Consider the following 67120-nt stretch of genomic DNA (forward strand, 5'->3'; position numbering starts at 1 on the left):
ATCGAGGCAGACCCTACACTGTATGTACACTATGGCCTCTCCATGGTGTATAATACGCCTATGCTCTGGGCATGCAAGATCCGTCTAATACCTGCAAAAATAATTGCATCACCTGGGTGAGACAGGTGGAGTGCACGACCAAATAGAGGCAGCCACTCCCCCAACTGGAAAACAGAAAAAAAAGGAAAAAATTGGTCAGCTCTCCTAGGGCCAGGTCGATTTTGTCACAAATTTGATTGACCTCTCCCTCCCCGTGGTCAGGGGGACTGTAGTGCTCTGTGGGGATCTCAATCTTACCCTTGACCCGAAGTTGGACAACTCCTCGGGGCGCTCTGCTATATCCTACTCGGCTATTAAGCAAGTTAAAAGATCCCTCTTGCAGCTTCAATTGTCCGATTCTTGGCGGATTTTGCATCCCCTTGATCGTGATTACAGCTTTTTCTCCCCCCCGCACGGCACGTACAGCTGCCTTGACTATATCCTAGTCCAGCACAGTGCTCTCCCAGGTGATGCAATTATTTATTCAGGTATTAGACGGATCTTGCATGCCCAGAGCATAGGCGTATTATACGCCATGGAGAGGCCATAGTGTACATACAGTGTAGGGTCTGCCTCGATATGAGTCCACCTTATCGTGGTGAGGCAGTTTACGCTGTTTGCAAATAATAACCAAGAGACTCATTATTTTTGTGGGAATTTTTTGGGCAGTTGGGGGGGCTGCTTTTAATTATTTTCATGTCTATGGTGGGTCTGTATCTTGCTGTTGCGGTGAGCTGTTGCATTTTTCTGTGTTTTTGTGTGTTTGCAATTTCAGCCATGGCAACGTGCTCCTGCCTAGTGTGAACAGTGTTCTAGGAGAGCTGACCAATTTTTTCCTTTTTTTTTTCTATATAAAACTTGGTATCAATAGAAACTACAGATCTTCCCGCATAATATAAGCCCAAAACCAGCTCTGTTGCGCAAAAGATAAGAACGCTATGGATCTTGCAATGTGGCGACAGTTTTTGTGGGTTTTGGCTAGGAAGATAGTTTCTATTGCGCCAAAGTGGTAATAGTTAAAAAAAACCTACACAAATGTGGTATCGCCGTCACCGTAGTGACCCAGAGAATACATGTATTATGTTATTAGTGACCGCCGATACAGATTTTTACGGCGATCACTAATGGGCTCTATTCTGCTGCCATCAGCTCTTTATGGCGATGGCGCAGAATAGTGCAGCGGCGCCGGTAATGCCCGCAGCCCCCTCCTCTCAGCTACCGGAAGTAGCTGAGGGGTTGGGGCAGAGTGTGGGCCGGTCCCCGCACTGACGATCGCCGTTATTACAAGTATAATGGCGGGCACCGGTAAAAGGCATTGCCAGCACAGCTGAACGCTTTCATCTCCTCTCACCGTGAATCCACAGTGAGAGGAGATGAATACATGCTCCCCCCTGTCCCCCCCGGAATAACCTTCGTGTTCACAGTGATTAATTCCTTAGGGTATAAAAATACTTGCCGTATCCGCAAGTTTGTCCGCAGCCCGCCCCGTTAACCCCCCGGCCGCCGGACTGCCGGCGCACTGTTGGTTGTGCAGGCGGTATAGACGTGGGAGCCCCGAAGCAAGCCGGAGGAAGCTGAGATCAGGTGTATGTATAGATGTACAGGGGGTTAACGGGGCGGGCAGCTGGCAAACTCACAGCAGGGATGTACATCCCTGCTGCGAGTTTGTCTGCCATTGAGTACACAGGGAACGAGTCTCGCTGTGGATACAGCAAGTGTGTTTGTAGCCTTAAGAAAAGATCAAACTCTCATTCTTTCCACCACCAGAGGTGGCGGAGAGCATGGGGCAATGATCGGGGACTAGCCGATGTGGTCCTGGTACAAGTGATCAGCGGTATATACTATATACCACTGATCACTTGTTCCAAATGCTGCCGGCAATTTTTATCCCCGTCACCATAAATCATTGGTAACAGGATAAAAAGGCATGTGCCCCGGATTACCTGTAACCACCTCGCATTACCTGTAACTACCCCGCATTACCTGTAACCACCCTGCATTACCTGTAACCACCCCGCATTACCTGTAACCACCCCAGATTACCTGCAACCACCCCGCATTACCTGCAACCACCCCTCATTACCTGCAACCACCCCTCATTACCAGTAACCACCCCGTATTACCTGTAACCACCCCGCATTACCTGTAACCACCCCAGATTATTCATAACCACTCCAGTTTACCTGTAACCGCTCAAATTACCCGTCACCACCCCATATAGCAAGTAAACACTCCCAGGTTGCCCGTCACCACCCCGTAAAAATTTTTTTTTTAGTAACTGCACTATTCTAATAACCGATACTAGCTGCGGTTTTGCTCCAGCAAAATGACACTCCTTTCCTTCTGAGCCCTGCTGTGTGCCCACATATGGGGTACCGTTGTACTCAGGAGAACCTGCATTACAGATTATGGGGTGCATTTTCTCTCCCATTTCTTGTAAAGTTGAGAAATTTCAAACTAAACAAACATATTATTGGAAAAATTCTAGTTTTTCATTTTTACTGTAAAATTTTGAATACTTTCCTTAAATACCTGTGTGGTCAAAATGCTCACTGCACCCCAAGATGACTTCTTTGAGGGGTGCACTTTCCAAAGTGGGGTGACTTATGGGGGGTTTCTCGTCTGTGGACACTACAGGGACACTGCAAACGCACCTGGCGCTCAGAAACTTCTACAGCAAAATCTGCACTGAAAATGCTAATTGGCTCTCCCTTTCTTCTGAGCCCTGCTGTGTGCCCATACAGTGGTTTATGCCCACATATGGGGTACCTTTTTACTCGGGAGAACCTGCGTTACAGATTTTGGGGTGCCTTTTCTCTCCTGTTCCTTGTGAAATTGAGAAATTTCAAAATAAACAAAAATATTATTGGAAAAATTCTAGTTTTTTATTTTTAATGTCTAATTTTGAATACTTTCCTCTAATACCTGTGGGGTCAAAATGCTCACCGCTCACCAAGATGTATTCTTTGAGGGGTGTACTTTCCAAAATAGGGTGACTTTTGGGGGGGTTCTATTCTGCTGACACTACAGGGGCACTACAAATGCACCTGGAGCCTGAAAACTTGTACAGCAAAATCTGCACTGAAAATGCTAATTGGTGCTCCCTTCCTTCTGAGCCCTGCTGTGTGCCCATACAGTGGTTTACACCCACATATGGGGTACCTTGTTTACAAGTTTTGGGGTGCTTTTTCTCTCCTGTTGCTTGTGAAAATGAGATACTTTAATCTGAACAAACATATTATTTGAACATTTCTATTTTTCATTTTTTTCCGGCCTAATTGTGAATACTTTCCTCCAGCCCCTGCAGGGTTAAAATGCTCATTACACCCCTAGATTAATTCTTTACGGTGTCTAGTTTCCAAAATGGGGTCACTTATGGGGGTTTCCAGTATACAGGCCTCCTTAATCAACTTAAATAAAGAACTGGTCCCTAAAAAAATCAGTTTGGGAAATTTCATGAAAATGTGATAATTTGCTGATACATTTCAAAGCCCTGTAACACCCTAAAAAAGTAAAATATGTTTACCAAATTATGCCAGAATAAAGAGGACATATTGGTAATGTGACCTAGTAACTAATTTGTCATACGACTTTCTTTTTTTAGAAGTAGAGAATTTCAAAGTTTGTAAAGCGCAAATTTTTCATATTTTTATGTTTTTCACAAAAAACACACAAGATAGTGACCAAATTTTGCCACTAACCAAAAGTGCCATATGTGACAAAAAAAAAAACAATCTCAGAATCGCTAGCATATGTTAAAGCATCACTGAGCTATAAGCGCATAAAGTGAGACAGGTCAGATTTTGAAAAATGAGCCTGGTCATTAAGGTCCAAATAGGCTTGGTCCCTAAGGGGTTAAAGTGCAATCATATTATGAGTAACAAAAGCTTATATTGAGAGTTAGAATAAGTTAATGCAGCAAGTCAATATTTGTAGTGTTGACCCTTCTTCAGGACCTCTGCAATTCTCCCTGGCATGCTTTCAATCAACTTCTGGACCAAATCCTGACTGATAGCAGTCCATTCTTGCACAATCAATGCTTGCATTTTGTCAGAATTTGTTGGTTTTTGTTTGTCCACCCGTCTCTTGATGATTGACCACAAATTCTCAATGGGATTAAGATCTGGGGAGTTTCCAGGCCATGGACCCAAAATCTCTATGTTTTGTTCACTGAGCCATTTAGTTATCACCTTTGCTTTATGGCAAGGTGGTCCATCATGCTGAAAAAGGCATTTATGGCACTTAGGCAAGACTGTGAGAGAGCCGATTCCCTTGGCTGAGAAGCAACCCCACACATGAATGGTTTCAGGATGCTTTACAGTTGGCATGAGACAAGACTGGTGGTAGTGCTCACCTCGGCTTCTCCGAATAAGCTGTTTTCCAGATGTCCCGAACAATCTGAAAGGGGATTCATCAGAGAAAATGACTTTACCCCTGTCCTCAGCAGTCCACTCCCTGTACCTTTTGCAGAATATCAGTCTGTCCCTAATGTTTTTTCTGGAGAAAAGTGTCTTCTTGGCTGCCCTCCTTGAGACCAGGCCTTGCTCCAAGAGTCTCCGCCTCACAGTGCGTGCAGATGCACTCACACCTGCCTGCTGCCATTCCTGAGCAAGCTCTGCACTGCTGGTAGCCCGATCCTGCAGCTCAAACACTTTTAAGAGACGGTCCTGGCGCTTGCTGGTCTTTCTTGGGCGCCCTGGAGCCTTTTTGGCAACAATGGAACCTCTCTCCTTGAAGTTCTTGATGATGCAATAGATTGTTGACTGAGGTGCAATCTTTCTAGCTGCGATACTCTTCCCTGTTAGGCCATTTTTGTGCAGTGCAATGATGACTGCACGTGTTTCTTTAGAGATAACCATAGTTAACAGAAGAGAAACAATGATGCCAAGCACCAGCCTTCTTTTAAAGTGTCTATTGGTGTCATTCTTACTTAATCATGACAGATTGATCTCCAGCCATGAACACCCACACCTGTGTTAATGGAGCAATCACTGAAACAATGTTAGCTGGTCCTACTAAGGCAGGGCTGCAATGATGTTAAAATGTGTTTTGGGGGATAAAGTTCATTTTCTATGCAAATATTGACTTTGCAAGTAATTGCTGTTAAGCTGATCACTCTTTATAACATTCTAGAGTATATGCAAATTGCTATTTTAAAAACTGAAGCAGTAGACTTTGTAAAAATTAATATTTGTATCATTCTTAAAACTTTTGGCCATGACTGTACATGCCGCAACAGCCACCCTGTATCGACACCGCTGCCTCCTCTCCTGGCCCATCACCTCAGTTTGTGCCCTGTATAAAGCACTGTACAGTAGGCTGCTTGGGTGCTGAGCAAACGTGGGGCCCCAGAGCTAGACTACCACTTCATTCTCAGGATCGGCGGGGAACCCAGAGGTCGGACCCCAGCGGTCATATAGTGATGGATCATCCTAGTGGTTCATCACCACCACCTATTTATTAGATGAGAATACCGCTTTTTAAACATTGTGCGTCTGTGGCAGCGCCCCTAGTGGTAGGGCCATGTAAGTGAGGACAGTACTGGATAATTGCAGACAGGTGTTCTTATTCTGTGCTCTGTGTTCACCAATAGGAGAGACACTGAATAAACTTTGAGCAGTTTCCCATAGCAGCCCAGTTTTCCATCAGATTCCAGCTTTTATTTTTAAGAAATGAAAGATCCCTGTTCAATAACTTGGATGAAGTTCTAACCAAATCTTACATTCAGGACACTACTGATTTCCTGTCTAAAAATAACCAATCTCCAGATTGAGGCCATTCCACAGTACTCTCATCTTTTGATGTAGTTTCACGCTATACATCCATCGAACACAATCTGGGCATCAGGGCTGTACAACATTTCTTGGATGCCTCTGACTTCACACCCACTTGCTCCATGTTCCTACTGACATTACTGGAATTTATCCTTACTCACAATTTCTTTGAGTTTAAGGGGTCCTACAATAGGCAGTGCAGAGGGACTGCTATGGGTGTATACATGACAAGGCTTGAAGAAGAATATATCAACACCTCCACATTTTGGCCTCACATTCGATGTTGGTACTGATATATCGATGATATAGTCCTTCTATGGGATGGGTCAATCGACGCATTGTTGGCCTTCTAAATGTCCCTCAATCACATACACACTCTCCCATTCACAAGAACATATCCAATTTCTGGACACAATGGTTTTCAAACAGGGCAATACACTGGGCACAGACCTATATAAAAAACTCACTGACCGCACCAATCTCTTGACATACCAAAGCAATCAACCACGAAGATGGTAAAGTCAATACTCTGGAGTCGGCTACTTAGGGTACGGTGGATAGTAAGTGACCCATTTATCATTGACAGCAGACTTGATGAGATGTGTAACAATTTTCTACACAAAGGTTACCCTTCTCGAATTGTCAATAAACCTAAGACCCTTCTCAAATTGTCAATAAACCTAGAACCCCATTGCACAAAGAAGCAGAGCTGAGACATTCCACAAGAAACTGAGAACAACTACAGCTAGGGTTCCCTTCATCGCCACATATGGGGGGTACAGTAAACACATTGGGGACATTGTCAAAAGGAATTGGGGCATCCTCCAAAAGTGATGCCTGGCAGTCACAGAATATCAGCACCCTCCACTCTTATCATACAAATGATAATAATGATATCAGAGACTTGCATCCCTCTAAGGGGCCCTTCACAGACTTTTCTAGTCTTGCCCAAATTAGGGAATTTTGCGTATTTAAAATATGCGACCTATAATAATCTCATGAAAGGTGAAATATTGACGTGGAGAGAGAAAGGAGCTGCTGCACATCATACCTATGTCTGACACTAATGCCTCTCGGCTACATTTAAAACTAAGGCCAGGATGTTGGTGTATAATTTGATCAAACCATATTGCCTCATGTACCACGTGCAGGTCCCCTGACCCACACGAGTCCCTACACTAAATCAGCACTGTTTCCCTTCCCGCTTGCGCTCTCTTTCCAGGGTTGGTGGTCGCTGACAGACACAGTGCTCTCATCAAAGGTGATACTTTCCCACATCTGCATACTATCAAACATCAACATTAAGCACAGACTCACCTGCAATTCTCATCATGTCATATGCATGATAACCTCTCCGTGTGGATTATCATATGTGGGTGAAACCACAATGCCCATCAAACTAAGAATCAGTAAATGTAAGAGCACTATAAGCAAGGAGATGCTGGATTTCTGAAACACTTCAAAGATTTCATTCAAGACATAAGCCAGCTATGCTATAGAATAACTGTGTCTCTCTACAAAGGAAAGGAGGAAATAGACAATTTATGCTGAAACAGAAGGAATTGAAGTGGTTCCTCTATAAGCCTCAGCAACAGGGACTTTGAGGGGGAACTATCGGCAGGTTAGATGAATCTAGCCTGCCGATAGCCCCTTATAACTGAAGGACAGTATGTGTGTTACCTTCCTCCTCAGCGCCCATCCCGCGCTGTTAGTCGGAGTAATCTTTGCTTCGGTGCAATGTTAGGAGGACTGCCGTGTCATCCTTTCTAATGATAATCAATGGAGCGGATGAGCTGGATGACCCAGCAGTGCTCCTAACAGGGTACTGGAGTAAGGACTACTCCGAGTAACAGCATGGGACCTCCTCAGCGTCCCGGGTACTACTAGGGGCTATCAGCAGGTGAGATTAATCTAAACTGCCGATAGTTCCCCTTTAATCTGAAATTTGAGTTATACTGGGTGGTGTACATCCACATGAATATATGATGCTGCATGTATATCTGTATCTGTAACATGTTTCTGTTTTTATTCATGAACTTTAACCCCTAGACGACTAAGGATGTATAGGTACGCCCTGTTGTTGCCACAAATACGGCCGTTGTTATGAAATACAGACTTTTTTTTTACGTAGTGTGAACATAGCCTAAGGGTGCGTTTACACATCCGACTGATTTTTGAAGCCAAACCAGGAACAGACTATAAACAGAGAACAGGTCATAAAGACTGAGATTTCTCCTCTTTTCAAAACCATTACTAGCTTTGGCCTTAAAAAAATCTGTCAGATAAATCTCTGTGTAAATGCACCATTAGTGCACGAGAGCCTGGTTTTAGCACTGATAATTGCAGGTCCAGTCCAGGGGGTCTGATGGCCCTGCAGAGTAGCAATTCCTCAGGGCTGTCCAATATTATGCTCCATGCTACTCCCCTACGTGCCTCATGCATGATAGGGTATCCTGTATGGTTATGCCTTCTCTATATACATAGACCCAGCAATACAGCAGCTTACAGGTCTCCTTGTACCTGCACAGGGCTGGCTCTGCTGTACCACCAGTCCCCATGTGCCCGCACAGGGCTGGCTCTGCTGTACCACCAGTCTCCTTGTACCCGCACAGGGCTGGCTCTGCTGTACCACCAGTCTCCTTTAGCCCGCACAGGGCTGGCTCTGCTGTAGTACCTGTCTCCCCGTGCCCGCACAGAGCTGGCTCTGCTGTACTACCAGTCAGCTTGTGCCCGCACAGGGCTGGCTCTGCTGTACTACCAGTTACCTTGTGCCCGCACAGGGCTGGCTCTGCTGTGCTACCAGTCTCCTTGTGCCCGCACAGGGCTGCCTCTGCTGTACCACCAGTCTCCCTGTGCCTGCACAGGGCTGGCTCTGCTGAGCTACCAGTCTCCTTGTGCCTGTACAGGTCTGGCTCTGCTGTACTACCAGTCTCCTTGTGCCCACACAGGGCTGGCTCTGCTGTGCTACCAGTCTCCTCGTGCCCACACAGGGCTGGCTCTGCTGTACCACCAGTCTCCTTAAGCCCGCACAGGGCTGGCTCTGCTGTGCTACCAGTCTCCTTGTGCCTGTACAGGGCTGGCTCTGCTGTGCTACCAGTCTCCTTGTGCCCGCACAGGGCTGGCTCTGCTGTACCACCAGTCTCCTTGTACCCGCACAGGGCTGGCTCTGCTGTACCACCAGTCCCCTTGTGCCCGCACAGGGCTGGCTCTGCTGTGCCACCAGTCTCCTTGTGCTCGCACAGAGCTGGCTCTGCTGTACTACCAGTCACCTTGTGCCCGCACAGGGCTGGCTCTGCTGTACTACCAGTTACCTTGTGCCCGCACAGGGCTGGCTCTGCTGTGCTACCAGTCTCCCTATGCCTGCACAGGGCTGGCTCTGCTGTACTACCAGTCTCCCTATGCCTGCACAGGGCTGGCTCTGCTTTACTACCAGTCTCCTTGTGCCTGCACAGGGCTGGCTCTGCTGTACTACCAGTCTCCTTGTGCCCGCACAGGGCTGGCTCTGCTGTACTACCAGTCTCCCTATGCCTGCACAGGGCTGGCTCTGCTGTGCTACCAGTCTCCTAGTGCCTGTACAGGGCTGGCTCTGCTGTACTACCAGTCTCCCTATGCCTGCACAGGGCTGGCTCTGCTGTGCTACCAGTCTCCTTGTGCCTGCACAGGGCTGGCTCTGCTGTGCTACCAGTCTCCCTATGCCCGCACAGGGCTGGCTCTGCTGTACTACCAGTCTCCCCGTGCCCGCACAGGGCTGGCTCTGCTGTGCTACCAGTCTCCCCGTGCCCGCACAGGGCTGGCTCTGCTGTGCTACCAGTCTCCCCGTGCCCGCACAGGGCTGGCTCTGCTGTGCTACCAGTCTCCTTGTGCCTGTACAGGTCTGGCTCTGCTGTGCTACCAGTCTCCTTGTGCCCGCACAGGGCTGGCTCTGCTGTACTACCAGTCTCCTTGTGCCTGCACAGGGCTGGCTCTGCTGTACTACCAGTCTCCCTATGCCTGCACAGGGCTGGCTCTGCTGTACTACCAGTCTCCCTATGCCTGCACAGGGCTGGCTCTGCTGTACTACCAGTCTCCTTGTGCCTGCACAGGGCTGGCTCTGCTGTACTACCAGTCTCCTTGTGCCCGCACAGGGCTGGCTCTGCTGTACTACCAGTCTCCCTATGCCTGCACAGGGCTGGCTCTGCTGTGCTACCAGTCTCCTAGTGCCTGCACAGGGCTGGCTCTGCTGTGCTACCAGTCTCCTTGTGCCCGCACAGGGCTGGCTCTGCTGTGCTACCAGTCTCCTTGTGCCTGTACAGGTCTGGCTCTGCTGTACTACCAGTCTCCTTGTGCCTGCACAGGGCTGGCTCTGCTGTGCTACCAGTCTCCTTGTGCCTGCACAGGGCTGGCTCTGCTGTACTACCAGTCTCCTTTTGCCCGCACAGGGCTGGCTCTGCTGTACTACCAGTCTCCTTGTGCCCGCACAGGGCTGGCTCTGCTGTACTACCAGTCTCCTTGTGCCCACACAGGGCTGGCTCTGCTGTGCTACCAGTCCCCCTATGTCTGCACAGGGCTGGCTCTGCTGTGCTACCAGTCTCCTTGTGCCTGCTCAGGGCTGGCTCTGCTGTACTACCAGTCTCCTTGTGCCCGCACAGGGCTGGCTCTGCTGTGCTACCAGTCTCCCTATGCCCGCACAGGGCTGGCTCTGCTGTACTACCAGTCTCCTTGTGCCCGCACAGGGCTGGCTCTGCTGTGCTACCAGTCTCCCTATGCCTGCACAGGGCTGGCTCTGCTGTGCTACCAGTCTCCTAGTGCCTGTACAGGGCTGGCTCTGCTGTACTACCGGGCTGGCTCTGCTGTGCTACCAGTCTCCTTGTGCCTGCACAGGGCTGGCTCTGCTGTACCACCAGTCTCCCCGTGCCCGCACAGGGCTGGCTCTGCTGTGCTACCAGTCTCCCCGTGCCCGCACAGGGCTGGCTCTGCTGTGCTACCAGTTTCCCCGTGCCCGCACAGGGCTGGCTCTGCTGTGCTACCAGTCTCCCTATGCCTGCACAGGGCTGGCTCTGCTGTACTACCAGTCTCCCTATGCCTGCACAGGGCTGGCTCTGCTGTACTACCAGTCTCCCTATGCCTGCACAGGGCTGGCTCTGCTGTGCTACCAGTCTCCTTGTGCCTGCACAGGGCTGGCTCTGCTGTGCTACCAGTCTCCCCGTGCCCACACAGGGCTGGCTCTGCTGTGCTACCAGTCTCCCTATGCCTGCACAGGGCTGGCTCTGCTGTGCTACCATTCTCCCTATGCCCGCACAGGGCTGGCTCTGCTGTGCTACCAGTCTCCCTATGCCCGCACAGGGCTGGCTCTGCTGTACTACCAGTCTCTCCGTGCCCGCACAGGGCTGGCTCTGCTCTACTACCAGTCTCTCCGTGCCCGCACAGGGCTGGCTCTGCTGTACTACCAGTCTCCCTATGCCAGCACAGGGCTGGCTCTGCTGTGCTACCAGTCTCCTTGTGCCTGCACAGGGCTGGCTCTGCTGTACCACCAGTCTCCCTATGCCTGCACAGGGCTGGCTCTGCTGTACTACCAGTCTCCCTATGCCTGCACAGGGCTGGCTCTGCTGTACCACCAGTCTCCTTTAGCCCGCACAGGGCTGGCTCTGCTGTGCTACCAGTCTCCTTGTGCCTGCACAGGGCTGGCTCTGCTGTACTACCAGTCTCCTTTAGCCCGCACAGGGCTGGCTCTGCTGTACTACCAGTCTCCCTATGCCCGCACAGGGCTGGCTCTGCTGTACTACCAGTCTCCCCCCCGCACAGGGCTGGCTCTGCTGTGCTACCAGTCTCCTTGTGCCCGCACAGGGCTGGCTCTGCTGTACTACCAGTCTCCTTGTGCCTGCACAGGGCTGGCTCTGCTGTACCACCAGTCTCCCCGTGCCCGCACAAGGCTGGCTCTGCTGTGCTACCAGTCTCCCCGTGCCCGCACATAGCTGGCTCTGCTGTGCTACCAGTCTCCTTGTGCCCGCACAGGGCTGGCTCTGCTGTGCTACCAGTTTCCCCGTGCCCGCACAGGGCTGGCTCTGCTGTGCTACCAGTCTCCTTGTGCCTGCTCAGGGCTGGCTCTGCTGTACTACCAGTCTCCTTGTGCCCGCACAGGGCTGGCTCTGCTGTGCTACCATTCTCCCTATGCCCGCACAGGGCTGGCTCTGCTGTACCACCAGCTGTAGTGAGGCGGATTTCCTTCTCTCACTTACATGTTATGGGAGAGCTTCAGCTCTGTATCAGTATGAGCTTCCTCGGGCGGCTCTGAAGACACGCCCACTGAGGTCATGACCCATGTGACTCCCTGCAGCTCCCGTCCTTCTCCTCTGCTTCCTCCCTCCGGCGTGCTCACAGTGCTGGGCTCCTCTGGACATTACAAAAAGAGGCTTCTGTGACAGGTATCTCCACCACTGTGCGCCTGCTCTGCCTGTATGCAGTACAATGTAGTTGGGGGACGTATGTGCCTTATATGACCTATGCCTGCTGATGCATTAGATACATGCCCGCCAGATGTGCTGATAAGTGGCATCAATGATACATTCCTGCATTTATATTTACATAGGGATTAACAGGACCATGATCAGCCACAGTGATTTATGTTTTCCACACTTTACATGTCACCCAGCCCTTCACCATTATTCCTGGTCTTGTGATTGGTGTTGTCCCTCCCTGGTACTTTATTTAAAGGGGTACTCCAGTGTGAGAAATTATCACCTCAAGATAGAAACCTTTCTAGTATAATGTTATTACCACTAGTCTTTGCTCTAGGGGCTTTTCTGGCTTTTCACCACTGACAGGAAATGGAAAATAAAAGGACCACAAAACTTGTATTCACTCTCCCCTGACAACACATCATCCTCTGATGTCACAGGAGGCTTGGCTGGATCTTGTCTCCCACTCACCTGAGTGATTCTCCATCTCTGACAGCCCCTCCCGCCTACACCTGAGCAGGCAAGGAGTGACAGAAGCAGCTGCTGCAACTTCACTGCAAAAGTCTGCAGTGACATTAGGGTTATGTCCACACATGTTGGTTTCATTGCAGTACTGCAGGGGCTTTTCAAAAATCATGCTGTACTGCAATGAATTGATGCAATAACTCAATTAAGTGACACTAAACAGCCCAGAGGATCAGAACTGTCACTGCCAATCCCACCCGCACATAAAAACAAGGATTTAACACTGCAAAATCCACAGCGCATCCCTTGCCTGTCATTTTGAATGAGAATACATACAGCGGCTAGGCGTCCCGCTCAGCCAATCAGTGTGCTGCCCCGCCGCACCCACTGATTGGCTGAGCGGGATGTCCAGACAGCGGGAGCCCCTGAAGTAAGCCGGAGCATGGAGCAGGTAAATTATACTCCGGCCCATGGAGGGTTAAAGGAGAAGTCCGGCCAAAATTTATTTTTTATATGTTATTACTGATGGAAAGTTATACAATTTTCTAATGTACATTAATTATGGGAAATGCTCATATACTGCTATTTCCCTTAATTTAGTGTATCAGGTAGTGTTAGAATTATCTCTGAAGCAGTGATGTCACGACGAAAGGTGTAATTCCTATGGAGTGTCCAGCAGGGGGCGCACTATATATGAGTACCATTGACTTCTATATATAGTGCGCCCCTGCTGTATACTCCATTGGAATTACAATGGATGTGTATGTAAATGTAGTATACAGTGTTTTTGATTGAATACATTTATGAAATACTTTGGGGAGCAAGTGTCCTTGCTCCCCAAAGTATTCCATAAATGTAAGCAATCAGTACATAACAGTAAGCCCGCCGAATCGCCGCCGCCCGCCCGCCGCTCTGGACTACTGAACTACTACTCTTCCCACCTGCTCATAGCATGCACAGGTGATGGGAGAGTAGTAGCTGGGTTATATCTCCGAGATCGCCGCCGCTGATGCCGCTAATCACTGCAGCCATCATCCACCTCCTGCTGCTTCCTTACACTATCTGAAGGCTGACTCCCCGCCCGGCCGCCGGAACGTGTGATTGGAGAGCTGCGGCCGGGCGGGGAGTCAGCCATCAGATCAGTGGCGGCGGCGGCGATCTCGGAGATATAACCCAGCTACTACTCTCCCATCACCTGTGCATGCTATGAGCAGGTGGGGAGAGTAGTAGTTAAGTAGTCCAGAGCGGCGGGCGGGCGGCGGCGATTCGGCGGGCTTACTGTTATGTACTGATTGCTTATATTTATGGAATACTTTGGGGAGCAAGGACACTTGCTCCCCAAAGTATTTCATAAATGTATTCAATCAAAAACACTGTATACTACATTTACATACACATCCATTGTAATTCCAATGGAGTGTCCAGCAGAGGCGCACTATATATAGAAGTCAATGGTACTCATATATAGTGCGCCCCCTGCTGGACACTCCATAGGAATTACACCTTTCGTCGTGACGTCACTGCTTCAGAGATAATTCTAACACTACCTGATACACTAAATTAAGGGAAATAGCAGTATATGAGCATTTCCCACGATTATTGTACATTAGAAAATTGTATAACTTTCCATCAGTAATAACATATAAAAAATAAATTTTGGCCGGACTTCTCCTTTAAGGTGGCCGTCACTTACATACTCGCAGCGGGATGTTAGTCCCGCTGCGAGTATGTATTCTTATTCAAAATGACATTCAAGGGAGCCGCATTGGATTTTGATCCAGTGTGTGAATCTAGCCCAACACAATGAAACTGCAATGTGTGAACGCAGCTTAAATGTTCTGCAACAGCTTTGGGTGAGGAATGGGGAGGGTGGGTGACTGTGATGAACAGCTGAGGGAAAGCATTGCATTCTGGAACTTGTAGTACAGAGCATCTGCTTAAACAGGCATTTTTTTTAAGTGATTGATTCCCTTTAACCAGGAAGTACAACCACAAAATACAGAACCCCCCAAATAAATGGAGTTTTGGTAGTTTCAGAACTGGGTCAGACAGGTAAGCAATGATACATGCTTATATAGCTGGTTTGTTTATTTTTTTACCTCTAGCTGGAGTACCCCTTTAACTCTTGGGGCCAGTCCACATGGAGCAAAAGCCGAATTAACATATCAATTCTTTGAGCGGAGAGCGATGGAAGCGGAGGTGCGCAAGCCCTCCCCCAAAGAAACAGTGTCACACTGAAACAGGCAGGATTCCGTGGCGGAGAGTTCCGCAGCAGACTTCTGAGGCTTTAGCCCCATGTGAGCAGACCCTTGCAGTTTGTATCTGTATGCTTGACAAAGACCAGTTCTGGTCGAAACGTTGCATTTTTGTATTCGGACATGGAATAAAGCCTTTAAAATTGGAACTCCTGTGGATGAAGTTGAACTCTCCATTTCTGCAGTACGGGTAGATCTGTCACAGCAGCCTAGATAAGCCCCTGGGCTAACATGAGACTGATCGTTCCCAGCAGATGTGTCACAGGACTGATCTAAACCCTTGAGCCACGAATAAGTGTTTAGATGACACTGTCAGCTTTGACATCCACGCTGGCCACAGCTGACTAGTGGACTACATTTGGTCTGGTAGAGGGGTAGTCTGGCAAAATTTGTTTTATTTCAAATCGACTGGTGTCAGAAAGTTAAAAATTTGTAATTTACAGTACTTCTATTTAAAAATCTCAAACCTTCCAGTACTCATCAGCTGCTGTATTCTTTTCAGTCTGACACAGTGCTCTCTGCTGCCACCTGTGTCTGAGACAGGAACTGTCCAGAGTAGTAGCAAATCCCCATAGAAAACCTCTACTGCCCTGGACAGTTTCTGTCATGGACAGAGGTGGCAGCAGAGAGCATTGCGTCTGACTGTAAAGAATACACCACTTCATGCAGGACATATAGCAGCTGAGTACTGGAAGGTTTCAATTTTTAAATAGAGGTAAATTACAAATCTATATAAGTTTGTGACACCAGTTGATTTAAAAAGGTGTAGATAATACAGTCCCTTGGGGTAGTGTAATGTTTGGCCTATTTGCTGTGGATATGCCACAGTGATGATCATGTCAGTTTTTGGGCTTATTATGATTTATTGTGGATTTTGATTTTAATGAAGAAGTCAAAATTTGCAAAAAAAAAAAAAAACTCTGTCAAATGTCCAGCCCGTCAAGCACTTTGTTGTTGTGAAGCAGCGGGGCAGTCTTTCTCTTCCATTTATTTTGAGTAGGCTTAAAAAAATGCAGGCGCGTGGCACCCGAGGTTATTCACAAATAGCTACTTTAAGTTTGACCTTAAAATTTGTCCAGTTTGGAGGCAGCGGCATAGTTGTGAAATGCATTGTACAGTATTAGAGAAGAATGTTTCATGTGTCTCGGTGGAAGCTCGTGCTGCATATGAAGTGTGTTTTTGACCAGCGTAAAATGATTGTATTGTTCTTCACGTCTAAATCAGTTGAAAAATTCAAGTGCCCGGCTTGTCTTACAGCTACAATACCCACTGCGGGGTGGAGGGGAACAGTCTGCTGGACACGGTCTCGGTTAATGAAAAATTGTTAAAGGGAGGCTACACTTCCAGTCTTTTATATTGGCTTGTTTTGCAGTTGCATATCCTCCATTATCCCAAATAAGCCGCCACTTCTGGTTATAGTGACCTTCTATGGCATTACTGACAGTGTATTCAGATATCAGACCTCCTGACCACTACTTTCCCTTTAGGGGCCCATACACATTAGATTTACTTAGCTGAGCCTGCTTTTTTTTTTTTGTGGCACGTATATTAATATGTATGGCGTTGTCCTGTCTCGTCTCCGATCCCGTTCCTGTCAAGGGAAGAGGATTTGAACATTTTGATTTTAATATGCATGATCCCTTGTTTCAGTAGGAGGCAGCAGGTGCTAAATGGTATGCATGGATTTAGGGTCAGCCATGGCTTTAGTTTAGACACCAAAAACCTACTGACAGGTCTTCTTTTAAAAAGGGGTTGTGTCATTTAAAAAAACGAGGCCTAAACTGAAGCATTATGTGCAATTAAACATATATCAGATTTACAAGCATTTCTGAAAATGTTTGAGCAAGAGCTTTACCAATTCCCCAGGTGCCTGCTTTGTTTTTTATATCCTGTTGCCCTTGGTTATGACCCACTTAGGTGGGCCAGACATGCTCAGTCAAACTGCAATCTTCAGGAAGTAGTGGCAGTTGGTCTCCACTGAGCCTACAGGCTTTGGAAATGTGTGTGTACTGTTGCATGGCAACAGCAGGGTCACAGTTCAGGGAGGAAACAAGGAAATGATTAGATTCATGGGGGAGAAAAACAGTACAAGCACATTTGTACTTTTTTACATAAATGTATTTGGTACACATCTAATTTTAACGTGAACCAATCAGCACTCACGTTTGATAAACCCGTTAGTATGGCATAGGATGATCTGTATATAAGATTCTCTTGTCCAGTGTGCTATATAAAGTCACTGTATTAGGCGACACCATCACCTCTGACGCTGAGCTGCACCACACAATAGTCACATTTGTTCCATTTATGGTGGGCAGATAAACAAATATCCAGTTCTCTGTTTTGTGAATGAAAGAATGTGGCTGTACGTTTCAGAGCGCTGAACACGCTGGGACAGAAAATGTTTTCTTTGACTTGTAGTACAGTACCACTAAATGGCACAGACTCCCTTGCTGCTCCCACCAGGGACACACATAGAATTTTAATGAAGCCATGTCAGCAGCTCTCGTCTCACACAAATACCAGATGTTCTGTTCTGTAGTGTAACCCCAAAGTCACATCTCCTATCTGAGCTGTTAACTAAAGTCTGTCTGCTGCGAAGAGTGGAAAATAGGATATACTGTAGCAATGTTGCCCGAATCTCCCATTCACTTGAGTAGTCTATAGTAGTCTATAGCCTTCCAGCTACTGCTGAGACATCAGCTCCAGCATGGCAAGAGCTCCACAACTCCCTGGGTGCCAGTGGAGGGCTCAACAAGGAATAGACATCACTAGCTGCAAGCACTGGAATGGAATTGGCTTAGTGTTCTTATTATTAATTGTAGGGGAGAAAGTCTCTGTATTGTGAATTTTCATCCAGCTGTGTCTGGGTACAGTAGGTCCCCCAACACCTTTGATATCGTATGAGGCTTAGCTATCCTCTTTGTATTTATGTTCATTTCTACCTCCGAAATGATGCTGACCACTGACTTTGGGCAAATGTGCGAACCTCAACATCTCTAAACAGATCACGACTCTGAAACTCCTGTCTTATCCGGTGCCAGGTAAAGATTCCAGAGAGAGGCAGGGTATATAACTCTAGACACCTTTGCTCACACTGAACTCCTTGCATTTGTTAGACATGTTAATACAAGGGGTGACATCTCCACGTTTTATAGCTATTCATTGCCAAAAAGTTTCAACATTCTGACACAGGCCATAAATTAGGCAGTAGGACAGTAGGAGATGTTTCCTTTACTTAGCAGATAGTAGCGGGAGAGCATGTGTTCACATGTAGATTAAAATAATCTTTTTATATCTACTGTAACACTGAAACCCCATGCTTAGCTATAAGCAGCCCAGTTTTAAGCAGCTATGTACCTATGCCCAGCTATAAGTAGCTATGTACTGTACCTACGCCCAGCTATAAGCAGCTAGGTACCTATGCCCAGCTTTAAGTAGCTATGTACCTATGCCCAGCTTTAAGTAGCTATGTACCTATGCCCAGCTAGAAGTAGCTATGTACTGTACCTACGCCCAGCTATAAGCAGCTAGATACCTATGCCCAGCTTTAAGTAGCTATGTACCTATGCCCAGCTTTAAGTAGCTATGTACCTATGCCCAGCTATAAGCAGCTAGGTACCTATGCCCAGCTATAAGCAGCTAGGTACCTATGCAAAGCTATAAGCAGCTAGATACCTATGCCCAGCTATAAGCAGCTAAATACCTATGCCCAGCTATAAGCAGCTAGGTACCTATGCCCAGCTATAAGCAGCTAGGTACCTATGCCCAGCTATAAGCAGCTAGGTACCTATGCCCAGCTATAAGCAGCTAGGTACCTATGCCCAGCTATAAGCAGCTAGGTACCTATGCCCAGCTATAAGCAGCTAGGTACTTATGCCCAGCTATAAGCAGCTAGGTACCTATGCCCAGCTATAAGCAGCTAGGTACCTATGCCCAGCTATAAGCAGCTAGGTACCTATGCCCAGCTATAAGCAGCTAAATACCTATGGTCAGCTATGAGCAGCTAGGTACCTATGCCCAGCTATGAGCAGCTAGGTACCTATGCCCAGCTATGAGCAGCTAGGTACCTATGCCCAGCTATGAGCAGCTAGGTACCTATGCCCAGCTATAAGCAGCTAGGTACCTATGCCCAGCTATGAGCAGCTAGGTACCTATGCCCAGCTATGAGCAGCTAGGTACCTATGCCCAGCTATGAGCAGCTAGGTACCTATGCCCAGCTATAAGCAGCTAGGTACCTATGCCCAGCTATAAGCAGCTAGGTACCTATGCCCAGCTATGAGCAGCTAGGTACCTATGCCCAGCTATGAGCAGCTAAATACCTATGGTCAGCTATAAGCAGCTAGGTACCTATGCCCAGCTATAAGCAGCTAGGTACCTATGCCCAGCTATAAGCAGCTAGGTACCTATGCCCAGCTATAAGCAGCTAGGTACCGAGGTCACAGAGCAAGTCTAGAATGGGTCAACTCCAGACCACAGGTTTCTATGGTCCATGTTGTTGCTGTAAAGCATTTCTCTAAGTGCTGTTAAATGCAGCTCAGGCAAGGTGGCTTCCGTTGGTGGCTGTTTAAAAAAAAAGAATTGAAAAAAATATAATTAGAAAGTAAACTCCTAAGAAGAGTCCGTATCATTGTCTGGCTTTAATTAGTAAAAATCTCTTTGAGGTAACATTTGACTCCATTGTTAATTCTCAGAGACTACACAATATAATATGTATAGTCTGGTTGGGATAATGGCCTAAATTCATCAATCTGCCTGAGGCAGAAACTGTCTTATTTATCCATAGCAACCAATCACAGCTCAGCTCTCATATCTTAACAAGCTCAAGTACAATAAAAGCAGAACTGTGATTGGCTGTTATAGGCAAATCAGAAAGATTGATAAACCTTGGCCAATATCTTTGTGTTCTAGATTGGGGAAGCTTATTGTCACATAGAATTTATTCTTACTAATATATGTAAACCATTTTTATTGTTTCAGATGCAGCTCCGCATGTCCCGGTGATGTTTATTCTCCCTTGTTTAACCTGGACCAAGCTTCACTATGCAGAGAAGGCAAAGAGGAGTTAACACTGGACTTCTCCTATTATTTGCCCAAATTTATCAATTTGGGCTCAACAACATCCCCCCAGTGACGTTGGCAACACTTGGACTGAATGTCTATCTTTTCTTAAACCCTTTGAAGAACCTGCATTATGTTTGTATCAGTGTATATGAGGGCTATCACAGGGGAGACTGGCAACGCCTGCTCCTGTCACCATTTCACCATGCTGATGACTGGCATCTGTACTTTAACATGGTGTCTCTGTTGTGGAAGGGCACCAAGCTAGAACAGCGGCTGGGAAGTGTGCTGTTTGCTCTTATAATTGTAGTCTTCTCTCAGCTCATCGGAGTGGTCTATGTTCTTCTGGAATTAATCCTAGCCGAGACCACGGCTGACCCATCGTACAGGATGCAGTGTGCTGTAGGATTCTCTGGTATATATCATCCACATAGCCATATATAGCATTGCATTTTTTTGGGGGGTGGTTGTTTGCTTAAGTAGGTATTCACATCCCAAAAGCATAGTGAAACTTGTAGTGATTGTCAAGTTAAAGTGTAATTATAATCTTTAACGGGCGTCTGGACAAGCTGTCAAAATCACCACTCTAATACATTGGTGTATTTTTTGATAAAATATAGAAATATAGTGTACATATACTGTATAATATATTTAAATATATATACAATACCTATATGTAGACCAGTCAGATGACAGTTTTTAGGGTGCGTTCACTATGAGGAAAAGAGGCGGAATTCCGCTTGCCTCACTGTCTTAATGTTAAGTGTAGAGCGTCTCTGCTCAAAGAATTGACATGTCAATTCTTTGAGCGGAGCGCCCTGTACTTAACATTGAAACAGTGAAGCAGGCAGACTTCCGAGCGGAGTCCGTGGTGGGAATTCCGCTCTGAATTTTTGCCTCTTTTCCTCAGAGTGAATGCACCCTGAGAGCAGAGTGGTGGTCAGTAACCTAAACAATGAGCTTTCAACTATGAGAGGCAAAGGGCAGATATATCAGGAGAAGAAGGCAAGTTTGTGAAATGTATGAATCCGGCCTTGAGCAGTGCCCTAAATGCTCTTATGCTAGTAATTTGCATAAGAGCATTTAGCGATTTTAGAATCAATGGGAGGGAGGAGAGGGGTGAAAGTGACAGCAATACACTACCGAGGGACACAGCTACTGCGGCATATCAGCAGGTTCTCTGGTAGGAACCTCCTGATAGTGCCACTTTAAGAAGAGGACACACATAATATATTGGCTATAAGGTGGCTGACTTCCCCTTATCCATGACTGACCATTCACACATTAGCCCATTCACTTATAATGGTCCTCATATTTTTTCCCTGCAGCATATAAAAAAAAAAAAAAAAAAAAAGGAGAAAACGCTATAGTTTCTTATGGAGTCTGATTATGTCCATCAGCATCACTTTTGAGGCCGGGCTTCTTTTCATGCTGAACAGTGAAATGTTGTCTGCATTATTTCCCTGTCCAGCTATGGGTGGCAGACAGGTGCACAAATTGCACAGCTTTTCCATCAGTAGTGTCTAGCTGACTAGTGACGGACAACTGACATATGTGAACATATCACTACAAAAAGGCAGGTTAAACACTACTAATACCCGAGCAGGCTAAACCCTATTTCTCAGTAGAATGTACAACCCCCCCCCCCATGTGGCCCCCCCAATATTTAGATTTTGACATGGTGAACACTTTTAGAGTAGAAAATATAACATATATATTTTTATTTCTTCTAGGGGTTCTGTTTGCCTTAAAAGTTCTTAATAATCATTATTACCCTGGAGGGTCTACCAATGTATTTGGCTTCCAAGTTCCTAACAAGTATGCCTGCTGGGCTGAGCTGGTGGCCATCCACATCCTATCACCAGGGTAAGTTGCTGCACAACATCCCTTTTTTGCTTTTCACAGTATTTTAAAGGGGTTATCTAGGAGTAGAACAACATAGCTGCTTTCTTCCAAAAACAGCACCACACCTGTCCTCAGGTTGTGTTTGGTATTACAACTTGGGTCCATTAACTTCAATGAAACTGAGCTGCAATAACATATGCAAATTGAGTACAAAAATAGTGGTGATGGTGATGTGAAAAAGCCACTACAGATAGTCCCTTTTAAACTGCAGTAGTATACTACTTGGGGTGATTTCTGGGACGTCTGTAGGGGCAGGAAGCAGTGTTATAAAATGTTTTTATTACTTTATGGTAGGATGTGATCAGTTTGCTACAGTTGCAATTGAGATACATTTCTCTGTGCCATTGCCAGAGACTATGGCTCGGTTTACTAGCCTTGCTGCATATTCCATCTTCGATGAACAGCTCTGTTTGACCAAAAGCCAGATATATTGCATGATCAACTATCAGCACCTCAAAGACTACCTACATTGAGTGGGGTCTTTTGGGTTCCACTGAGGTGTCCATTTTTCTGATCACAAATCTACAGTGGAGGCTCTTGGAAAGATGTGATCATTACCTTGTCCTCTGCTATTATAGGGGCCGTTCACACTGAGCAAGAACATCGGAATTCCGCGGCAGAGCTCTCCGACGCGGAATCCCGCCGTGCTCAGTGTCCTGCTTTGAGTGAAGGAGAGGGTGCACGCTCCTCCGCTGCTGTCGCTCTCTGCTTAAAGAAATTACATAATTTCTGTGAGTGGAGAGCGGCGACAGCGGACGCGTGCACGCCCTCTCCTTCACTAACAGTGAGACACTAAGCACGGCGGGATTCTGCGGTGGAGAGCTCCGCTGCGGAATTCCGACGTTCTTGCTCATTGTGAACAGGGCCATACATGCCAATAGTCATAACTGCTGTGATGCTTAGCTTCTGAATCTTAAAGCAGCCCTCTTATTAAGGCTCATTCCCTTTAGTACAGTGGGGAAAAACAAGAATTTTGCAAGTTTTCCCACCTACAAAGAATGGAGAGGTGTGTAATTTTTATCGTAGGTACACTTCAACTGTGAGACAGAATCTATAAAAACTCATTTTAAAAAATCACATTGTTTGTAAAAAATTTATGTTGCATTTCATTGCATGAAATTAATATTTGATACAATAGAAAAACAGCACTTAATGTTTGGTTCAGAAATCTTTGTTTGCAATTACAGAGGTCAGACCTTTCCTGTAGTTCTTGTCCAAGTTTGCACACACCGCAGCCATGATTTTGTCCAACTCTTCCATATAAATCTTATCCAGATCTTTAAGGCTTCGGGGCTGTCCCTGGGCAACACTGAGTTTCCGCTCCATCCAAAGATTTTCTATTGATCTAGAGATTGGCTAGGCTACTGCAGAACCTTGAAATGCTTCTTACAGAGCCACTTCTTAGGGACCTATTACACCAAACGATTATCGGCCGTAATTGGCTGATTACCATACGTTCCAGCCGTTAAAGGGGTTATCCGGCGAAAAAAATTATTCACAGAATAACACACATTACAAAGTTATACAACTTTGTAATGTATGTTATGTCTGTGAATGGCCCCCTTCCCCGTGTACCACCACCCCCACCCGTGTACCCGGAAGTGTGGTGCGCTATACATTACCTGTCACGTGCCGACCACGGTCTCCGATCCTCAGCAGTGACGTCTTCTTCGGGAGGCCAGCGGATCTTCCCGAGTGCTGGCCGCCCTCTGCAGCGTCATCCGAAGCTCAGCCGCGATTGGCTGAGCATAACTGTGCTCAGCCAATCGCGGCTGAGCAGCTGATGACGTGGCCGCGTCATCAGCCGCTCAGCCGCGATTGGCTGAGCACAGTTATGCTCAGCCAATCGCGGCTGAGCTTCGGATGACGCTGCAGAGGGCGGCCAGCACTCGGGAAGATCCGCCGGACTCACGAAGAAGACGTCACTGCTGACGATCGGAGACCGTGGACGACACGACATGCGGTGAGTATAATGCACCACACTTCCGGGTCTAGCGTGGGTGGGGGGAAACACGGGGAAGGGGGCCATTCACAGACATAACATACATTACAAAGTTGTATAACTTTGTAATGTGTGTTATTCTGTGAATAATTTTTTATCGCCGGACAACCCCTTTAATCATTTGGTGTGATGGCGCCTGTTAAAATACCCCAATCAGCCGATGTGCACAATGTTGGCTGAACGTGGCTTTTCAACAGGTTGAAAAATCCTGATCACGATAGCGACGGCTGCTGCACATCGCTCCATGTAATGGGATCGTCTGGGCAGCCACTCCCGCAGCCTCCCACTGCAAAGACATGAGATGTTTTATCTACCTCTCATCTATATGCCTTTGTCTGCGGCTCTGTACCTGGTGCGGACCTGACAGATTCCCTTGAAAGAAAAACAGGTCTGTTAGTTGGTAGGTGATCAAATACAGTGGTGCCTTGGATTACGAGCATAATTCCAAATCTACTCTTAAACCAAAGCAAATTTTCCCATAAGAAATCACTGATATGCAGACAATTCGTTCCACGCCCCAAAAATTATGATTTTTTTTTTTATTCTGAATAAAAGTTACTGTACAGTATAGCAATCAGCGTGTGGAGTAAAATGTATAGTAAGTGCATAAACCTGAAAAAACAGCAGCTGTTTTTAAATACAGATTCCCATAATGCAGCAGCATGTACAACAGCCTAAAATAGAGAAGCAGAGAGACAGAAACTTTATATACAACAGTGTGTATGGCTGAGTGTAAGTGCAGGCATATTATAGCAGCAGTGTGTATAGCTGAGTGTGAGTGCAGGCACATTATAGCAGGAATGCAGAGGATGTGAAACACAAGGGCTGACAGAGACTGCAGGGAGTATGAAGAAAGGAGCAGGGCAGATGTGGGCACATACATGCAGCACTCCCTGTCCGGAAAGAGAGGGATTACAGCTATGAAGAGATTACCTCCACAGTCCTGTCCCCTGATGCAAGCCCCAGCCTGAAGTGTATCTGCTATGATTTGGAGGGTGAGGGAGAGTTCCTGGGTCAGAGTACAGTGCTGTAGATCACGCTGTACAGGCCATGCAACTCCCCTACTCCTGCTCCCACCCAGTACAGGGAGCTCTTAAACCAAAGCAATGCTCTTAAATCAAGTTACAATTTTGAAAAACTGTGAGCTCTTCTTGCAAAACGCTCTCAATCCAAGTTACTCTTAAACCAAGGTACCGCTGTGCTTATTTCATGCAATAAAATGCAAATTAATTGAAAAATCATACAATGTAATTTTCAGATTTTTTTATTTTTTTTTTTTATTTTTTTTTTTATAGATTCTGTCTCTTAGGGCCATATTATAAGATTACGATACGATATGATTATTGTTCAAAAAATCATTAGATTGTTTGGATTTAAACGATAATCGTTTTGTGTAATAGCAGGCAACGATTAAACGACCAACGAGAGATTGTTGATCGTTTCATGAAATCTGGACCTATTGTCATCATTGATCGTTCACAAATAGTTTGAACACAGTTCGGTGTAATAACACGTTGTTTGGTCACTCCCTGGTCAATCAGCCAGGAAAGGACGAGCGTTAACAAATTTAAGATTGTTTGTCATAGCGGTCGTTTATCATCATTAATCGCCGAAATACCGCCCTCACAGTTGAAGTGTATCCGCAATAAAAATGACAGACCTCTCCATTCTTTATAGGTGGGAAAAATAGCTAAATTGGCAGTGTATCCAATACTTATTTTCCCCACTGTATATGTGGCAGCTTTCGGAAAATCTTTTTCCCTTTTTTTTTTTTTTTTGGTGCTTTAGTAATCTGATTACTGTAATCATTCTGTCCCACTAATAGAAATCCGCTTTCCCTGGTAACTCAATGATAGGTTTATATTTATACAGCAACCCATCTGCGATTTAGGGGGCGGGACAGAGCAGCGGCTTGAACCAATCATGAGACAGGAGGTGTGTCTCAGACTACCTTAGACTACTTCAGGCATTGTAGCTAAGCAGTAGCCATATGTCATAGCTTTGCCCTAGCGGAGCTGAGGTGAAAAGCAGACAGTAAGCAGCTTAAATATCAGGTAAGCATCACCTATGGGTATGGTCTTACATAGTCATTCCCAATTGCTTTAGGGAAACTGTTGTCAAAAGAATTACTCAGCCATTACATAGTGTCTGCAGATGTTCCCTGTCTGCACATAGTAAAGGCTTTGTGACCACTGTAACAGAATGATTTCTACATTGTAGCACTTTGTGTCTGTCTCCTTTTCCTACACCAAAAAAATGTGTCGGTTACATGTTACCCGTCTTCTCCAATAAAGATGCTAGTTGTCATGTGCACACCGCTGTGTGAAGTGGGACAGGATATTAGATGAAACACCGCCTGTAAATACTACTGACCCATTTTGTAGGCATTAAAGGGCTGAGAGGCATCATGTCCTTAGCATCTACACGCTTCACATACTGCATTGTCTAGTTTGGGGTTACATGTATGTGTATACCTGTATATATTAGTAATAGAGATTTCTCACTATATTCTCTGACGTTATCTTAGACTACAAGCAGGGAAATTGCTGAAATCACACACGACAGTAGTAGACTAATCATATCTCTTACAGTTTCACCATACAGCTCATTTATTCTGTCAAAGCATTTTCATTCCTTTTGTACCTTGTAAGGAAATTGCTTTTAACATCTGAGAATTTGTTGTTAAGGAAGTAAAATAATTTATCTCATACTGGCAAGTTACTAGTACGTGCATGCTCACAGCCCGGCAGATCTGGAAATGTGCTGCCATTACTTACCTGTAGGACATGGTGACAGAAGACCTGAAGGAATCTAAGAAAGGTGCAAGGGTTTACAGGGGAAAAAAGTATAATATAGAGAAAGCTTACTGTACTTCATGAAATAGAATGTTTTTTTTCAAGCTTTAAATAAAGACAGTGGAGCTTCTTGGTAGATCATATGCAGCATATATGGGATCTTCTATTTTTATAAGACTACTGTGTTTCTCCAAAAATATAACAGGGTCTTATAATATTTTTTTCTAGGGCTTATTTTTGGGGTACATCTTATTTTTGGAGAAACAAAGTATGCCCCTTCACTGTAGCCCCACCCTATACGGTACTTAGCCGCCAAACTGTATCTCCCACTGTTGTTATAAGAGTAACAGATCGCTGATCTCAGGGAGATCAGCCAAACGATAACACTGCCGGCTGCTAGTGGAAGCGCTCAATGTAGTGAAATCTTAGGTGCATTGCCCCCTGGGAAATGTGAATATGCAAAAGAAGAGCCCGTGGAGCCTCATTGAAGAATCTTGAAACACAGGACTAGCCAGATATCCCTCCAGGAAGGACCCAGCCAAGGGGTGGGTCAATGCACTTAGGATTTCACTGCATTGAGCGCTTTCACTAGAAGCTGGCAGTGTTATCATTTAGCTGGTCTCCCTGAGATCAGCGTTCTATTTCTTTTATCGCTCTACTAGGCCACCTAGCCAGAATCCTGCTCCACACCGATGAGAGGCAACACTCTGAAACAGCTGTATGTGGATTGATACCTGGCCTTGGTTTTCCCTTGTCATTACATTTGACTTATAGGGCCACTTAATATGGTGGTTTTGGTGGTTTCCTTACTGGAGCCACCCCATTGCTGGGTCCTTCCCAGAGGGATATCTGGCTAGTCCGATGTTGAGACTCTTCAATGAGGCTCAACGGCTCTTCTTTTGCATTCCCACTGTTGTTAGGTGCCCCTGTAGTCAGATCTGCATAATGTATACTTCCCTCCCCCTCTGTAGTTCTTCCCCCATACTGTATACATTCCCCCCCCCCTCTGCAGATAGTCCCCATACTTTATGCCTCCTTCCCTCCTCTGTAGTTCTTCCCCTATACTGTATACATCCCCCCCTTTGCAGGTAGTCCCCATACTGTATACCTTCCCCCCTCTGCAGTTGGCCACCAATCCCCCCCCCCCCCCCCCCGATATTCATTGGCCCCTACTGTGCATCTTCTTACTACTCCTGCCACCCCTGCAGCTTGTGTTGGCACTGATGCCCAGCCACCCAGTGTCAGGGGTCTGGTCAGCAGACTGTCACTAAGGCTTAGGCGTAGGGTTGATATTTCAGGCCTACTCTAAAGTGCCTTCAAAATGAAGCTGCATATTAAACAGTAGTAACAGTCAGGGAAATGTCCCTGGATCAATTTATATCTAGACTGGTCTTTTCTGTTAGATAAGTTACATTATTTAACCCCTTGCCATAATATGACTTTCCGGGAACGTCATGTAATGCAGGTAGTTCCCACAATATGACGTTCCTGGAATATCATACATTCCCTGCCTCCCCCTGCTCCTCCCGACGCCACTGCCTGGAAGGGAGCCGTGCCCCCCTCCCCCCGGGCACCTCATACTCTATATAATGCATTACAGCACAGATCAGATATATATATAAGTAAAAGTAAAAAAAACAACACATACATAAATAAATAAGTAAAATAAATAAATAATTAATTACATAAATATACAAATTCCCCATCCCCCCCTTTATAAACGATCCCCTATAAGGCTATGTTCACACAATGTATATTTTCGTAAAATCACGGCCATTGTGCAATGGCCGTGGTTATTACGAAAATATACGTTGCATTGCTGTTTATGGGATCCCGGCCGGAGCGTATACACATAGCATACGCTCTGGCCGGGATCCCTAGTGGCGCCGCAAACAACTGACATGTCAGTTTTCTGCGGCCGCTATTCAGTGAATAGCGGCCGCAGAAACCCATGTCAGTGCACACTGTGGAGCGAGCAGCTCCGGCCGTATGCTCCATAGTGTGCTGTGGGGAGCTCTAATGCGGGCACGCTTTCGTAATCTCCCCATCTATTAACCCGTTACATTACTTATCACGTCCGATTAATGCTGTAAAAAAACAAACAACAAAAACCCTAACCAAAATGACTTCAGCTTATGCTGCAAAAAAACAACCTCGCATAACTCCATTAGCAAAAAAACATTAAAATATTACAGCTCTATTGTGTCTATTGTGTGTATGCAAGACACAAAATGTTTTATAGTATAAATGCCATAAACTATAACAAAAGCTATTTAAAATGGATATCGCTGTAATCGTACCGACGAATAAAGATAACATGTCATACTGTATGTGATGTATAGTAAACTGCGAACAAAAAAATGATGAAAAACAGCTGCTAAATTATGTTTTTTTTATTCGTACCACCTCATAAAAACATTTTAAAAAAAATGATCAGGGTGTCACCTGCACCTCAGAATGGTACAGATGGAAATGTCAACTTGTCTAACACAAATGTTTTGGCACCTCAAGGCCTCTGTGACATGGTATAATGGCTAAAAAAAAAACAAATGAAAAAAGGCCCCAAAATTCCCCAGGTCTCTGTCATGTCTGAGTCAGGTGACGCACTGCGGCCACATATAGGGGATTTCTAGAAAATTTGGAATAAGCGGAATAAATATTGAGTTCCATTTCTCAGTTAGTATTTGCTGTGTAAGAGGAAAAAAATGGATTAAAATAGAATATCTGCCAAAAAACTGAACATTTTATATTTTAAATTTCTGAGAAACACCTAAAGGGTTAATAAATTTATGAAATGTTACTTTGAGGGGTGCAGTTTTTACAATGGAGGGATTTATGGGGGTAACTAACATACAGGCCTTACAAATCCACTTCAGAACTGAACTGGTCCCTAATAAAAACTTAATTTGAAATTTTCCTGAAAATTTGAGAAATTGCTGCAAAATTTCATAGCCCTCTAACATCCTAAAAAGTAAAAGAACATTCAACAAATGACATCACCATAAAGCAGACATGTTGTAGATGTTGCATTAATAATAAGTTCTTGTGGCATGACTATCTTTCTTAGAAAAGAGGATTTTGACTATAAAGAAATGTAAATTTTTCACATTTTTCCACAAATGTGTTTTTTTTTTCAACAAAAAACAACTTTGTGTATCAACAAAAGTATACCACAAACATAAAGAGGAATGAGGAATATGTCACAAAAAACTATCTCAGAATAACCGCGATAGTTAAAAGCATCGCAGAGTTATTACTACATAAAGAGAGACAGGTCAGATTTGAAAAAAAAGGTCCTGGGCATTAATTCCGAAACAAGCTTAGGAGGCAAGGGGTTAATAAATCTCTTCTCCATAAAACTACAACTCCTAGAATGCCCTGACAGCCCAGTGTGGGACTTTTGCCACAGATTAGGGAACACTGTACTAAGTAGTGAGAAGAGCTCATCCACGTGAACATAGCGGAAGTGAAATTCATTGTTGACACGGTCAGGGTAAAGCAGAAAGGCCATTTTCCCACTCCTGTGTGCAAGATTGACTCATTTTTTGTCTCGCTGAAGAGCAAACTTGTGATTCATATTACATGTGTGAATACAGTAGAACCATCAATCTCACTCAGTGTTAAATGCTGAAGAACAAACATTGCCACAGGCAGCAACATTGAAGATGTACATTTTTTCCACAGGAATCTCATACTTTGTCTGCACCAAAGATGAGAGGAAATATTTGTCTGCTTGCCATAACCTATATTGTTATATAAGCTTTAAGTGAACATCTATGATCAACCTATAAGTATGTTAATGTGCTTCTGCACATACCTGGTAGCTTATAGATCCCACAAGCCATGTAGTCAGCACTTCTATTGTAGGACCAACCGTTTTATTAAGAACAGTGCATGATCTTTGGCCACACTGTGCAGCGGCTCTCCGCTCTATGGGGGACCACAAGCCCCCTCTGACTTTTATATGCTCCAATAATGCATACGGACAAAGGCTATCATAAAGAATATCATCATTTTTATAAATGCTCAGTTTTATATTTAAAGACAATAATGTTGGTTTCCACATATGTTTACTCCAAAAACTTCAGCTGAACAGAGATATTGCAATGTTTACAGTGTATGCTGCTTTGTCGGTTTTAGTGCAGAATCAAGTAACCCGACATAAATATTTGATAACAATATTGTAAAAATTCAGAACACTAAAAAAAGGGAAATAAATACAAAAAGTGTCAGCTTTCTGTTTAGTGGGGCCAGGGGACATTCACTTGTTCTGTGCACGGTCCGTATATATGGACCTTGTACTGCAGAACGGAATCGGTAGCTCCAGATCCGCAGCAGATTTCACACTGTGAATTCGCAGCGGAATCCGCTGCAGATCCAGTGTCAGTGCATCCCTATGACAATACATACTCGCAGCGCGATTGACATGTGTATGTAAGTTAACCCCCCGCGTCTGGAGCATACATAACCTCCTCCCCGTTCCGGCTTTCCTCGTGGGTTCCCAGGTGTCTGCTGGTCCTGCTCAGCCAATCTCGCTGCCGTGCCGCAGCCACTGATTGACTGATTGATTGACTGATTGTGCGGTCCTGTTGAGAACTCCGAAGCAAGCCGGAGAGGGGAGGAGGTGATGTATGCTCCGGCCGCCGGGGGGAGGTTATTTACATACACGCAGTGGGATGTCAATCCCACTGGTGGATGTATTCTCATAGGGATGCACTGACACTGGATCCGCAGTGTATTTCGCTGTGAATTCACAGTGTGAAATCCATTGCGGATCCGGTGTGTGTGAAGGCATTCTTAATCTTCACGCTACTGCACTGACACAGCCATGCAGTGTGAAGATTTAAACTCATTCCGAGCTCCCAGCATTATAATGAATCATAATGCCTGGAGTTCTGTGATTCCGGTTGTTCCACACACGGACAAAATGTACAAAATGTGCAATTATGTTAACTTACAAGTAATATTAATTTCTTTGTTTCACTCTAGCTTAGCTGCATCCATACATATTAAGCCCCTTTTGCGACTGCAGCTGTGTCATGTGATCACCTTTCACACCACCAGTGAATGACACATGCTTTACTGTGTAGACAGGAGATCAGTCCCTCTTGTGAACTACAGAATTACATCATCACCTATCACACCACTGCCCGAAAGGTCCCCTCCATGGTGAACAGCTATATCTCATACTCTCTATTTTAGGGGGCAGTCCATAGCTGGGCTGTTTGCCAATAGTACACAATGTGCTTTCTTTCCCTTACTTCTTTGGTCACCCATACCACACTCACTTCTCTGCTATGCAGTGATAGTGCTTGTGAAAATGTACTGAACAAATTGACACTATGCAAGGCTGACAGGTTTTACAGAGTACAATACTATAGATGGCATGTGGGTCGAGAAGAGGTTACTGATGCACTGGCTATGCAAGAGGCTATATAGATGCAGAAATAAAAGAAACAGCAGTCTCAACAACACAGTCTTACTTGTTTTATTCAGGACACAGGAAGACCCTTTACTCAAGAACTGTGTTGTCTAATCTGTACTAGGGCAGTGCAGACAAAAATGGTAAATTTAATAGGCAGATTTTATGGGCTCCCAAATATTATTAAACTGCTGGAGATCTCTAGGGTTGTTAGTGGTGTCACATTCCATCATATGTATGATAATTTCTGATAGGATGGTAGGCTTTAGGCTGCACATTGTGGAGATCTGCAGTAACTCTATACATATTGAGGGAGGTCTATCTGTATACAGATACTCCACTAGTTTGCATTTAAGAAGCCCTTCCCGCATTTTTGACAACACCAGCAAGAGGATTGGCATGTAAGCTATAGCAATGTTTCAGTACTTTGCACCATTTTGCAAATATATGGTAAACGTTACAATAGTTCTTTTCTAGTAATATATGTGCTTTTAAATGCATCTGAATCCAGCTTTATTTTCCTTCTTGGGATTGCCCCTTTAGTGTGTTGTGCAGGTTGAGACACACCTTGTTATCTATCATCCTCTTGACTGTTTGGGTCACCACCCTGTGAGTACACGCACCTTCTTCATACAGTATACAGAGGTAGTCACGTCACAGAAAGTTCTATTGGCCATATCATGCTCTAGCTCACAGATATAAAGGTCAGTTTCCAGACAAACCTATAAACCTCTACTTAGATTGGAAGTTTCACTGTAATTTATCTGTGGGAATTAGTGAAACATAACTTATTATTTGTGCTGGATTAAAGCCACAGAAATAGGAACAAAAAGGATAATTGATGTTAAGGATACTGTGGCTCACAGCTAGCATTAAAGCACCATTCCTCCATCAGTAAATATTTACTTCCAATAATTTCTTCCAGATCCGGATGTAATAATTCTGTCTTTTCCTTACTACTATATAGAGAGTATAAGTGCAAACCTAATAAAAGAGAGAGAGATGGTATCCTAGACCTGACCCTAACCACAGACCTATGGATCTCATCACTAAATGCTGAAAAATAATTAAGAAATAACATAAAGGTGGTGAAAAGTTACCCGGCGATCTGCTCAGGAGATCCCCCCTCTTGCAGGTCTGATGAGGGGTGAAGTAGGGTTTTCTATATCTGATCAGAAGAAAGACAGTACTGTATTGTTAGCTCATTTTGGCAGGACTTTCTGTATTATCAAGCAGCATCTGCTAAATGTTATGTTTCTACATATGTTTTACTCACTATGTATGTTTGTTTTCGCTCTTCACATTAGCGTTGTAAACCTTTTGTGGTAGTGTCTGTCACTTTTCACAGCAAGAAAAGAACAACGTACAGCATCTACTAGGCGGAAGCTTGAAGTTTTCATAGTTCTACATTTCCTCTTTGCTGTGAGAGTAGACAGAGGGGGACATTTATCAATGTTGCACCCCTGTTCTTCCTGACATACCTCAGCTGGGGAGGAGCAAGGAGGGAGGAGGCGTGGTGTCCTCAGAACCAAATTTATCATGAATTACGCCCACTCGCAGCAGTAAATCATGATACAAGTCTAAACCTGCTGGCGCCGGGCCGACCAGCGCTACTAAAATGAGTATGCCTCTTAGTAAATCTGGCTGGCGGAAAGGGGGCGGGGCTTTATTTAAGATAAATCTCCCCCAGAGAGTGCTAATGTAACTCACTAAAACTTTGCACTCATCTCTACTTGTAAACATAGTGACTGGTGACCAGACTGCAACTTCACTATATCTGTCACATAGCAGATGACTTCTTAGAAGTGAATTTAAAAAAGATGTCTGAGCTTTGAAGGGACAGGCTTTACAGAGGTACTATTGTAGCGTCATGTTTATGCTTCTTTACTGATTTTTTTTTTTTTTTTTTTAGGTCACTGTCTCTAAAAAAGTGCACCCTGTAACTAGATATATGTGCCTTTTTATTGCTCTGTGATTTTCATTGCTATAGTTACTTTAAGTGCCCAATTATGTTTAAGGTGAAAGCCTGGAGCACAGTTCTTTTAATTAATTACAGAACAAATTAAATAGCATATATTGTATTTCCCATGTGAAGTAACACATTAATAAACACTACACAGATTGAAGAATGATTGAAACCAAATGGCCAGTGTAAGTGGAAGTATAGAGGATGAATGTGTAATTATCACTGTACGATAGGCCTGCAGCGTATACGTACACAGTGGTGAGCTCATTATTCAAGGAATTACCATCTGGATTAGAAGGAGATGCTGGGTGGGAGCCGTTGTACTGATGGAGAACATCTTGTTTGGCCATCGAAGCAACAGTAGTAAAATTTGTGTAATAGTGGAAAACATAGTTTTACAATTAAAGGGGTATTCCAGGAAAAATGAGGTTTTCCCTATCCACAAGATAGGGAAAAACAGGAGATTGCAGGGGGTTCTGACCTCTGTACCCCCCACGATCTCCGCATCGGGCCCCCGGCTTCTGTGTCATGAATAGACCTGCGGGTATGGCACATGACCTGCAACTCTATTTATTCCTATGGAGCGACAGAAAGTGCTGAGTATGCCGGGACAGTTCTGTATTCGTCTCTTTCCATCGGCTCCATAGGAATAAATAGACCCGCTGCTTTATTCATAACATAGAAGCCAGGGGCCCGATACAGAGTTCAGCAGGGGGGTACAGAGGTCAGACCCCCCGCAATCTCCTACCTTTCTCCTATGTTGTGGATTGGGGGAAAGTTCATTTTTCTTGGAATACCTCTTTAAGGACAACAAGTGAAAATTCAGTTGTAGAGCTGAAATGATCACTGTCATTTAAAAAAAAAAAAGTCTATGGGGGAGATTTATCAAGCATGGTGTAAAGTGAAATTGGCTCAGTTGCCCCTAGCAACCAATCAGATTCCACCTTTCATTTTCCAAAGAGACTGTGAGGAATGAAATATGGAATCTGATTGGCTGCTAGGGTCAACAGAGCCAGTTTCACATTACACCATGTTTAAAGCGACTCTGTACCCACAGTCTGACCCCCAAACCGCTTGTACCTTCAGATAGCTGCTTTTAATCCAAGATCTGTCCTGGGGTCCGTTCGGCAGATGATGCAGCTATTGTCCTAAAAAACAACTTTTAAACTGGCAGCCCCGTGCCCAACGGCCGGGGCTTAGAATGTCTATGCATTAGGCTGGCACAACCTCTCTGTCCCTCCTCCCCGCCCTCCTCATCATTAGGAATGCTCCAGGCAGATTGTGCTGGGCTTGGCTGGAGAAATAAGGTAAAGGAAACGTTATATACATTTGTAAAATACTTATATTTTAAAAACTGAAGTCTTCCAGTACTTATACGCTGCTGTATGACCTGCAGGAAGTGGTTATGCTTTCCAGTCTGACACAGTGCTCTCTACTGCCACCTCTGTCTTTGACAGGAACTGTCCAGAACAGTAGCAGATCCCCATAGAAAACTCCTCCTGCTCTGGACAGTTCCTGTCACAGACAATGGTGGCAGCGAGAGCACAATGTAAAGAAAATAAATCCTGGCACTCAAGTCTTTTTTGAAGCAAATAAAGTCTGTGTTTTATTAACACATGGGACGCTGCACGCGTTCCGACATCAGGTCTTTCTCAACAGCAGTTGAGTTGCTGTTGAGAAAGACCTAATGGTCGAAACACGTGGAACTATAAACAGAGAGCTGTCAGACTGGAAAGAAAGTAATTACAAATCTGTATAATAATTTGACATCACTTGATTTGAAAACTGTTTTTTTTCCCTTCACTGGAGTACTGCTTTAGGCCCCGTTCCCAATGAGCAAAACTAGCGGAATTCAGAACATGTTCGTTCTTCAGCGCGGACAGAGCAGGAGCGCGCACCTTCCATAGACTCCCATTATGAGCGGGAGGCTAACGGCATTCCGCGGCGGACAATTCCGCCACGGAATTCCGCTAGTTTTGCTCAGTGGGAACGGGGCCTTATTGTCATTAGGAGAGCAGGGAGAGCGTATCATCCAGACAAGTAAATAGAAGCAGCATCATTACTGGACTCTTGCAGTTTATATTTTTATTTATTTTTATTTACCTTTGACAACCCCTTCAACAGCTGACTAGGTATCAGATGTAGAAATAGAGGTTTGGGGGAGATAAATGCACTACAGCATTTCATCTTTAGTAGATCACAGCAACGTGGCTTAGTAAGTTTTATATCTGGTTGAAATTAAGAGAGAACAATTAAAAAAATATTTGAGCAGCTGCCCATGCCTTCTGCCATCACAATGTGTCCACTATATTGCGATTGCCTGTTCTCTCTATTAGATAGCAGAAAGGCCAATGTGGATGCTGATGTCAACGGACTGACACTGTGGTTGAGGCCTCAGAAGCTTGGATGCAGAATGTAGTCTTATGAGATTGTTCCTATCTGCATCCCAGTTTAGTATGTCTTTATTTGGAGATATAGATAGCAGATGAGTGTGCTACAAGGTACATATTGTGCAGACTTTCTGGAGCTTTCCTAGGGTATGTCCAAAAATTTATGGATTTACTGTGGATTCTGCGCACTCTTGGCACTAATTTATTGCATATTTGAAATCCTCACTTGTGGATAGTGAAAAAACCCTGATATAATCCCCAACAATTTACAGTCACCTGTTGCAGAGTTCATATCTGCAATGCAGGGTAATACATACATTTATCCTTCATTTCTACAGCCTTTAGGTGGCATTTCGCATCAAAATTGCAGTTACTCTAAATTTCCTGTATCGGAAATCTGCACCGCATAAGCCCTGTATGAACATACTCCTAATGGTATGGGTAATATTCTTTCCCCATAGTTGTGTAGCAGCTTAGGTTTGTGGTAAGAAGATTCAGTCACGTGTGCTTATGTCACAGAAAATCTTATCATGATTTACTTATATTTACTTAAACTGTAGAAAAAAGCCACTGATTCAAAGGCAAGTTCAAACACCAATTCACAATGCTATCTGGAATAGGTTGCATGTATATAAAACACTGGTGATCAGACACTTGCACGCCACTATGCATAGGGGGGGGTGACTATTGGTCATACACATACTGATAGGTCAGCTTCTTCTACATGCATCAAACAAGGTAATTATTTAGTTTAGCCTTATTACAATATTGGTCAGTAATATTCTTTTCCCATCCACCTAAAATGCTATTCATTTAGTGATTTGGTGATTCTGTAAAACTTAACGTTTTAAAGGGGCCCCAAGTGGTTTAAAATAACAAACAAGCAGGTACTCACCTCACAGATGCTGTGCTGATCCTTAGGGTCCTATTACACTGAGCAATTTTTAATGACTAACGATAAACGATCGCAAACTGATTGTTTATAGTTAACCTGAAATCGTTCACCATCTTACACAGAACGATAATCGTTAGCTACGATCGTTACTATGATCGTTTATTCCTTCTGATCCCAGAAAAACAATGAAAAATGTGCTATTACACTGAACGATTAGTGAAAAAACGCGGAACTTGAGCAAACGAACATGGAATTACAGCGAACAATTAACGATAGTTTTAGGTTCAGATCTAAATGATCAACGACATACGAACAATTTTTCGATTGTTGCCTGCAATTCCACAGAACGATTATCGTTTAAATCCAAAAGATTTAACGATTTTTCGCACAATAATCGTCCCCTGTAATAGGGCCCTTAGTTTAGACACCAGTCGGCACCCCAGTCTTCCTTCTGGAGAGACTGTCACATCGCCAATGCAGCAAATCGGTGCTGTCAAAGGACACAGGCCATACTCCTGGCATTATCACTCAGTGATGGGAGCCATGATGCCAGGCCTATGACCTGTGACCTCTAATGTTCCATGACATCTGTCAACCAGCGCCTGAACCAGGCATTAGTGAGGTGAGTACCTGCTCATTGGTTATTTTAATGCATGGATAACCCCTTTAAAGGGAATCTTTCACCAGTTTTGGCTCCTCAAAACTTTGTCAATTCTATATAGAAAATGAGGAAAGTAAAACAAAGTTCCCAGTCGCGGTTAGTGTCCAGGAGGTGTACCGACTTCTTCTTAGCTTTAAGTGACAGCTCTAGCTATCTACTGATTGGGGCTAAAAATTAAAGCGCCAACCGTTTTCTACATGGTATTGACACCCCATTGTCCTCCAACAACACCACAGGGCCTGACTTTAGTCTGGAAGGTCAGAGTTCTTTGTTCTCTTGTGAGTCCCTACAAGAACTACTAAAAAAGACAATTTAGTAAAGAACTATTAAAAAGGAGCTTTACTAACAAAACACAAAGTGGGATCAAATGTGTTAAAATGACATAAAAATGGCCATACCAACACCAGCTCCAAGCAGCATGCAGATAAGCCATAAGGTTATAGGGGTGGGGGACACATAGGTTAAAAATACTGCTAAATAGCTTAGTGCCAGTTCTTACAGTTCTGGGGGTTGTCACAGTAAGAGATGGTAAGAACAGATGTGATAAACCCCGTTTGTTATTCCCTGGCACTTTGCACAAGACAGCTTCAGGGTTTGTGTACTGTGCAGGGTCGGGGGACCACTGCGCACGCACCACCTAAAGAGGCCAGACCCTATCCACACAGTGGTGGTTAGTAACCTAGGCAACAAGACGTAAACAAGGGGAATAGAGGATTAGGCACAAAATGAAAAGTCGGCAATGATTCTAGTTATATTTATTTGCATTTTCCACTACTTGAAATGTGATGTAGGAAATGGAAATACCCATACATTTATCACCTATCCACAGGATATGCCATAAATGTCTGATCGATGTGGATGCCACATCTGGGACTGTGTAACTTCAGATGTGGCTGGTTTTATGTGCACTATACACTGATGATGACTAATAGATTTTTTTGGCAAGAGGTAGGAAAGTAGGTAGTCCCTTGTGATCGTCTTATCCAGACTAATAAAATAGTTTCTCTGTTGGTGAAGAAATAAAAATGTCTTTTAATGTAATTGCCCAATATAGTAACTTTTCATAGTCAGGGGAAGTAAAAACACTGATGACAACCAGTTGCTTAGTGTAAGGAACATTTACAACTATAACCTATATCCCAGCTTTAGACCTTCTATGTTCTTGTCTCTCAGCTTTAGACCTTCTATGTTCCTGTCTCTCGGCTTTAGACCTTCTATGTTCCTGTCTCTCGGCTTTAGACCTTCTATGTTCCTGTCTCTCAGCTTTAGACCTTCTATGTTTCTGCCTCTCGGCTTTAGGCCCCTATATTCCTCTCTCTTGGCTTAAGACCCCCTATGTTCCTGTCTCTCGGCTTTAGGCCCCTATGTTCCTGTCTCTCGGCTTTAGGCCCCCTATGCTCCTGTCTCTCGGCTTTAGGCCCCCTATGTTCCTGTCTCTCGGCTTTAGGCCCCCTATGTTCCTGTCTCTGGGCTTTAGGCCCCCTATGTTCCTGTCTCTCGGCTTTAGGCCCCCTATGTTCCTGTCTCTCGGCTTTAGGCCCCCTATGTTCCTGTCTCTCGGCTTTAGGCCCCCTATGTTCCTGTCTCTCGGCTTTAGGCCCCCTATGTTCCTGTCTCTCGGCTTTAGGCCCCCTATGTTCCTGTCTCTGGGCTTTAGGCCCCCTATGTTCCTGTCTCTCGGCTTTAGGCCCCCTATGTTCCTGTCTCTCGGCTTTAGGCCCCCTATGTTCCTCTCTTTCGGCTTTAGGCCCCTATGTTCCTGTCTTTCAGCTTTAGGCTCCCTATGTTCCTGCCTCACAGATTTAGGCCCCCCAAGAACATGACAGGGACATTATAAGGACCTGTTGCAATGACTCCTGCATTTTTAGGCTTTTAATATGATACAGCTATATGAGTATGTGTGTGTGTGTGTGTGTGTGTATATATATATATATATATATATATATATATATATATATATATATATTTATTTATTAATGTACATGTTTAATTTTTTTTTTCCGGCCAGGACATCCTTTATTGGACATCTCTCTGGGATTCTTGTCGGCTTGCTGTACACGTACGGACCTTTAGGAGCTATTCTTAGGACCACAGGTAATGACGCCTTGAAAGACTTACAGTGAGAAGGCAATAGTCTTTTCTTTTATAAACCTCAGCTGTGAGCTTTATGATGTAGTTGTCATTCATCACAAGCTATGTCTAAGTAAAATGAATATTCTACTTCCCTGTTTATGAATACAGAGCTTACCTTGTGGGCACACAGAGTGATTGGTGTGATGAATCAATAATAAAAAGGACAATAAAGCTGAACACAGCTTGGAGAACAAAACAGTTTAAGTAGAAACAAATTACAGCATCCCCAGTAAATGAATCCAGCAATAAGAATCTCTTTTATTAAGTCTGTGATGAGAGACATATGGCTGGCAAGGCTTTGTCATTCTGTTTTGTAATATTAAACAAACTATATGTGCAAAAAGTCAGGGAGGAGAAGACACATGGACTGCAATAGCACTAGGCTAATGCAGGAGAAAGCATTTGGCTCCATTAGTTAAGTGGAGCTACATTGTCTGGCAAGTTAAAGGTGTGCACAATACTAAAATAAAATGTTATGGAGAACTCCAGGCAAAGGTAAAAATCCAGGGAGGGAGCATAATAATGAAGTGATACTTACCAGTCCCAGTACTCCCACAGCACCACTGCTCACAGTTGCCTGCTGACCTCCTGAATCTCCCAATCTTGTTAACTCAAGCCCCGGCTCAGCCAGTCAGTGACTGAGGCGGGACACCTCTGCAGTCACTGACTGGCTAAGCAAGTAGTTCCTGCCGGGTCACGACAAGACCGGAACCTGGGAGATACAGACCAGATTCTAACAGTGAGCTGGCTGTGCTGCAGAGGGCACAGGGACAGGTTAATATAACAGTATATGTGATGGTCCCACTCATCAGAGGAATGGGGGGGGGGTCCCTCCACCCCTTGTTCAGTACTCTAGAGAGGAGTTAAGGCTGCTATGGATAAGGGTGATTGTATTTATTTTTCATTAATGGGATTTGTAGAAACAGCGGTGCATATCAGCACACCTACGCACCTACCACTTCACCACACATTTTGCACTCTGGTGTTTGCAATAGAGGGTTGCCAGATATGAAAATAAAGCTGGGACTACACAGAATGGCATCACAAGCTGCTGTTGGTGCACCATTATTCTAGATTATTATGTACTAATGATCCAGACAAAATCCATACCTTCCAGTGAGGGATTTACCAGTTGGGTAAAGTCTGTCATCCACTGTGATCAGATTATTTTTTTATTATTTTTTTTTTCTTAAATGCAAAATGAAGTAACTTTCTAACTTAAGCAACTTCAGAAATCAGAAATATCTTACCATTTAATTGCTACACTTCTTTATGTCTGACAGAGCCACGTAGAGAGTATCTCAAGCCCTCCAACTAGCCTAGAAAGCATGGCCCCACACCAGATCCTAACTCTGTCTCTTAGCAAAATCCCTAAGAATTGGGGGGTGCTGACTGTCTCACTAAACAAAGGGGACCCAAACTAGCTATGATGTGACTGTGATCAAACGTCTACCATAACAGTATAGATATAAGTATCAGGAGAAAGGAATATGTATACCTAGCAACCAAGATATAGAGCAAGTAGATGGTGCAGGCATATTTCTCACACACACACACACACACACACACACACACACACACACACACACACATTAGCAGATGGACAAGGATATGTCTTAATGGTAAGTGTCAACAGGTGTTTTAAACCCGAGGTATTATGTAACCCGGTCATTGTCAGCCTGACCCATAGACTGATGGGTAAGTCTCAACTGTTAGTATCCACAAGTACACTCCATAATATTCTAACAAGACAGTTCACACAAAGACATCAGTATGGCAATAGTGACAAGAGCTGGCACAAAATCAAATGCAGTCAGTTCAGAGTAACAACAGACTTATAAACGCTGGATACTCATCTGTCTACGTAATAAACATGGTCTCAATGCGTTCCTAATTCCCAGGAGACCAGATGTGGGTCAGGATGAAGTCAAACATGCGGTCATGGGAGACACTGCTGGTGCATGATAGATGCGGCGTGATGCTGATAATACATCTATACCTTTTGAATTTCCCGTCTTATTTTTATTTAAAGAGAATGTGCCACTAGGTACATCGCTATGGGCTTTTTACATTAACAGACTGTCGCGGCAATGCTGGAGGCGTGGTCACTTTTTTTTAACCGCCACCCGCTCCCTGCTCATGACACCAGTCTGTTCCCAAGCACCAGCCCGGCATGAAGCAGTGGGGATGGGCTCGCCGGCCACCGGTGTGACGTAGCCTCTCCGCTCAGTGCTTCATGCCCAGCCGGTGCTTGGGAATAAACCGTCGTCACACAGGGGAACCGGGCGGCAGTTAAAAAGAAAAAAGGACCACGCTTCCAACATCCCTGCGCCGATACTGGTTTGTTCATGTAAAAAGCCCATAGCGATGTACCTAGTGGTAAATTTACTTTAAGATGTTCTGCTCCCAGATAAACGCCATTGGGTGAGATCCCTTGGACGTTAAAGTGACACTGTCACCTCCTTTTTTGCATTCTGACATCTCTACACAGGTGTAAAGGGTAAATTTTGCGTTTTTCATACCTTATTTCATATCATACCTCATGGTGCTTGTTAAGTAAAAAGTGTCCTTTTATCAACTGTAGATTGTATTAAGTGGGCGTGGCCTCGTGGCATTAGCGCCACTTAGCCCTGCCCACAACGGCACCGTTGGTCCCGCCCCCTTGACGCCCATTGGTTGGCCGACGTAAAGGGGGTGGGGTCTAGACCTTTCGGCCAGCCTGTTCCAATGGCCGACAAGGGGGCGGGGCCAACAGGGGAGCTGTGGGCGGGGCTAAGTGACGCTAATGTCTCTAGGCCACGCCCACTTAATACAATCTGCAGTTGATAAAAGATCACTTTTTACTTGAACAAGCACCATGACGTATGATATAAAATAAGGCATGAAAACCGCTAAATTTACCCTTTACACCTGTGTAGAGAAGTCATAATGCAAAGAGGAGGTGACAGTGTCACTTTAACTCTTAGGATATATGTCATTCCATCCGTAACTCAAGGCGGAAGTGACGTGGGGCCTATGCCAATATGGATCCAAAAAGATGGCCATCTAGAAACAGCGACAATGTTACGCCGTGCATTCAACCATTACCATGGCTTCGTCTAACTACCAATGTTAGGGTAAATACCATTGATAAATTATGTGGGGTGGAGCCTTATTTGGAACCTTATTTAAGACCAGCAAACATATTATAATTTTTGTTAGGTTATATATCATGTATCATTCAACTTTACTGGGAATCTGTAAGTAGAGACTCCATGGTAGATAGGTTAATAACTGTACACCCGTGCAGCTTTGTAGTAGTTTAGACTAAGAGTAGTGTAGTGGTTAAAAGCCGGAAAAGGTCCTGATGTTAGTTTTATGTTTATGGAATTTTGTTTATTAAGAAAACCTAGAACACATAAACCATAAGAATTTCCATTTTTAAAACACAGAATTTGTTTTTTTTCTGTCTCTTTAGTATCTTTTTTTACCAATGACCGTCCAGCAAGACAGCAATACTACAACAATTCTGGTACGTTTAAAAGACATGAAGTAATCCTGCATGATATTATTAAAGGAGAAGTCCGGTGAAAATTTTTATTAAAGTGTTGTATTGCCCCCCAAAAGTTATACATATCACCAATATACACATACAATACAATATACATACAATATACAATTTTTTCCCTGCACTACTGCATAATACTGCATAAAAGCTTCACTTCCTGGATAACATGGTGATATCACTTCCTGGATAATATGGTGATTTCACGACCCGACTCCCAGAGCTGTGCGGGCTGTGGCTGCTGGAGAGGATGATGGTAGAGGGATGCTCAGTGTCCCTCCAGTGCCCTGTGTCCCTCAGTGTCCCCCTGCCATCATCCTCTCCAGCAGCCACAGCCCGCACAGCTCTGGGAGTCGGGTAGTGACATCACCATGTTATCCAGGAAGTGACATCACCATTTTATCCAGGAAGTGAAGCCTTGATGCAGTAGTAAATGCAGGAAAAAAAGTACTTTATACGCATTTCCTGTAATAAGTGTATGTTTGAGATTTGTATAACTTTTGTCGGGCATTACATTACTTTAATAAAATTTTTCGCCAAACTTCTCCTTTAATGAGCAAATTATACACTTCATGGCCATCTAACTCTGAGCACCTTTTTAGTACTTTGTTAGGTTACTTTTTTGCCCATATCCATACACTGTAAGTCTTGTTTTACCTCGAGAGGCTGAACTCTAATTTGATCTTGGATTCTGCTTAACTGTTAAGTACATGTTATAAATTTCCAAATGAACTCTGTTTATATCTGACTTGTTCTTTTTATTATATACTTGTAACTGGAAATTGTGCATAGTCTTGTTGAATGCTTGAAGTCATTTTGCATATAAGGCTGTAAGTGCTCTGTGTGATGCTATTCAATTTGCAAACACCATAAGATGCTTTGAAAGTAATGTAAAAGTAATAAAGCTAAACAGTGAATATCGTTCAAATAGGGTATGCTAGGTATCCAGAGTACCAGTTCCAAGCAAACAGTCCTCCAGGGGCCTATGATGTGTACACTGGAGGGCTTAATGAAGAAGAACAGCTGCAACAAGCCATACGGGAGAGTCTTAATGACCCAGGTATGGATTTTATGACTTGGCTGATTTGAATTAGTTGGGAAAATTCAAGTGAAATAGAAAATGTGTTCGAAGATTAGAAGGCATGAACTTGTAAGTGAAGGCACTTGGCAAGTATCAGAAGTTAAAGGATAACTAAGTGTCTGACTGCATCAAGCATCCAGATGTACTCTAATGGTGTCTTCATTTTTATGTAGTTACAGTACAAATGGTCAAGGTCAAAGTGACACAGTAGTAAAAAACTAAAGAACAAGGGGACACCGTCAGAGATTAGTTGGGAGTAAGATCATAAACGACATGAGAAAATATTACTGTACTGAAAGAGTAGTAGATGCTTGTAACAAACTTCCAGCAGATGTGGTAGGTAAATCCACAATAACTAATAATGTAAACCTGCCTGGGATAAACATATATCTATCCTGAGATAGTAAAAAGGGAAATACTAATGGGGCAGATTAGATGGACCCAGATGGACCCAATCTTTTGCATAAATCTTTTTTTCTTTATGCAAGGCCATCCATGAAACACTGTTATGGCATGGAGACCTAACGGATTAAGGAAAGCAGCAGCCACCTTTATTTGAGAAATGTGTTTGTTTTAGTTCTTCTATGAATGTTAGTGGGTAAAGGAGTTTTCCAGGATTTTACACTAATGGCCTATTCCACCCTGAGACCCCAGCGATTTTACAAAAGAGCAGCAGACCCTTTAGGCTACAAACCCACTTGGCGGGCCTGCAGCGAGTCCCCTCACTGCGTATTTGCAGCGAGACCCGCTGCAGATCCCGGCCCTATACTTTTAATGGCAGACAAACACGCAGAAGGGATGTACATCCCTGCTGCGAGTTTGTTTGCAGCCCGCCCCATTAACCCCCCGGCCCCCGGAGCTGATACTTCACCTGATCCCGGCTCCGGCAGTTCCTGGTGTCTTCAGCAAGCCGGAGCGGGGAACAGGTGAAGTATATGCTCCAGCCAGCCGCCCGCAGCCCCTTTAACACCTCCCGCAACCCGGCCGCCCGATCAAAGCTGCAGGTGGGGGGAAAAGGTGCTGCCGGGGGGCGATCGGGCAGCCGGGGCTGCAGGGGGCAATTGGGGGGGGCGTGCGAGCGACAGGTGCTGCGGGGGGCGATCGGGCGGATGGGGCTGCAGATTTGATGGCGCAGATTTGAAGTTGCAGATTCAATACAAAGTAACTCTGGGCCATCAAATCTGCTGCAGATCTGCTGCGGATCTGCTGCAGATTCAAATCTGCGCCATCAAATCTGCTGCAGATCCTGTACGTGTGAACGCACCCTTAATGAGGTACTCAACCCAGTGACAACCATACGTGTGTTGGTGTGTTTCAACTCTTTGCAAGACATTTTTGTTTTGCTTCTTGTGGGGGTCTCGCAGGTCGGACCTTTAGCAATCATAGATTTCTTAGCATAAATGTAAAATGTAAATTAAACCCATTTAAGCCTACCATGATATCAGGGCTCTATTTGCATCTACAGCTTTTATAGATGTCAATTTACAGTTTGTTAAAAGAACAGACTCTTTTAACTTCATATCAGTGTCCAACTGCAGATGACTCATGACCATTAATTTTCTTTATATACCGCCCCGCTCTGCCAAGCACTAACTGCAGTGAGGCCCCACCTCTTTCATTGATTGGCCAAGTAGGACAGTTCCTGCACGGTCCAACCTATCCATCAGTTACCAGGAAGTAGTTGTGACGAGATTGGGAGCATTGGCGGGGCAGCTGTGGGGCCTTGGGAGAAGTGAGTATACCTTGTTTTTTATTTTCATGTCACCCTATTTTTCTATGCTCAGACAACCTCAGTAATACAATACATTTTGTTCCATTTACCACTGCTAAGCTTTCTGAATGTGTCTGAGGAAAAGTTGAATGGGAATATTATCTCATTTTGAGTTATGTAGTTGGCAACAATCTTTTTATGGTCCATGGCCCAGATATATCAAACGATTAGAGATGAGCGAACCTGGAGCATGCTCGAGTCGATCCGAACCCGAACTTTCGGAATTTGATTAGCGGTGGCTGCTGAAGTTGGATAAAGCCCTAAGGCTATGTGGAAATCATGGATATAGTCATTGGCTGTATCTATGTTTTCCAGACAACCTTAGAGCTTTATCCAAGTTCAGCAGCCCCAGCTAATCAAATGCCAAACGTTCGGGTACGGATCGACCCGAACACTGTTCGCTCATGTCTACAAACTATGTAAACCCAGACATTTGCGTAAAGTGCAAATAATATTGTTTAAAAGTTGTGTGTGTGTGTATATATATATAAAATATATGTGTGTATATATATATATATATATATATATATATATATATATATATATATATATATATATATATAATATCACATCAGTAATTATCACACAAGGACTTTTCTTACAACGCCTAAAATAATGTACACCCATAGTAAATTATATTAGGACAAAATCGGAATCATGCTGTGCTGAAACATTGTTGTTATTGGCCGGAGCTCAGTCATGATTTAATGCTCCCCCAAATGATAGCATGCGTTTTCACAGCCGCTGACCATGCCACACTGACTAATATGGGATTTTTTTTTCTTTGCACTGAATTTTGGCAACTCTTGTAACTTAAGAAAATAAAGGCCGTTTCAATGAATGCATGTTTTGTCTTAATTCCAATAACAACATTTTTCCACATCCAAGTTGTGAAATGTTTCGGGGCTGCATTAAATGAATCTCTTTTTACCTTCATTAACACCCAGGAGAAATATTTTAATTCCTGGAAATATCAAACATGCCATTTATTAGTGCGCTGTTTTTATAACTGTGTTGCTGTCCTTCCCTTGTTTTCGTTAAAGTGCAGTGTCCCACTTAACAGATTTTATAGTATTACACCTTGAATCTGCTTTTTATCGGTAGCAGGACTCTGCGGTAGAGTGGTTTTATAGTGGGTGCAGAGTGATTTCAGAGAAAAGAAGAACTATGAACTCAAAACACCTAGGGGGGATATTTATCATTTATGGGCCTGGTGCAAACAGGCTTGCGCAAAAATCTGCTCCTTTTCCTCGATGTAGTCTCCATTTGGCTAATGGGCGGGCAGAGGGGTGCGACAAGGTGAGGTGTTCCATTGCAGGCAAAAATATACAACTACTCTGGAGCAGGTGTAGATTTCTATGCCTGCCATGTGGCAGGCCCGGGTCCACTGGAGCTACTAATTCCACCAGGTTTTGTTATTCTTACTGGAAATTTAGAACTAACTTGACAACTCAATGGGGGAGATTTATCAAACATGGTGTAAAGTGAAACTGGCTCAGTTGCCCCTAGCAACCAATCAGATTCCACCTTTCATTCCTCACGGACTCTTTGGAAAATGAAGGGTGGAATTTGATTGGTTGCTAGGGGCAACTGAGCCAGTTTCACTTTATACCATGTTTGATAAATCTCCCCCAATGTCACCATTTCTATTGTGAGCATTGTGTGTCTGTACATGGTCTTACACTGGAAATGGTTTAAAAATATTACTCATCCATATGGATTTGCAGACGTTACAGATGTTTCATTCCCACAAATTATGGACGTTGCCATAGACTTATATTGGACAGTCTGTGCCATAGTTATGGTCCATACTAAGTAGGGCTGTGGAGTCTGTAAGCCACAGCTCTGACTCCAACTCCGAATCCAGCTCCTTAATAAATGGCCAATCAGAAACCAGGGGATTTATTTATCGTTTATTTAACTAGTGTAAAGCAAAACTGACTCAGCTGCAACGTTCGACATGATCCTGGGGCGACTTCTGAGTTAATAAGGCAAAGATATAAAGCAAGTTCTCCTCTGTGTGTGCAGTGGATGCAGCTAGGCTCCAGCCACGATGTCCTGAAGAACTCAAAGCTAGACTAGATACACCAGGTGGTCTTTTCTGCTGACAATCTTCTATGCTTATAACTAAATATTCACCATAAATGAAGAAAAATTGCCAACAATTCCAGATACCTGTGATGTAGAGGTCAGACATAGACCCAGATTTATCAGCTCTCTGTCACCGTCTGCGCTCCTGAATCATCATAAGCCCACAGGAACTATCCACTCAGCCAGTCAGTGAATGCAGCTGTGCCCCACCCCTTTTACTGATTGGCTAAGTGGGCATTTCTGAGTGGGGCCTTGACATCACAGGATCGGGAGCCCAGCCGAGGACCATAAGCCGTGATTCTGCACTGCAGGGACATCGGGATGGGTAAATAGGACTTTATTATGATCCCCCTGGATTTTTTACTGTTGCCCAGAATACCCCTCTAATTTCTGCATCTCTCTCTCTCTCTCTCTCTCTCTCTCAAACACACACACAGCCTGCTGCAGCCATAGCACACACACACACACAGCCTCCTGCAGCCATAGCGCGCACACACACACACACACACACAGCCTGCTGTAGCCATAGCGCACTGAAGAAAAACACCCTGAGAGAAAACATCACAAATCGGTGGGCTCTAAAGTTTTCTGTAATTGCGGATCCCTCAATTACAGATAAACTTACAGAACATGTGACTAGCCTAAGGGGCCTATTCCACGGGAGCGATTATCGTTCGTTGGAATAGAGTAAACGATCAGCCGGTGATCGGCTGATCGTTTATTTAGGGCCAGACCTAAAATCATCGGTCCCCCACCGTAGCGATGTGCGGTGCGTGGCGGGCAACTGACGATTTGAGAAGCAGCAGCATACATTACCTGGCAGGACTTCTCCTCCGCTCCGTCTTCCTTACCAGGGTCCCGCGGCACAGCATCAGCAGCTCCGGAGCGGCCTGACTGAGCAGTAAGACCGCTCAGCCAATCACAGGCCAGGACCGATGTGCCGCGGGACCCGGGGAGGAAGACGGAGCGGAGGAGAAGCCCTGCCAGGTAATGTATGGTGCAAGGGCTGCAAGGACCTCGGTAACGATGTCCCTGCAGCCCTCGCTCAACGATCATCGGGCCGTGGAATAGGCCCAGTAAACGAGCGCCGATCTAGCAGGTCGGCGCTCGTTTACATCGTTGATGGGGCCAACATCTGCCCGTGAAATAGGACCCTAAGGCTACCTGATCTTTTTGTTCCCCGGACAATACGCAATGACCAGAGGGCACCAAAGAGCAATCTTATCCATATAGGCAACTCAAGTCAAGTCTATGGAGGTTGCATGGCTGTATATTTAGTAGCAATAAGTATATCGCTAAAGAAGGCAGACCTATTTATTATGTGGCTTCCCCATACTTTTATCCATGCAATGTAAGATGTGTCCAAAAAAAAAAAAGAATGTTAAACAAAGAGACACAATATCTAATCAGCATCCTCTCCTCTCCAGTATAGTCTATAAACGCCGCCCCGGTGTTCTTGTGGCGAGTGTGTTGCTTATCAGTCACTTGATTTAGAAGTAAATCCGTCTGGGTGATTTGCCAACATCCCAGATGGATAGCTTTATCAGTGTGTCAAGAGGCACAGCTTGTAATGTATGAATATGGTTTATGTATTGTGTGCCAAGACACAAACAAGACATTCTCTTATAAGTCAAATAAACATATTCTATAGAATTGCTTGGAGACACATGGCGAATGCAGATAAAGCAGCCTTCCATGCCTGCAGAATACTGACCTCTAAATACTAATTGTAGCACATCTGCAGAATCCTGTCAGATCAGCAAGGCATTTGCCAAACTCTTGGCACTTTATTATAGGTAACACCATTTTTTTCACTTCTTATGCAAATGTTGAACACTAGAAGAACCCCATAGCTATCCCGCCAGTGGGAATCTGTACTATAGAAGATTAGCATCCAGTAGAGCATAATGTGGGCTCTCATCCCTTAGGAGAAGACAAATATACTAAGTAATGATGCATATAGCACTCCCATAGTATAATGTTATTAGTCGAAATGCGCCTTTAAGTGCTGGGAATTTCTGATTATACACATACAGGACTGGAGCAAGTGTAACTTTCACTGCTAGTATGCTGTGCTATTGTAAGCGGACTTGTAAATTGACATAAACAACAGCCGCAGCCTGCTCACAGATTTGCAGTGATGAAATTGATGCCAATGGATGAGGGCAATGGTGCCAATTGTCAGCAGCTTTTACTGTGTCTGTATCAATGGGTTGCTCATACTGATGGAACATTTCTTTTTAAATAAACAGCCTCATTTCCGGGACTGTTCATTTCAATCAATGAAAAAAAATATCTCTTATTTATCTATTGATCATATTGATCTATGCTGTTAACAACGAAATGGCCGAATGCAAAATGATTCCTCCCTTCCGGGTGATTATTTTGCATTTGCCACCGGACTTAGGCAAAGTTGCCTAAGGATAGTTTCCATAAGGATTCTCTGTGTTTTGCTGCATTTATTTTACTATCTAACTTCAAAAACCTTGTACAGTCCTGGTAAGGATGTACCACCATGGGTCAAGGTAAGTATCTTGCAATCTGTCCCCTTCTTTGGGGGACTTTTATGGTCACAAAAACATGTCAAATGTTTTGATTCGTCCAGTTCTCAGTGCTGAGTAACCCACTGTTTGCTAGATATAGCTTGGATACGCATGCAGCTGTAAGCTTCACTCTCCAGCTTGCTGCTTGTTGCAGGAGATGGGTTTTACTGTAAAGGTAGCTATACACCTTCAATAACTGATGGCTGAGCGATCCTGTGTTCTCTATGGGGAGGGAGGGTTAAGCCACAGAGCTCTGGCTGTGGCTTATCTCTTCCAGAACAAAGGGGATGGGCAGTGAATTTCCATCATGTCCGACTCCTATATCTATATCTACCGACATTATCGGTTCCTGGTCAATCTGGAGAGCCTTTTACACCTTATACTGATGGCCAAACCCGGAGCAAGTGGGTATAAGGTGTGTGGGGACCCTAACTCCTGCAACAAGTCAGATGAAGCAGCTACTTGGGGAGCAAAATTTACAACCACCCACGTCCCCTGGCAATATCGAGTAATCAGTGAGGATCTGAACACTGAATAGCTGTGGTGCTAGGTTATGGCATCACAGCTTTCATTGAAGAAAATGGGAGTTGTGCTGCAGTAACCCGGTGCCGTCAGTACCCAATCTACGGAACGAAGTATATCATTTACATCCAGACGCTCTGACTGTGCATAACAGCTGAAGGGCAGGGGTGCTGTCAATAAGGGTGTCCTGTCCTCTTCAAATTCTAGAGACACTCCTAGTTTATGAGATATAGCAGTGTATTGTATGTGTATAGACATAATGGTCTGTGTGTGTTATGTTGTATATTCTTTTCTATGTGTTATATATCAATTTGAAACCACAAAGGGTTAATTAACTAAAAAAAAAACCCTGCGTGTGTGGGTATCCCGAGAGCTTTCACTGGCTGTGTGTGAACCCTGATGTGACACAGAAACTGCTCGATGTTGCAGAGTAATCCCTGATTCTGAAACCAGCCAGACAATAAACAACCCCATAACATTCAGTACAGCAGCTTGTGTAGAGCCCATCTGTTTCAAAATAAGCCTAATTCTGCTTACTATGTGGAAAGCTTTGCTGACTGGCATTTGTCCTAGTTCTGGTGCCCGTAGTAACTGCAAACAACTCTGGTGCCATCTGCTGGATTGTGGGGTGTAATGCACGCTAATTCCAGTTTACTTAAAGCTGTTCTGCTACTTTAGACTAAGTGGCTCATTAATAAAGTGCTTCCTCTGGCTGACCTGCATTAAGCCAAATCCAAGTACTTAACAGGAGTTTCTAGATAAACGGCCTGAAAACTGCTGACTCAGTGGCATTAGCCTGCAGATGTCCATCCACCGGCTTGTCATTTAGGAAATAGTAGATCCAGCGCAGAGAGTATGTGAGATCTCTCACATGTGTACCAAACAGATGGGACAAGCAACACAAGTGCAGGGGTCAACAGTTTATGACCTAGCTGGTACTAAATACCGGCTACAATATCCATGCTGGTGTATTTTTAGTTTTGATGCATTTTGTTTTCTCTAAAAACTTTGACAGAATGCAAATATAGATGAGCATAAGGGTTTTTGTTTTAATTTTGTGTTTCATTAAGCTCTAGTCAGGGGTTTGGCTAAAACAATGATTTCAAAAGTAAATGGTGAATCTGGCCTGAAAGGGAACACGTCATGTCCCTCATGGTCTGTAAACCCTTCCAGTACCTTATAGCTGCTGGGCACAGCTCTCCAATGCAGGGCCACAGCAGCATGTAGTCACACCACCTTTACCCTCCTCCCAGCCACTTACGCTTGATTGGCACCCAAGTGCTGGGTTTTGCATACAGGCTGTCAATCAAATGTGAGTGGCTGGGAAGAGGGTAGAGGCAGTGTGACTACATGCCCCTGTGGTTCCATCCCATGCTTACTTGCTGGGATCAGGGATTAAAGAGTGTTAGAGCCCTTATTACACTGAGTAATAATCGGCCATATCAGGCCGATATAGTACAGTATTAAAGAGCAGTGATCTGCTGCTTCTATTGATGATGACACTGTCACACTAAAGGAAGGGAGACAAGGCAGTAAGGAAGGGGTCATATCACAAAGTAGCACTGGTCTAAGCCGTGAAACCGATGATGATGACAACAAGCAAAATGACGGACAGCTGCTCAGAACTTTATAAATAGTCAGAGAGAAAAATCTTTATTTTACCTCTCAGGCAGGGTGTGGACCCTCTAGAGGAGGTTAAGCTTGCATTTACACAGTACAGGTTCTGAACATAGCACCATATAAGCCCTGCCCCCATTTCCTGTTTGCCATCCTGGTGTCTCTTTTACTACAAATGGACTGAGCCTAACAATTCAGTTAAAGAGATACCCCTAGTGGCTGAAACTTTAGACACATTTATCTTGTTAACATTTCTAGTATTAAATGAGCACACAGTGTGTGAATTTATTCTTTATTCATGTGTTAAAATATGGAGCTATATAGGGACATAGAATATGGATAATTTGTATTTAGCGTTGCATTTGTATGTATTATATGTAGATTTAGTCATATTGAATTTTCACGTGTACCTGTATCTGTTGTGTGCATCTGTGTAATCTCACCCCATGACAAAATTCTGCGTATCCCTGTAAAATAGTTTATTCACATTTTGTTTATTATATAGCATTTCTTTTCAATGCAGACACCACAAATAACAGGTTTTGTACATTTTAATGCTTTCATTTTCCAACCTGTTTTCCTATCTGACCTGTAGAAACCTCACAGCCATCATACTGTGATACCTTAGTATAAAAGAATATTGTAGTGCATCAATAAGCCATACCACTTTTGGCAGAATTATATATCTTTTTGTGGTTTTAGCAATGACATTTGTTTTTGTTTTGTTTTGTTTTTTTATATACCAGGCCATGGTGTGCGAAGGGAGCCATCCCTGGAAGAAATCAGAAGACGGAGACTGAATAGGTTTTAAACCTGAGGAATTACTAAACATTAAATATAGAGTCTGCACTTACCTCAAGTGCGGATGAAGAGACCAGCCTTTCTTGCACATAACACACTTTGTGATCAATAAACCAACTTTTCTATGTAGTAAAGGGAAGGGAGCGATATGTCACAATATTGCCTTTATGGATGTTGTATTCCCTTTTTTTTGGGGGGGGGGGGGGGGGAGAAAGGAACAAGTTGCTATCATAGCCATAGTAGTAACCAAACTGCTATAACATAATGCTAAATGGATGAAAGTCTGTCAAGTTCTAGTAATTTCTTTTCAGATCCGTATTTGCTGAAAGCTGTGAATATGTTTTGCTTTGAGTTACAAATGACCTGAAAAGGGAAAATCCAGTCTTAGCGATAAGTATTATTTATTCCAGTTGCAGTCACTCAAATTACCTTTCGCTGTTTGCTTACAGAGGTAGAAAATCCTGATCATGTGATGTACTGATTGGTAACAAACCGTTTCCCTATGTGTCCGTCACATGACCAGGAGAGATCTTTATTCACTAAGTAAGCAATAAAGGTTTCTGATAATGACAGCAAGCAAGGATTCTGAATACATAAGGAAATGATAGCGTGAGCGTATTAGAAAAGGATTCGTTTTTCGAATTACAATGAATAACATATTTGCTGAAACCAACAAATAAGGCCAATTCAGTTTTTTATCGTTTTGCTATTTAAAGATAAAATGCTTATTTTTTAAAACTTGCTTTTTTTTATCCACAATAAAAGCAAATGCTTACCTATGGCCTGTGTCTTTGTGTCTATGGCCCACCTAATAAAATGAGAACACACAATTGTTCCTGTGTGATATATAATATATATTTGTTTTTTTTTATATATACCTAGTTAGTGTTGTTGTGTTGGATGGATACAGGAGAGGGGCATGTCCGAAAGGCCCCCATGTCTCTAGTTTTGCCACTGCCAGGGGGCTCAAGGGTGCTGACCAAGTAGAAAGACTATAAGTAGTACCCCCTCCCGGACTGTGGTCTGGTTCTAGTTGAGCTCTAAAGCCAAGTCCTGGAGGCTTTTATCCTTTCGTGTAGTAATCTATAAAATGAATGTGTTTACTTACAATTAAGAAAGACCAGATTTTTTATGTTACACTGTGGCTACATTAATATATACATTCCAGTGACACATATATCTATACATTTCCCTATAATGCAAGTCAATATGAAAATCCTCCAGTGAGGGTCATGTAGGTTGTTGAGCGCAGATGGCAGCTTTGTCCGTGAATACATTCAGGATGAGATAATGCAGTGGACCTGTAGACCCCGCACTGTATGTTCTTACAGTCTGAAGAAAAAAGGCATGCATATCATTATGTGCTTCACACCACACACTATAGAGAATGGACACTGAAAGGACTTTGTTAATTGGTTCATGCTCTCCTGTTTTTACACTGAGCACCAGTCATTTAAGGACACTTTTTTCTCTGTCTGTCAAAATGTGTCCTTAAATCATTGGCTGCACCACCCCAGCACCTTTGGCAGCACTTGAAAAAGAAAACTGTTCACATGGTGTGGCAGGGTATTGTCAAGTCCCATTGAGCTTTTCAGCACCTCCTCTGCATGCACTGAGGATTAGACTTTTTGTTCACAGCTGGACTGCTTTAAAAATAATGTATGGGTTTGAAAGGTCCCATGTAGTCTTTCAATAGATGTCACTAAAATCCTGCTTTTGAACGGCGCGCTTTTACTCACTGAGAAGAGAAAAACTAAAATAGCAGAGTCGCCACAGTGCCCAGATCTACTCTCTAGAATAATCACTCTGCATTGCATATATTATTCTTAGGGCATCAAAGAGGTGGTGGCCACATTCTAACAGCTTTTGTTTTCTAAACTTAAACTTAGGTAGCCAGATGCTGGCTGTGGCTGGAAGGGAATATAGGATTTTAACTGGAAGCATTATATAGATGATTGTAGGTTTGCTGCCTTATAAGTAAAAAATGGAAATTAAAAAAGGGTAATCGGTTACTTTTGACATGTCACAGAGACATCAAAAGTTTTGCATTGGTCTTAGCACTAAGACCCCGACCAATCAGTAGAATGAGCGGGAAGAAGTGGGTGGTAGCATGCTTGTCGGTGAGTTATAAGATTCACTTTTATCCTTCATTTCATCATTGAAAATAGCATAAATCCTCTGCATAGCACTGTAGCCTTGCAGCGCTGAGGCCCTGTGTTCAAATCCCACCAAGGGCAACAACTGCAATGAGTTTGCATTTTCTACATGTGTTTGCGTGGGTTTCCTTTGGGTACTCCAATTTCCTCCCACAGTCAAAACACACAAATTTAGATTGTGAGCCCTAATGGGCTGACAAACTATGTAAAGTGCTGCAGAATCAGTTGGCGCTATACCAATAAAGAAAGAACAAGAAAATTCACAGGATAACCCCTTTAAGGCCTACAGGAATGTTTTCCTATTAGCCTGGTTGTATTTAGAGAGCCCTCAGATAGGATGTGTCCCCAGCACCACTTGTGCTTCACTGTGCATCTTTGCAGCCTTCCACCTGGTCATAAAGTATATGAAAGCGGAGGCCCAAGTGCTTCCAGTAAATTGTAATGTTTATTTACAGTATATCTTTATAAAAGTTGCACTCATGGAGCCTTTCTCAAGCCAAACAAAGGCAACACGAGTACTTCTGTTTCTTTAGGAAAGCTCCTGTGATATTGGTACTGAGAGCTACTTAGATATTGTAACTCTTATGAAATTTTTTTATATAAAGACTCATCAGCTATAACAATAAACAAAATGCTGAATATGTTTCATATACACTCACCGGCCACTTTATTAGGTACACCATGCTAGTAACGGGTTGGACCCCCTTTTGCCTTCAGAACTGCCTCAATTCTTCGTGGCATAGATACAACAAGGTCCTGGAAGCATTCCTCAGAGATTTTGGTCCATATTGACATGATGGCATGACACAGTTGCCGCAGATTTGTCGGCTGCACATCCATGATGCGAATCTCCCGTTCCACCACATCCTAAAGATGCTCTATTGGATTGAGATCTGGTGACTGTGGAGGCCATTTGAGTACAGTGAACTCATTGTCATGTTCAAGAAACCAGTCTGAGATGATTCTAGCTTTATGACCTGGCGCATTATCCTGCTGAAAGTAGCCATCAGATGTTGGGTACATTGTAGTCATAAAGGGATGGACATGGTCAGCAACAATACTCAGGTAGGCTGTGGCGTTGCAACGATGCTCAATTGGTACCAAGGGGCCCAAAGAGTGCCAAGAAAATATTCCCCACACCATGACACCACCACCACCAGCCTGAACCGTTGATACAAGGCAGGATGGATCCATGCTTTCATGTTGTTGACGCCAAATTCTGACCCTACCGTCCGAATGTCGCAGCAGAAATCGAGACTCATCAGACCAGGCAACGTTTTTCCAATCTTCTACTGTCCAATTTCGATGAGCTTGTGCAAATTGTAGCCTCAGTTTCCTGTTCTTAGCTGAAAGGAGTGGCACCCGGTGTGGTCTTCTGCTGCTGTAGCCCATCTGCCTCAAAGTTGGACGTACTGTGCGTTCAGAGATGCTCTTCTGCCTACCTTGGTTGTAACGGTTGGCTATTTGAGTCACTGTTGCCTTTCTATCAGCTCGAACCAGTCTGCCCATTCTCCTCTGACCTCTGGCATCAACAAGGCATTTCCGCCCACAGAACTGCCGCTCACTGGATGTTTTTTCTTTTTCGGACCATTCTCTGTAAACCCTAGAGATGGTTGTGCGTGAAAATCCCAGTAGATCAGCAGTTTCTGAAATACTCAGACCAGCCCTTCTGGCACCAACAACCATGCCACGTTCAAAGGCACTCAAATCACCTTTCTTCCCCATACTGATGCTCGGTTTCAACTGCAGGAGATTGTCTTGACCATGTCTACATGCCTAAATGCACTAAGTTGGCCATGTGATTGGCTGATTAGAAATTAAGTGGTAACACGCAGTTGGACAGGTGTACCTAATAAAGTGGCCGGTGAGTGTAGATTTCCCTCCTGCCACAAAAATCACTGACCCATTTAGGCGGAGACTCCACAAAACCCCTAAAGGTGCCATCTCCTCTATGGCACCATGTTTTTACAGAAGATTACACTGTAAGGCCACTGCTGTTAAGAAATATTTCCATAAAGTGGTCTACAACAATGTTTTTGCCTATGCCAACTTGCCTTCTTCCAGTAATGCCTCCTGGTGCATTCTCTTCCCTAGGTAAGCAATGCACAGGTACCCAGCCATCCACCATGTAAAAGAAGACATCATTCATTAGACCAGACACCCTCTTTAATTAATTCCTGGTCCAGTTTTCATGCTCACTTATGCATTGTAGATAGTTTGTGTCCTCTTATATATTTTTTCTATGGCTAGAGGTTTGGTGTAATTTGTGTTACAGTGCATATTCTGTGGGATCAGACCAGATGGGCTAGCTTTTGCTCCCCATGTCCATCAATGAACCTGGATTACTGGTTGTCATTCCTTGGACTGCATTTGGTAGCTACTACCCACAACATACCAGAAACTCAGAACTGCCATTTTAGAGATGCATCATCACAGCAGCCATCACAATTTGGTCCTTTATCAACATGACCAGATTCGTACCAATTTTTTCAGCTTTTTAGCACAATTTCAAGGATTAAGTGTTCACTTGCTGGTTAAGGCCATGTTCACTCATGGCAAAACAGCGGTCGTTCTGTGACACGGCCTTGTCACCGAATGGCCACTGTCTGAGATGTTTAACCCGGCTGATACTGCAGTATCGGCCGGATGAACATTACTTCAACTTAATTATAATGTGGGCACATTCAGGTTCCAATAAGCCATAGCACACAATGTAAAGTATGGCTGGGAACTGTACTTTACATTGTATGCACAGTCTTTCACTGAAAAGTGGCCACACAAAATAGACATAGAAGTGTGCATACACATATATAAACAGTGTGTATACACTTTGGACGGGATTCCATATGGGTTAATGTGATCAGCCGCTGTGATTAAACAACAGACGTTGTTGCAAACCTACAACGGCTGTTGTTTAATAAAAAAATACATTGTGTGAACTTGGCCTAATACTGTACTTTACACCGCTTTTATAGGTGTCATTGTACCTGTACCTTTGTATGTTTCATTAAGGGTGCTCTTAAGGTCACTATTAGAGATGAGCGAACCGGGTTTGAGTCGATCCGAACCCGAACGTTCGGCATTTGATTAGCTGGGGCTGCTGAACTTGGATAAAGCTCTAAGGTTGTCTGGAAAACATGGATACAGCCAATGACTATATCCATGTTTTCCACATAGCCTTAGGCTGCATTCCCACGTTCTGTGATCCTGACTGATCACGGACGTGGAATGCATGTACTGGAGCCCCCCCGCGCCTGGACAGCATCTGTAATTAGATGCAGGGAGCGGGGGAGACTGTATTCATAAGCGGCGCGCTGTAGTAACAGCACCGCACGGCTGATTCAGTACAGCGCGGCGCTTATGAATACAGTCTCCCCCGCTCCCAGCATCTAATTACAGATGCTGTCCGGGCGCGGGGGGACTCCGGTACATGCATTCCACGTCCGTGATCAGTCAGGATCACGGAACGTGGGAATGCAGCCTTAGGGCTTTATCCAACTTCTTCAGCCACCGCTAATGCCGAAAGTTCGGGTTCGGATCGACTCGAGCATGCTCAAGGTTCGCTCATCTCTAGTCACTATACACTTTAGTATATTGATGGCCATGCACTTTGGTTGTCAGTATACCATGTATGAGCCCCCCCCCCCCCCCCCCGAACAACCACCAACAGATGTTGTCAGTGGAAATAGGGGTGAGGTGTCATGAAAAATCACTGCCTAATCTTTTTGTTCCTGTGTATGGGGAGGAAGGAAGACGGTTGGGAGAGATAACTGAAGGTCCTCAGTTATTGAGCTTTATATAGACATCAGATGTGGGTGCCACATGCAATCCTGCAACTAAGGAATGCATGCATCAGCTGCAACTGATGCCATTATGTGTAAGATTGCCCAAAGTCATTTATTCATGATAGGTACCATGCTCCATGACACTTTATGGCTACTCCCCTAGACACAGAAAATGAAATACAGAAACTGATCTCGGCAATATTCATATATCCCTATAATGGTATAAGAATCAGTCATCACTTGACCTGACTATTGAGTCACACAGTAGTCCATGTTCAGATCAATGTGTTACTGCCCTGGTGACTCTACCCCAGCAGAATTTCTCTCCACAATGCAGATTTCTCTACTCCCACAGTTATTCAGGATTTTCTTTACTGGGATTTATTGACACTTTTGTTTGGATAATAATAGAGGCGCTTATATCATTCATCTCTTTGAAGCCAGCCACGTACAGTGCTCTAACATAGATGAATTGCCTGACCCGGTTATGAACCATTGTTATTATTGCTTATAATTAACGAGAATGAAGTCTTTTTGTCTAAGATTCAAAGGAGCCGGAGCAGGATGTGTTGATTGGGATCCATCTAACGCTAATCTGTAAACCAAACAGTTGTTCACGCATGAGAGACTCTTCATAGATGACAGATAATTGCACTTACAAGACTCCTAATGACCAACAATTTAACTCTTTATGTCTGTTTTCATTGTTTTTCCGAGTAGACAACAGCCAAATTTCGAAATTCTCCCAAGTTCAGCAATAATGAGGTAATTAATCTGTGTAGCCCCTAATGCTTCTGGGTGGTCCTGGGCCTTGTGATACTTCCTATGAGGCTCCTTTTGTGGGGGCTACATCCTGTCTATGACATCTTGCTGACCTTGTTATCATAGGTTTATTTGTCTACTGCAACAAATGTAAACACTTGTTCCGATCATCCTGCTTTTCCATGATACGATTAATAAATCATGTTGAATGAACGTAAAATGTTACTATGGATTCCACTGTAGTGTTGGAAAAACTTTTTGTTAGAACATCAGGCCACAGCCAGATAAACTTTTTTTGATGTAGCAATGCAGCAAAACTGAATGTCATTTAAAGGAGCGAACTCCATAGAAAATAAAAACTCCTGTGCAGGCGGGGTGGGGGTATACATAATAAAGAAGGTAATACTTACCGTGTCCTTGCAGTGCGGTTTTACTGCTACTGGACCCCTGCCGGCATCATCCAGCTGCTGCTGCTGCTGCTGCAACATCACAACCCAGCTAATAGATATGGATAGCCCCCTCAACCTGTCAGTGTCTGGGGCAGGACACCGCTGCAGTCACTGATTGGTTGATGGGCAATCCATCAGCCGAGCCAGGAAAAAATAAGTTCCAGCTAGTGTCAGAGAGCTGTTGATGCAGCGCTGCAGGGGCATGGGGCTGGGTAAGTATGTGTTTCATTATGCTTACCCCCACCCCCTGCCTGAATGGGACTTTTTATTTTTCCCGACTTCTCCCTTAGAAGAACCCTTTTTTTATCATCTTATACCCTTGAGCGCCCTGATCCCAGCACTGTTTTTACTTTCTTGCTGTGCCCCCATGACAAATGGGAGAGTATATGACTAAGATCAGACCACTCACAGGTTTTAGTTTTTTTGAGATTTTGAGTCACATAGGTCTCCATTGGCTGTCTACACAGAACAATAAAATATTATGTTGACATTAGAAAAAAAACTTTTGACATGTCGCTGAGACATATAAACTAGATGGGACAGCACCAGTTCACGCTTGAAAAAGGCTGAGAATCAGCCGAAACATCACATAGTGAATAAAAACATGTTTTTTCACTTGAGGTGCTTCCAAGAGAACTATAATTAAGGACTAAAGTCCAGAAACGCGTCAGTCATGCATCTGCTTTTTTATGCTTGTGGACTTGTGTTATGGATTTTAATGGATCCTAAATAAAGATTTAAAGTTTTACTCTTGGAAGTGCCGACCCATATCGCTGTCTCCAGAACTACTTTTTTGGATTATGCCGCTGAGACATGTCAAAACTTTTAGTTTGGGTCTAAGTGTTGAGACCCCCATTGATCTCTAAAGTAGCTCTGTTATGCATTTCACCCCTCTACTCGCTGCCTTTTCCATCCTGGTGCACAAGACAAACTCCATAGACTTTTAGTGAAGTTCATCTCTTGAAGTGAGGCAGAAATCGCAGCAAGCCAGGGAGTGAAGCACATAACCGCCTGTATCTCCTGGTTTTAGAGATCTGTGGTGGTCTGAACACTCTGAACCCAACCAATCAAAACTTTTGACATGTCATTTCCTCATTTAAAAAAAATTGGCTAGCAGATCCAGTAGAACTAATATCCAGCTGAAATAAAGAAGCAAACATAAAAAATATAGCAGCACACTGTGAATACTATTACTGTATATATATACAGTGGTACCTTGGTTTAAGAATTACTTGCTTTAAGAGCTCACAGTTTTTCAAAATTGTGACTTGGTTTAAGAGCATTGCTTTAGTGTAAGAACTGACTGTACTGGGTGAGAGCGGTAGTGGGGGAGGGGCAGGGTCTGCACAGCGGGGTCTACAGCCCTGTACTCTGATCTAGAAAGTCTCCCTCACCTTCCAAATCATAGCAGATGCTTTTCAGGCTGGGGCTTGCATCAGGGGACAGGACTGTGGAGGTAATCTCTTCATAGCTGTAACCCCTCTCTCCCCGGACAGAGAGTGCTGCATGTATGTGCCCACATCTGTCCTGCTTATTCCTTGTGCTTACTGCTTATGCTCCCTGCAGTCTCTGTCAGTCTTGATTGGTCCATGCTGAACACACACCCCTTCCCCATTGCTGTCATGTGACCACACAGACCTCTGACAGCAGCCCTCCTTCTCTATTCGAGCCTGTTGTACTACGCTCCAGCATTATGGGGATCTGCAGTTCCATCCTGTATTTACAAACTGCTGCTGTTTTTTTCAGGTTTATGCACTTACTATACATTATACTCCACATTCTGATTGCTATACTGTACAGTAACTTATAATCTCACATATTCAGCTGTTTATTAATGTTTGTTATTCAGAATATAAAATCATTATTTTTGGGGTGTGAAGCCAAATGTCTGCATTTCAATGATTTCTTATGGGAAAATTTGCTTTGGTTTAAGAGTGGATTTGGATTACAAGTATGGCCCCGGTACAAATTATGCTCGTAATCCAAGGCACCACTGTATGTATATATATTATATATATATATATGTATATATATATATATATATATATATATATATAAAATATATATTGCAATACTCCCACAGTAACAAATGAGGCTCTTAGCATGCCATTTGATCAAATAGTGTGTACCATCCCACCAGAATAAGGTGACCTCACATTAAAAGCATTGAGGCTATAAAAAAAATGGTTGCAAGAGAGTAGATATTCTTCAATCTGTTTTGCTATGTTTGTGAAATTCTTTTAAGATATCTTTTCATGATGTAATATTGCATCTCCCTCAGTTGTATTCTGTACAATGTTCAGTTATTAAACATTGTTTTGTGCCATGTCTGTCATTTATGTATTTGTTATGGAGTAAAAACGTGGGGGATCATCCTCTAAGTGTTGTAATTGTGGTATTTGTGGCTGGAGTCATACACAGCGTATTATTCGATTGAAACTTTTCATAGTTATGTGTAACCTGCTAATAAATGACTGGCTGCTCAGTTCTATAATCCATTAGTGCCCCCTAGAGGCCAGGACTAAAATACATGAACGCAATACATGAGGACGGTCATTAGGGCTGTGCTCATAGGTTCAGAACAGAATAGTGCACAGAAAACCTTAGGCGTCAATTAAGAATTGAGTTATCCTGGGCTCTTAATGTTAAATGATAGTTGTCTGACTGTGTAGTTTAATTTAGTCCAATTTAGGGTTAATTCACACATTAGTATTTGAACTGTATTTCCACAGGGTTCTTTTTTAAGCCAAGATGAAGAATATAAATAGAAGTATAAGGGTATGTTCCCAAGGGGTGCATACTTCCATTATTTATTGCAGCAGATTCAAAGTGTATTTCAATATCTGGATTAGATTAGATGTTAACAAGTCTTGTTCATGGGTTGCAGGAAAAAGTAGCTTGGACCCTCATGGGAATAGACATGCAGTGTGGATTTTAAAGGGGTAGTGCGACGCTAAACATTTATTCCCAAAATAACACACATTATAAAGTTATACAACTTTGTAATGTGTGTTATGTAAGTGAATGGCCCCCTTCCCCGTGTTCCCCCACCCGGGGGTCGACAGTAATGCGGTGAGTATAATGCACCACACTTCCGGGATGGGGGGGACACGGGGAAGGGGGCCATTCACTTACATAACACACATTACAAAGTTGTATAGCTTTATAATGTGTGTTATTTTGGGAATAAATGTTTAGCGCCGCACTACCCCTTTAAATACATGGACTTTTTACATAATTTTCGTCAACATTGCAGACGCAAATTCATATCATTCATAGATTTGCCTGTAAATTTACCTGCGCTGTGTAGATCTACAGTATATTGCCAAGCATAAAGTGTACAGATTTATAGAAAGAAATAGACATAATATAAATCCATACACTGCTCCCTCCACTCTGTTAAAGGGTTGGCCACTTTATAGTAAAATTGCTTAGTGTGAAGTATGAGTAAGTGCACTCACTGTATATACTGACAGCAGCTCCATGTGTACCTCATAGTGCTAAAATCTGTCTCCTCTCCTCCAGGCTGGGCTGTCCTGCTCTGTGGTGATTCTGTCCATATGATGACTGGCATGGAAGAGCTTGCAACCATGTCACTTCCATGGGTAATACAGGCTCAGTGGTGGACACTGGGACACATGCTCCTCCATGTCGGCCATCCTATTGTCAGAAACACCACAGAGCACAGCCTGGATGAGGGGAGTCTGATTTAACTTCTATGAGGTACACAGGGAGCTGCTGTCAGTATATACAGTGAGTACACTTGCTAAGGCTGGGTTCACACTACATATATTTCAGTCAGTATTGTGGTCCTCATATTGCAACCAAAACCAGGAGTGGATTAAATACACAGAAAGGATCTGTTCACACAATGTTGAAATTGAGTGGAAAGGCGCCATTTAATGGCAAATATTTGCTGGTATTTTAAAACAACGGCTGTTATATTGAAATAATGGCCGTTATTTACTGTTATATGGCGGCCATCCACTCAATTTCAACATTGTGTGGACAGAGCCTTTCTGTGTTTTCAATCCACTCCTGGTTTTGGTTGCAATATGAGGACCACAATACTGACTGAAATATACGTAGTGTGAACCCAGCCTAACTGGGTTCACACTATGTATATTTGAGGCTGTATTTGGTCCTCATGTCAGGTCCTCAGAGCAACCAAAACCAGGAGTGGATTGAAAACACAGAAAGGCTCTGTTCACATAATGTTGAAATTGAGTGGATGGCCGCCATATAACGGTAAATAAGTTCCATTATTTCAATAAAACAGACGTTGTTTTAAAATAACAGCACATATTTGCCATTAAATGACGGCCATCCACTCAATTACAACATTATGTGAACAGAGCCTTTCTGTGTTTTCAATCCACTCCTTGTTTTGGTTGCTATACAGCCTCAAACATACAGCCTCAAATATACGTAGTGTGAACATAGCCTTAGTAAGGCTGCGTTCAGACTACGTATATTTAAGTCAGTATATTTCAGTCGGTATTGCAACCAAAACCAGGAGTGGATTAAAAACACAGAAAGGATCTGTTCACACAATGGTGAAATTGAGTGGATGGCCGCCATATAACAGTAAATAACGGCCATTATTTCAATATAACGTCTGTTGTTCTAAAATAACAGCAAATATTTGCCATTAAATGCCATCCACTCAATTTCAACATTGTGTGAACAGATCCTTTCTGTGTTTTTAATCCACTCCTGGTTTTGGTTGCAATACTGACTGAAATATAAAATGAAGAAAATCACTGTGGCACTCCGAAAATAGTGAAAAAACTTGTGGTTTATTTGCCCACCAACCGCGTCTTATATAAAGGAGTGCTGCGCCACAGAATATTTTTTCTGACTGAAATATACATATACTGACTGAAATATACCTAGTGTGAACGCAGCCTAATACTGTACACTGAACAGTTTTACTATAAAGTGGCCCTTTAAGAGAGCCAAGCAGTGCAGAACAGGCACAACACTCAGCTAAGCACTGTTGCCCCTGTATTTTAGCAATCAGTGGGTGTCACAGCATCTGGAAACATCCTTTGACATACCAATAGTTGGTTTGAACAATAGTTACCCTATAATGGTATGTCCACACAGCACATAAAAAATACTGCAGCATCTCTCTTTACACCTATACCCCACCCAACAATACCAGCATCTAGTGGTCCTTTAAACTGCACGACATCAATAGTGCCCTCTGTATTAGATATAAGCAAATTTGAGCATGCAGCATTTGATTACTGGTGGCCAAGGCTGGACTGCCCATGTGGCATGTCAGGCAAATGCCAGATGGGCCAGTGTGCTAAGTGGGCCAGTCCATGAACAGCTTGACAGCTGGTTTTCCCAGCACAGCACACTTTATAGAGCATAGAGCACACAGCATAGAAAGACATTGGTTATAGAAACTGTATAGTTCAGACAGCACCGTGCAGGAGGGGAGCCAGCCATCAGATTGGTATCCTGTATCCAGCCAGCCCCATATCATTTATCTACTAGTTCCCAGCAGGCCCAACCTCCTCATGGTTGCTGCAGGTCTGACCCTGGAGGAAAAGGAGACTCCTTATCACTACTAGTCAAGGAATCTTAGGTGCAGGAGTCCTACCATCTCCTGCTTGCTAATTAAAAGGTTCAGTCAACAACTAAAGCAGATGAGAATAGCAATGTGTGTGGTGTGTCCTGTTGACTGATATGTTTAGTGAGACTTCTACATGTATTGTCAATAGTATATCTCCATTGTATTTTATTTAAAATTTTTAGGATACCAACCTTTCTTCTGGGTGCCTCACTTA

General features: G+C 43.8%; 1 protein-coding gene across 1 annotated transcript; it reads left to right on the forward strand.

Annotated features, from left to right (window-relative positions):
• Nucleotides 1-12104: 12104 nt before the first annotated feature.
• On the forward strand, nt 12105-54356 carry RHBDD1 (rhomboid domain containing 1). Its single transcript, XM_069975423.1, has 7 exons — nt 12105-12214; nt 19948-20443; nt 21762-21894; nt 40073-40158; nt 43655-43708; nt 44673-44801; nt 54113-54356. The coding sequence occupies exons 2-7, from the start codon at nt 20011-20013 to the stop codon at nt 54175-54177; spliced, it is 900 nt and encodes a 299-aa protein (XP_069831524.1). The 5' UTR covers nt 12105-12214; nt 19948-20010; the 3' UTR covers nt 54178-54356.
• Nucleotides 54357-67120: the final 12764 nt, after the last annotated feature.

Source organism: Dendropsophus ebraccatus, chromosome 6 (assembly GCF_027789765.1).
Source record: "Dendropsophus ebraccatus isolate aDenEbr1 chromosome 6, aDenEbr1.pat, whole genome shotgun sequence".
Classification (NCBI taxonomy): Eukaryota; Metazoa; Chordata; class Amphibia; order Anura; family Hylidae; genus Dendropsophus; species Dendropsophus ebraccatus.

Excerpts from the sequence above, each read along its gene's own strand:
- RHBDD1 (XM_069975423.1), top strand. The coding sequence starts at position 20,011 with ATGCAGAGAAGGCAAAGAGGAGTTAACACTGGACTTCTCCTATTATTT. Across the intron at positions 21,895-40,072 it reads ATCCACATCCTATCACCAGG|GACATCCTTTATTGGACATC; the intron begins GTAAGTTGCTGC and ends TTTTCCGGCCAG. Across the intron at positions 40,159-43,654 it reads AGCTATTCTTAGGACCACAG|TATCTTTTTTTACCAATGAC; the intron begins GTAATGACGCCT and ends CTGTCTCTTTAG.